Genomic DNA, 66,256 nt, shown 5'->3' with positions numbered 1-66,256 from the left:
GATAACAACTTGTGAAACATGCGAAAAAAATGTTTTTGTAAAATTGAATAAATTAATGTACAAACATACTTACTGGCAAATATTTGTATCGCTTTACAAAAATTTGTATTTTTTTTTCACACATTACATTTCCATATTTTTAAACAAAAAAAACAATTTAAATTTAAATAAAAAAAATACCAACCCTCACAAAAAACAGTTTCACAGCACTAGACAAAGCACATCACATAAACAAAGATATCGGTGAAAATGCGGGCCCTTGTAGCGCGCCCTCATGAAGCCACGGAGTGACTGAACGCGGGATCTTTTGCGAGGAGTGACTGCGTAAGCGCGCGTTTCCATTGCCCTCGCACGATATCGCCATTTTTTAACGTTTCATGTAATTTCATAACACGAATATTTTGTAGTCAATAATGTTGTTCGGGATGTATGCATGTAAAAGAATGTAACACCTCGAGGGGTTAACGGGATTCTTAAAAAACAACTAGGGAGATAAAAGCAGAGTAGTGGTCTATAAAATCGTTTGTGTAATTCTTGTATGAGACTAGATACGAGTAATCTAGAGTATCTACTATACCTACTACCTATTATAAAACTATGATCTATAGTTAGCGCAGGCTTAGGTAACATTATGCGATTCAACGCATTTTTTCCCCGCAAAAAAAAGGCTTAGGTAACACGATTATTAATGCCATAGGTTTGAAAAAATAATATTTTATTTTATTAAATCAGTTTTTTTTTAACCAACTCAAACTAGCTTGAGTTATACTGCTTAACTCCATTATAGGTCCCGCGTTATGTATTTGTGAGATATAACATTATGATAAATGTACAAACTACAATCATCTTAGGTAACTTTGAATTTAAAAAAAAAATTGTAATGCACAATTTTTTACTCTTCAAAGTTACCCTGAAANCAGGCCCAGGCCCAAGCCTTATAATATGTATTTATTTTAAAAAATAAACTATAGTTTCAGAGATAACAACTTGTGAAACATGCGAAAAAAATGTTTTTGTAAAATTGAATAATTTAATGTACAAATATACTTACTGGCAAATATTTGTATCGCTTTACAAAAATTTGTATTTTTTTCACACATTACATTTCCATATTTTTAAACAAAAAAACAATTTTTTTATTTAAAAAAATACCAACCCTCACAAAAAACACAGTTTCACAGCACTAAACAAAGCACATCACATAAACAAAGATATCGGCGAAAATGCGGGCCCTTGTAGCGCGCCCTCATGAAGCCACGGAGTGACTGAACGCGGGATCTTTTGCGAGGAGTGACTGCGTAAACGCGCGTTTCCATTGTCGTCGCACGATATCGCCATTAGTTTTTTAACACGCTTTTATTAGGTCGTCGTGAATGTAACTAACTATGTAATGGAATCTAAGAATCTGAATTACACGCACTTCTAATTCTTGTATCATCTTATGTAAATTAGATGACAAATTATTATTATTAATTTTTTAATTATTAATTTATTATGGTACCATCAAGCTGGTCTGATGATGGGACTGGAAGGTGTCCATATGGACTCCTAAACGGAACGGCGAAATCGCATCGAAATTGGGTTCGTTGGATTTGTCATTTCGAGCACTTTAGTGCTAGATGATGTCCAGGGGTCCTGACGATGCAGTCGGGAGATGACCATAGGAACTAGAGTTTAGAAACTAATATCGTGTTTTTTAGTTTTTTAAACTATTAATTTTTTAACATTAAACAATAATGTAATTTCATAACATGAATATTTTATAGCCAATGATGTTGTTCGGGCTGTCATGTTAAAGAAATGTTCTTACACCGCGAGGGGTTAACGGGATTCCGGGATTCATTAAAAAAATAAGTAGGGAGATAAAAGCAGAAGACAAGTAGTGGTCTATATTTAGAATCGTTTTTGTATAGTAATTATTGTATGCGACTAGATATGAGTACTAGACTATTATGCAACTATGATCTATCGCAGGCTTATTAGAGCACACGATTATTAATGCCATAGATTTTTTAAAAATCCAATTTTAGTTTTATTAAACCATTTTTTTTTCAATGAACTCACACTAGTTTAAATTATTATTTACTTATTATACTACTTAATATTATATTTGTGTGATATAACATTATGATAAATGTACAGACTAAAATCATCTTGGCAACTTGAATTTTTATAAAAAAATAGTATGCACTATTTTTAACTCTTCAAAGTTACCCTGAAGTTCATAATACTCGTACCTACCCAAGATGACTGTAGCATTTTTGTTGGAAAATAGTGTCTACCTACAACATAATAAGACGCAAAAGCGTGTGTGTCGAAATAACTTGACAAACCTTTTCTCGTGCGGCAATGGAAACAAGTTACGTTAGAGCAGAATGTTTTCTCAGGCTCGCGTTACTACTCAATGAGATCGAAAGTTCTGCCACCGCGTGCCATGATTAGTTTGTGGTACACTCAGCAAAATAATCATAACGTATGTACTATGTACTCGTATTAGTACACGTCAAGATCTAGGTAGGTACTGTCTGACGCTATAAAACATTTTATAGAGAAAAGATTCTTACTCATGTGCTCTAGAGACATTCGTCGCGCAACAGATTTTCATGCAGTTTTCAACAATACGAGTAGATAGAGGAAGAATTCAAGAGGAAGGTTTTGTTCGTTTCAGCCAAATGACGTCCACTGCTGGACAAAGGCCTCCCTCAAGGATTTTCAAAGCGACCGGTCCTGCGCCGCCCGCGACCTTCATGAGATCGTCGGTCCACCTAACGAGACTAATTAGTATTTTTTTAAACATTATGGTGCTTTTAATTAGTTAAGCAGCGAAGTAATTCTGGAGTTGTCTTTATTGCCTTCATATTTTGAGTGAAACTTTAGAATTTAAGTGTCTATTAGTTAGGTACTAAAAATGGAAGAAGGTATTTAACCGGTTTAACAATAAATTATTATTTGTAATTAGGTTTCTTTTTGCGACTGTAACATAACTTTTAAATGTTTTTTTTTGTTCACCGCTGCAGCTGACTGTACCTCCATCAGAGAAACTATCTCAACAACTATTGTTATCTCGTAATTATTTGTAATCTATTATTATAACGTACGGCCTATCTGTTGCGCAACTAACTCGTGTCGTCTTCAACCGGAATCGAACCGCTTATCTTTCACTTTGTGAATTTGGAACTGACACCTGTTTCGAAGTGAAAACTGCCGCTAATCAGCCAATTATTTTGAATTTTAAAAACTCTTTCTACTGAAATAAGTAGGCATTTTGTACACTTTCAATAATTTTAACATTTATAATATTATATTGTACATTGTACACTAGCTTTTCTCGCGGCTTTGCTTTCAATTTCAGTGTGCTTCAGAAAAACTTGCGTGTCTCTATGTTTTAACTGGGTCTTTAACTAGTATGTCTACGTAATACTAAATTACATCGATTCATCCAAATCTATGCATCCTCACGAAATTTCACATTTCATTATTATATTGGTAGTGACTAAGGATAGGATGTAATGTAATTTATTTTATTTTAATTATTTAAGTAAACAATGTTTCCACAGCATGAATGTAAAATACGACTTGCTGATTTGCCTGTAGGTGCACTGCCTGTTACTTGTCTAATTAATATTTTCATAATGACCTGCTGGCCCACGCTCAAGCTTGACAGAAATTTGCATTCAATGACAATATTCAGCACAGCACTCAAAGTAAGTAGAATAAAAATTCACACCGAAACAAACATGAAAAACTTTCACCTGTTTACCATTTTCCGCCTCTCGCTGAACTGAAACTATGTGGGTACTAACATAGATAAATAATGTACAGTCACGGAATGAAAAGGTTCGTCATTTTCAAATTGATTCCTTCAACGAATCACGAGCACATATTACCTTTTGAAACTATGTTACAGAATAATCTCGAGTTAGAGAAAATAATCTTTAACTGTTCGCCAGTAAAGTTCAAAATTATTCAGATCAAAGTTGTTTGACGATTAAACTTGTCAAGAAGATTATTATGATTGATAAACTAAATCCTTTTTGTTGGTTCAACCTGCCATTATCTATTAAATAAAAAAAACTATATTTTGTAACATTGCACTGATGGGATAGAAAAATAAACAAGCAAAACCTTATTCGTTAGCAAACGTCATATTTAATTTTATTTAAATGTTAGCAGCACTGTTTCTTGCACGGTTATGTTGGCAGGTTTGACTCTAGTGCAAGCGAAAACCGACACTAAGGTGACGAACCTTTTCATTCCGCGACTGTACAAATGGTTTCGATCCCCGAATGTTCCCTCAGATGATTCAGATGTTTAGCAGGCGATATGCATCCTGTAGGCCTAGGATACGCGCGATAAGCGATAAGCGGTTATCAGGCTATTTTATCGATTTTGCCCATACATTTTGACGTCGATAAGAGTATATCACGGCGTGTATCCTAGCCCGGCTGGTGAATGGCGGATGGTCCCGATTGGTTACCTAACCAAACCTACATTCGCCACTACCATATAGCAGGTGTAAGTATACTACGGAGGTACCTTACGGATTTCTTACTTGAAAGAAAAAATGTCGAGGTTAACATTTAAGTATACAAACAATGTTTACAAGAGCACTTAGAGCTACTACATAATTCTGTGCTACTACTTACTCGTAGTACATAATGCAATATGTATGTAGACCATAGGAAAAATATAAAATTTAACACAACACATTACAAACATTTTCACGCATATTTTGCATTAGGGACTACTTTCTTTTCGTGACAAAGTGCAAATGCGTAGTACCATTGTGCGAATGAAATGTACAAACTCACAGGTACAATGACACTTCACGGTTTAACGCCCGAGTCAAATTCAGCGGCGATGAATGCCATGAAAGTCAACATGCATGTGGCTGTAAAACGTGTCTAAGTTCAAGCTAATATACCTACCCATCGCTTAATTTTGTTATTTATAAAATAAACTAGCAACCAGCTACGGCTTCTTAATACCTAACCTTCAACTTGAATCACTCTGTCTATTTCTGAAAACTGCATTAAATTCGTTTTTCTTCTGCGCACAAAATAGCAGAGTGACTTTGTTATACTAAATTAATATATAAAAGATAAAGATTCTCAGAGTGTGGAATACTTACCTACTTATTTGTATAAAAAAAACGCGCACGCCACGAAGCAATGTATTGTCAATAGGTACAGCTGATGAACTGAAAATTTATTTTTATGAAATAGGCAAATAATTAGATTCTTATAAAATAAAACATATCGTTTGCAACATAACACATTAATTGCCTATAATGCGGTTTCCTAAAACTCGACATAGGTAATTAATGTCAAAAGTTTATCTACGTTTTCTTCGCTCTTCTGCAAAGAATTTGAAAGATGTGACCCGCATCTGACCTTTCAATTTGACCTTAACTAGCAAACCCGCTTTGAAGACCTTTTTTCGAAAACCTTGAGATCGGCAACATTCGCTGTCGAACAGTTCCTGACATTGTAATTTATGAATTAATTGTATCTGTTACAGGAAATGTATGAATTCTAGGAATTGTATACTATTCCTAGGAAATGTATACAATTCCGAAGCTATTTAGGAAATGTATAAAATATTGCTTCAGAGATTTTTTAATACGCACATATCCTAGGAAATGTATACTTTTCCTAGGAATTTTATAGAATTCCAATATTGTATTAGGAAATGTATAAAATTAAGCGGCTCAAGCGCGGTCGCGTGATCGGGTGCCCCTCGGTAGGTACGCCTAAAATTTCATTTAGCCAAACCACATTGGCCGATAGGTACTTTTAACTCATAATTATTATTGTTTAGCCTGACAGTTGTTTTCGCACTATTATACTTTGATCGAAAAAAATATTTGCCTAAAATTTATTGGCATACCTTTCTTTCGGCATCACGCATCTTACGCTGAAGTATTGGAAATGCCTAATTTTAACATCTCTTTTATTAAACTATTATTGGCATGAAGGTTTTAGTACTCCTGTAGCTGGATAACAAAGTCTCCGTTAGGTTAGGTTAGACTTGCGACCTTACACATACACAGCTGCCGCGGCGCGGTAGCGCCATTTATGTTTCGGAGAACCAAAAGTGGCGTAATAAAAATGATTTTGTATAAAAAAATATCTTAATTACATTTCCGATTGCTGTTTAGGAAATGTGTAATTTTCCTAGGAAATGTGTCTAATATAATTTACATCACACATTTCCGGGTGATTTTAGGACTTATACACAATTCCTAGGAATTGTATACAATGACGGATTTCATACATTTCCTGTAACATATCTAAGTATTAATCCTTCCCACATCATGCACGCTATTTCTTGCATCATAGCAATTTAACATAAACCCATAAAATAAAGGTATTGTGAAATTGTATAACGACTTACAACAAATTACCTTTGTTAAGTATGAGATGAGACACGCTATTTTCCTAATCTTGCCTGTATATTGTGTTTCATCGTTCGTTCGTTTCCACAAAGACCGGTCCGTCCTGCGCCACTCGCATCCAGGCACCTCCCGTGACCTTCACCAGATCGTCGGTCCACCTAGTGCGAGGCCTGCCCACACTACGTCTTCCGGCTCGTGGTCGCCACTCAAGAACTTTCCTGCCCAAGCGGCCATCAACTCTACGAGCTATGTGCCCTGCCCACTGCCACTTGATTTTAGCGATTCTGCGGGCTATGTCAGTCACTCTGGTTCTCCTACAGATCTCCTCATATCTAGTTTTCATACATATTATCTAGTTCATAATAATAGCATGTCACCATTTTAGACCCTCAGATCATAATAAAGATTTCTTACGTTCCGTCCGAAGAAAATCAATGAATGACTTTACATAATGCTGAAAACTGCATTAAAGCGAGTGACTTTATTTTATACCTTTACACTTTTTAGTGTAACTAGGTAGTATTTTTACTAGTTATTATGGATATGGTCTATTTACTATTAAAGGTGAAATCAAACATAATTTTGTTTTGTTAACATTATAATTTTGTTTCTTCTTTTTGTGTTTATCGTTTAAAAAATGCATGTTTGTTTTTCTTACAAATGATTTGTTTCATTTTTATTACAAGTTTGGTACAATAACGCATCCGTGACCGTGCATTCTAGCTTAGTTAATGAAATAGGTAAAATTAATATCGATTACACCTACACGATATGTGTAGAACATGATGGTCAAACGATAAAATTAAGTAATTAACGCAATAAAATAAAAATAATAACTTAACGAATAGACGCACGCCCTTCTGTTTATAGTAAGCACTTACATACCTACTGTTGACGCAATTTTAAGACCTTGATTATAAACTATCAATTAAATACTTGGGAAACTCGCCCTATTACATAACAGACCATAAGATAAGCGTTTGTCATGGCCAGATCATGGCTCCATCGGGTTCCCAATACCATGTCTGACCATCAGCACCATTGAAAAGACAATTATGACCTCACAAATTGAAAACTCAGACAAGTCCTAAGGGGGTTAGACCACCTACATAGTCAATAAAATCTAACAATACGATAAAGTGTAACGGTNGTAAGTATGTACATACGTGTTTCTGCTGAGGTTTTTGAGTATTTCGTTATTTTAAAAGAAAATTAGGTTCCTTCCCACCTAGATGTTCTAGTTTTAGGGTAAGTAAGTAGATATAAATACGAGTAGCTTGTATTTCACCAAGTTCATGTGCAAAATCAACTCTTTTGATTCTCATTGTCTACAAAAATTGTTTGTTCTGTCGCATCTCACTTGAAGACTAGCCTAAACCATCCCATAAATATTTGTCGCAAAGCTCGCCCACACCTTAACAAACGATTCTCAACGAAGCCGATTGCCAAATAAGGTAACCCGTTTCATCTTCGCCTCGTTTGACCCATGAGATAAGATTGATGTTACACGATCGCTTTATTTGTCAATAGACTTACTTAAGCACGAACTTGAGCTTAGTTCGAGTGAACTTGATATCTAGTGGAACTTAAGTATTTGCTTAGTGAATAGTTTGTTTTACGTGAATATCAATACGAGATGGGGTAAAAGCATTCGTGTAATGTTAAACTTCTTTTTGGTAATAACTAGTCAGAGGTAGAGTACTTACTAGGCAAAAATTGAAACCCGGAGCTGAAAAATAAAACACACCTGGATACCTACTCGTAAGGAGTAGAAAGCGGGAATAAGAGTATTGACAGGATCTTAAAGAATCATTCGTGGTAAAATGATATTAACTACATCTAGAACATATTTAGAATAAAATAGTAACTTGGAAATTACTTACTTTTAAGTGACCATAAGTAGAAAGGTATTCCGCTAACTCTCTTGAATTAAGTATACAGCACATAGAAATAAGCATCCGGAACAAGTGTTTGCTGTCAAAACATCATACAATTTGCCTTACATTTGTATGAGACAATACATTGTGATGCAACATGTTTCAACTTTAATGGCGTGTAACATGCTTGGCTCACGTTTAAAACAACATTGTGGAAACCCGTGTGTATTGTATGAAACAACATTGCAAAAGTGTATAGGGTGTGTAGGCCCGGTAAGGTAAGAATGTAGGTAAGCATCATTAAAAGTTTCTAGCATCTGCAATCAAGAAAACGATGGGAACTTGGGATCTTTCCATGCAATTATCATTACCTAATTGAACTAAAAAATACCTACATAAAATTATTACTTTAACTGTTTATTTACTATTCGTATAAATCTATCATCTACGACACCAGACTCGTGCTCTCATCATACTATTCCCGATTGCCCTCAGCGGAAATCGAACCCCCAAATGGTCAGTAGCGAGTAATTTTGTTACTAGGGGCGAGTTAATATACTAAATTACTCGATTACTTAGTAGGTACGAACGAGGCTTAAAAGCTATCTCTGGATTAAGTCTAGATAGAGCTTTTTTCTGCATTAGGTTGACTGAACGCCATAAAATGCCCATAAATTACCTATAGTAAACACATCTAAAAAACGCGGAATATCTACTATCTACAACCATATAGTCGCGACCAAAAAACGTGTAAGCGCCTAACGTACATAACTGGTACGACTAGTATGAAAATGTGAAACTCGCCTGTGTGGAAATTGCTAACGATGTGGTCTTTACCTGCCTTTGCTACCTACATCTACTTGAATGCAACTTTCATGATGTATATACTTTACATGTTGCTTTTTTAGTATGATAATATGGATAATGGCCCACTCATGTAGACTCCCACCCAGGCCAGACGGGTTGGGGAGGCCTTATGTACAGTCGCGGAATGAAAAGGTTCACTGACGAACAGTTAAAGATTATTTTCTCTAACTCGAGATTATTCTGTAACATAGTTTCAAAAGGTAACAGGTGATTGCGATTCATTGAAGGAATCAATTTGAAAACTGACGAACCTTTTCATTCCGTGACTGTACTTCTTACTTACTGAGTCGTCCACGAGAAGAAATAAATAAATATCCTCGGACATTTTACACTGTGCTTCTAGTCCCAAACTAAGCAAAGCTTGTACTATGGGTACTAGACAACGGATATAATCATACTTAAATACTTTTTTTTTTTGTAAATGGGGATAAAAAATGCTATTCCATAAGACTCACCTAGTGAGAAAGATGCAAAAATGAGACTGAATGATCATTATTTTCTGGTACCTACCTAAAGGAAAAACCTTTAATACATACATACAATCTTATTGTAAATCCTACTAATATTATAAATGCGGAAGTTTGTATGCATGTCTGGATGTTAACATGTTTGTTACTCTTTCATGCAAAAACTACTGAAAAGATTTTGATAAAACTTTACAGTATTAATGTTTATAATCCAGAATAACATAGGCTATAATTAAAGCCGCGGGCAAAAGCTAGTTTTCAATAAGAAGGGAAAAAAAACAAAGAAATATCAGTAGACATACATATTTTATTTACAATTAATTAACTTAAAATTATCCATACATTACAGTTACATAAAATTGTCACATGCTAGCNCTCGTGCTCTCATCATACTATTCCCGATTGCCCTCAGCGGAAATCGAACCCCCAAATGGTCAGTAGCGAGTAATTTTGTTACTAGGGGCGAGTTACTATACTAAATTACTCGATTACTTAGTAGGTACGAACGAGGCTTAAAAGCTATCTCTGGATTAAGTCTAGATAGAGCTTTTTTCTGCATTAGGTTGACTGAACGCCATAAAATGCCCATAAATTACCTATAGTAAACACATCTAAAAAACGCGGAATATCTACTATCTACAACCATATAGTCGCGACCAAAAAACGTGTAAGCGCCTAACGTACATAACTGGTACGACTAGTATGAAAATGTGAAACTCGCCTGTGTGGAAATTGCTAACGATGTGGTCTTTACCTGCCTTTGCTACCTACATCTACTTGAATGCAACTTTCATGATGTATATACTTTACATGTTGCTTTTTTAGTATGATAATGTGGATAAGGGGCCGTTCAAGTATTACGTAAGCACCAAGGGGGGGTGGGGGGGTCTCTGTTTTGCTTATTTTGGATGACATGGGGGGTAGGGGGTCTAGATGATGATTACGTCATCGTTAGTTATTTACGTTTTTTCCGGGATTCCCGCAAATCGCTTTGAGAACTGATTAGGGGAATTACCGCACATTAGGGAAATTACCGTGCGCTGTTCACTTGTCTAATAATTAACTCTCGTGCCGACACTGCCCATTGAAAGGACAATGGGCAAAATGGTACCCGGCTCCAATAGATATGAGTCTAGTATCCTTTGAAAGGTCTTACCAAGATGAACAACTTTTACTATGACCACCAGCCTCAGATCTGGTTGCGTTCGAAGATAAAGATACTTTTGTGTAACCTAAGTATCATACAGTATGAAAGGGGACGCGCTCGGGGCAGGGCACCGACGAGATGGTCGGACGCGGTGAGGAAGACGGTGGGCGGGAGTTTGAATCGTGCGGTCCACACAACTTATGACCGCAGTCTGTGGAGGAACACTATCTGTGGTCGCGATCCTCATCAGTGAGGGACCGAGGAAGAAGAAGAAGAAGAAATGGACACGTATGATTGTCCATCATATGGTACCTACTTAGGTTATGCGAGGCAGGAAGGGTTTACTGCTCCAGCATCCTTCCTTAACTCTATAATTATTGATGGTGATAATTGTGAAATAAAATATTTTTATTTAAAGAAGTACTACCCCTTTATTAATAAAAAGTTACACCTAGGAAAAACCTTGGATTAAAATGACATTTCCATACCAAATGACAATTTAAGCCAGAGTTCAACTAGGGTGTAACTTGTATTAATAAAGGGGTTAAAGTTTTATTACCTCTTAAGGGTTTTATTATGGGTTGCTAAAGCGAATAAACCCACAAGACCCAATAAGTCCACCTACAAGATGGACAGACGACCTCATAAAGGTAGCGGGAAGGCGCTGGATGCAGGCCGCCACCAACCGGCCATTGTGGAAATCATTGGGGGAGGCCTATGTTCAACTGGACGTCCTATGGCTAAAATGATCATGATGATGATGATGAAAGCGAATAAAGGGCTAATAGCTTGGGTCGTTCATCGTAGGTATACCTAATCCTTTCCTTTTCAATGCTTCTTTTAGTTATATTAATAGATTGTAATCATAATACATACTCGTATACATGGATGATTGTGTTGTACTTTCATTATAATACTTAGTGGAATTACTGCTTTCAAAACGTGAATTAGAACTGGCCCCATAGCAGACATTTTCCTACATCTAAAGGCCTTTTAAAATATATGTTACGGTCAAAGTGATAAATGTGAAAATTATGAATAATCGCCGGTTATTATGAATAATTACCGCATGATTTGGTAAATGTGATTAATATGAGGTCATTTATGTGTGTATAAAACTAAATAGGCGGCTTAGGGGTGGCCCAAGGGCCACCCCCGCCGCACCCTAACCTATTTTTCGCTTTAAATCAAAACATTATGTTATAGGCATCATGGAAAAGTAATATTATGCAAGAAACATTCCGAACTCATTATGCCAAATTATATTAATATATGATATCAAAACGTTCAAAAGTTTGGCTGTACACGAGCACATGCACAAGATGTTGTTCTCTTTTATGAAATTTGTGTTTATGTTGATGCATAAATTGATGCAATTATGTTTGTTATGTTCTTTATTTCTGATTATATTTTTTTGTCCCTTACTAGAGTAAATTCATGAAAATATTAATGAATTTCATGAATTTTCCTATTTTAAAAATGACAATATAAAAAACATTTATAACTGAAAATGTTTACGTAAGCATAGGGGGAGGGGGTAAGTGCTTTGCTTACTTTTGATGACAAGGGGGGCGGGGGGGTAAAAAATGGTAAGAATTCTGCTTACGTAATACTTGAACGGCCCCTAATGGCCCACTCATGTAGACTCCCACCCAGGCCAGACGGGTTGGGGAGGCCTTATGTACTTACAGTCGCGGAATGAAAAGGTTCACTGACGAACAGTTAAAGATTATTTTCTCTAACTCGAGATTATTCTGTAACATAGTTTCAAAAGGTAACAGGTGATTGCGATTCATTGAAGGAATCAATTTGAAAACTGACGAACCTTTTCATTCCGTGACTGTACTTCTTACTTACTGAGTCGTCCACGAGAAGAAATAAATAAATATCCTCGGACATTTTACACTGTGCTTCTAGTCCCAAACTAAGCAAAGCTTGTACTATGGGTACTAGACAACGGATATAATCATACTTAAATACTTTTTTTTTTTGTAAATGGGGATAAAAAATGCTATTCCATAAGACTCACCTAGTGAGAAAGATGCAAAAATGAGACTGAATGATCATTATTTTCTGGTACCTACCTAAAGGAAAAACCTTTAATACATACATACAATCTTATTGTAAATCCTACTAATATTATAAATGCGGAAGTTTGTATGCATGTCTGGATGTTAACATGTTTGTTACTCTTTCATGCAAAAACTACTGAAAAGATTTTGATAAAACTTTACAGTATTAATGTTTATAATCCAGAATAACATAGGCTATAATTAAAGCCGCGGGCAAAAGCTAGTTTTCAATAAGAAGGGAAAAAAATTTTTTTTTTTTTCATTTATTATCATTTTACAAAGGAAGTTCTTAAACATATTACAATTAAATGCATTGGCATAAACCACTGAGGTTTGTTTGCAATGCTTGATGCGGTCAGTCTATTAAATTAGTAATCAAACAGTTGCGTTCTACAAAGAAACAAAGAAAAAACATAATAAAAGTTACAATTTTCATAGATAGGCAATAGGCATCCCTGTCGAGCCGATTTACCAAGAGGTTACTGTTTAATTTGTTCGTATAAGTCGTACCCATACTAGGCAAATGCATTTCCGCTATGAAATATGTTCCAGAAAAAACGACCTTAGCTTGGACTTAATGTTATTTTCATTTAAATTATCTTTTAAAGTAGCGGGTAGTTCGTTAATAAGTCGCGGAACCAAGTACTGCGTCGTTCGCTCACCATACACATTCCGAGCTTGTGTTGTCTGTAGGCGCTCACGGGCAATAGCATTACAATATAGCTAGGAAGCAGCTATAACATTACAATTAGATTAATTGTTAATTTATTTTAATCGTTAACTCTAATGTAACACAACTAACTAACGCCTTGAAAACATAATTTTCTTCAAGATGGGTTTAATGTTTCATATAAAATACCTGTTGTTTACCTATTATTACCATTAGTTGTATTTACTCATTCCTTAAATTTTAAAGTCTGGAGACGCATACGAAATCGCACGAATCGTATACGAATCCCGATGCGATTGGTGCAGACTCGTATGCGAATTCGAATTGGTCTATTTTATTAATTTAATCATTAATTTGACATTGCATTTGTATAATTATTTATATTATCAATGGCCAGTGATGAGAGGAACTAAATATTTATGGCCAATAGGCTCTGACAAATATTTTTAACAGCTTCTATTGGCCACAAGACGTTAGAGCTATGAAATTACTGTACTGAATTATTTTGTCTATGGTTGAACTAACTCACTGAATCTATATACAAGCGTACAATACTTTTAGTTACTGTCAGCTATAATGATGCAGATCATGCAGACAAGTCACGTTAGAATGGCCAGATTCTAAACTGTGTCATTGTCTTGCCATGATAGCTATAGACCCAATACACTGAACTGTCCTACTCGTAACATTGACATGGGGGGCGCCACCGTCTAAACCGGATCGCTGGTTCCGATTTTTGTTGTTGCAAACTCGTCGCTTGCCTCTCTAACTGACGAATCTGACATTTTTTTCGAAACTGAGTTATCTGCACCTTCTTAATCAATTTCGCAAGACGAATCGATCTGTCTAATCGCCTGAAATTTTGAAAAATGTCAGTTACGTCAGTTAGAGAGGCAAGCGACGCCCCCCTTTCAATGAATTTGGTGGGACAGTTCAATGTAGGTCATCTATAGTCGATCGAAATTGCCCGTTCGACACTACTCTAAACCACTTAAATCGACAAAGTTAGAAAAAGAAGATCGAAAATTATATAGAAGTGGGCGTGGCGTTTTATGTTATCTGTTTCGCTTCATAATAAACAAGCATGTCTGGTAATTAAAAAAAAGCTTCTCGTATATTATCTCTTTTGTTTTGTGTTTTTAGTCTGTATACGAGGACTAATTAAATGTGTTGCTTTTTAACTCAACATGGCTCATTTTTCACTTATTTTCTAAACTTGGACTTTGAAAAGAGAGCGTTGTTTCCGGATTATTTTATCCGTCCATATCAGGCAACTTAAAAAATTAAAATTCATAAAATTCATTTATTTTTGCAAATAGGCTTTAAAAAGGCGCTTTTACACGTCCCAATATTAACCCTACCACTGCTTCGGGACAATAAATGGGCCAGTGCTGAGAAGAAGCAGCTACTTAGCTAAGTTCCCTAGGCGCGTACATGAAGGTGACAACATATTTTAACCAAATTAAATTAATTTGAAACTATTCTTAAATTAGTGAGCATGCCTTTTTTCTGACACGTGCCTCATTAAAAAATATCGAAGCTTCGAAATTACTTTGTATGCTCCACCAACAAGGTGACACTGCCTTCGTCGCTTGGTTGGCGCGCTTAGCTAAGTGCCCTATGCCTGATTCTCCTTAGCTTGGTGATCTATGCGTCTCTAACGAAACGAAATTAATTTGAAACTATTCTTAAATTAGTGAACATGCCTTTTTTCTCACACGTGTCTCGAATTTCGAAATCATGAAAAAAAATATCGAAGCTTCGAAATTACTTTGTATGCTCCACCAACAAGGTGACACTGCCTTCGTCGCTTGGTTGACGCGCTTAGCTAAGTGCCCTATGCCTGACTCTCCTTAGCTAAGTGATCTACGCGTCTCTCTCCAACATGCGTAGACGCAGCGGACCGTCGGGCGCGTACATGAAGGTGACAGCGTATTCTAAAGGCTCGTGGTGGTATTCAAGCCGGTACCGCCTCAGCAACTGTGGATAAATAAACAAAACAATGAGGGTTTGGTTAATTGCGCTCACTAGTTTACGCCACTGGCGCATAGATCTGTCACTTGCTTGTGACTAACGACCGTATTCACAAACATTACTATGAGGTCTCACAGTGCGCGTGGACGCACAGGATGACACACAAACCAATCACAGAGCTCTATTCATCGCTGTGCGTTCGATTTGCCGATTCACTTAAGCAAGCATCGTTTGTGAATACGGGCGTAAGACGCGTAGATGGTGGCGCCAACTGTGTGCTTACCATGAATTTAAGTTAGATGTGCTTACCATGAATTTAAGTTAGATGTGCTCGCTAACGAGTGCGTCAAAAATATCTTTGAAGATTTTATTTATTTATTTAGGAAAACCAGGGTTTACAGTATGTAATAATGACATAAGATAGTTCTGCAAAGCTAGGGGCCCCGCTAGGGGCGTTCTAGAATTACTTATACTTATATTATATTCAATGTCACTTTTTTACGCAGTCGCTAGCGAGCACACCTAATTGAAACTCATGGTGAGCGTTGAAGCGGTGAGAGAACAATAGGCTAGATGACAAAATTTGACGTCACGCGACATTTCAACTCAATATAACACTGTTATTATTCGATTATGAGAAAAATGAAAAAATACGTACAGATTTATAAACCCGGTTGTGATGAGACTGTACTTGAATATGAAGCAAATAAGTCAAGATAAAAGCACATTTTTTGGTCGTGATAAATTTTTTTTTCATCATCATCATCTCAGCCACTTTTTCTTTCCACCTTTTCCGCCTTCCTGCTATCTTTACGATGTCGTCGGTCCACCTTGTGGGTGGAAGTCCCACCCTGCGTTTTCCGGTACGCGTAAGTTTATTTAACCTTCATCAATAACCAAACTTTTTTAAAACCCACCTTAGCCAACAGCACTTGTATCTCCAGATCAGCGAAGCGCCTGCCCAGGCATATCCGGGCACCGAACCCGTACGGCAGCGAGGCGAAGGGATGCAGCCGGCCGGACTCCAGCCACCGCTCCGGTCGGAACTCTTGAGGGTCGGCCACGAACTGCTCCATGTTGCCCGTCACTATGGTCGGAAATACCACTTGCACCTGGAAGAATTTTGTTTTGAACCTTAAGACAAGGGTATAAGCAGGCCTGTTCATCTCCGCGAGTTTACATAGAAAACAAAACAAGCACGATGGCACCCTACAGGATTACTATTCGACAAGGCCTCACATACGAGCGAGCATTGACTCACGCACGCGTATTCTTGTGTATGATGGAAAAAAATAAAAAAAATGGTGTACTAAAAAATACTGTGCAGTATTTAACTGCCTAGATAATAATAAAAACACAGAATGTACTTTTTTAAGTTGCCTGAAGAGACTGATAGGTAAATAAGTAGTTAATATTATTCATGATAATTCATGCTTAATCATGTATTTCCTCCGCCATTTTCTGCAGTTTGGCACTTCACGTCACACATCATTTTACCGAAGTCAGCCCTATGGCTTCGGCGCAGTACCGATCACTGACGTTTGTCAACAAAATGGTGCTCGACTCTTGAGATAGGCTAAATTACACCATATTGTTACGACATTGAGCATAATTTTTTTTAAATACATTCGCGAAGAACATCTTCTGTACGAAGTACTTATTATTATTCTGTGGTATAAGGGTAAAATATAGCGGGATCTTTAGAAACGCTTTTTAGTTCAAACCAGTAGTATGCTGAGATAACGCGTTCTACCAAACAAAAAGCAAACTTTATAACAATTAGTATTCTACAATTTATACTTGACTTGACACATACACTACATAATATTTTTACAAATTAACTTACTCCTTTTGGAATATGATATCCACAAATGACATCGTCTTCCTGCAATGTCCTTCCATTGCCAATAACTGTAGAATACATTCTGTAAAAAAATAAACAACTCAGTTAATAGCTCTATGCTATGATTAGAAATATGTCACCCCAAATAATAATAACATTCCCATCTAATTATGTACCACCTAAATAATTTTAATAAGTTTAAAGTTTGAATAGTTTCCACTGCAGAAGAAGGATTTTTTTCCAATTTAATAGACCTTCCTACAGTCCTTCCTTCAGATTGGGGAGGCATGTTCGCATATTTTACCCGCAGTCACTATTTACTATCCACAAACAATAATAACGTTCCTCAATTAGACCTAAAAATCTTCTACCTGTAAATTTCATTAATAAAAAACTAAAGAAGTCCCTATTTATGGTACTCACCTAAAAACCTCCCTAACAAAAGCCTTAGTGTAGTGCAGTTTGTCCAGGTCTGCGTACGTGAGAGGCTTGCTCGGATCCGGCAGAACTGTTCGGATTTCTTCCGCCATTTTCTCCTGTTGTTTCGTCCGCAACGCCGCTTGGTATAGGATGGAGCAGACCGCCATTGATATCTGGAAGGATAATACAAAATGATAAGTAACTAAGAACTAAGATTATGAAAAGGTTGTAGATTCTAGACAGGACCTGCAGAATAGATTGGGGGCATAATAAAATTCTAACGTAAATGATGACAAAGTTTTGTCGGTCACCATAAACGATATGTTATCATCATCAAACTAACACATAGTTTGTCGACTTTGTTGAGAGGTTTAACGAACTTGCATGTATGGAAATCGCCCACATGCGACGCGAACCAGAGTGGCGAACGAAAGGCTGCCCCGGTCGCAATACCGCAGAAAACTGAATCCGGCTCGAAGGACCATAATGTTGCTTAGAAGACTTCCAACAAGAGGTCGAAAAGGAATTTAAAAGGGGAGGAAGGCTGGAGATTGGAGAGAGGAGGTGCAAAACTAAGGGGTTTGAAGGGTAGATACGGGTCATTCCATAAAAATCTGTATATTTTCGACGTCATTTTGTCCGTAACTTTTTTAAGATGCTTTTGAATACTTTATTAGTGTAAATTATTGTTTATTAATTAATTATGTTATGTCTAAAAGGGCCAATCACTTTATGCTTTAATTTAGGAGAAATTACAATTATCAATTTTTTCAAACTACATTACTCCTATATGACTTCTAATAAAGTATAAAACTTATAACCTTAACATTTATAGATAAGTTAATACACATAATGTAGTTGTTTTGTTATTATCACTATACAGGGTGTCCCAAAAACAATGGATAACCCTGTAACCATCGATAGGCCTCGCCATGGTCTCCCTAACGTCCAATTTTGACCCCAGTAAAAATATCACCGTTTTCCAGATTTTTAAGTTTTTGTGCATTTTTACAAAATTGCCACCTACGATTACTTTTTCTCATGTTATTTCTACAAATGAGGATACTTTTCAATCTAGTTTTTTTCCTTATCACAAGGGATAGTTGGGCTATCAAAAGAAAAGATTAAAGTTCAACAAACTAGTTTAAAACTATGAAAATTTTAAGAAATTGCAGAGAAGAAGGAAAAATTAATTCATTGTCTTGCACTTTTGATCAGCCGTCGTGTAAAAAAAATGTAGGAAGACCATCGTGCCCATTACCTTAAAAACTTCCTTGGTTAATTGAGATTCTAAAAAGGTATCACAAGCCTATGTATTCTGTGTTATTTTTATCTTATGGCTACTTGAATAGCAACTAGTATGAAAAAAACTAGATTGAAAAGTATCCTCATTTGTAGAAATGGCATGAGAAAAAGTAATCGCAGGTGGCAATTTTGTAAAAATGCACAAAAACTTAAAAATCTGGAAAACGGTGATATTTTTCGTTCGTTCGTTTCAGCCAAATGACGTCCACTGCTGGACAAAGGCCTCCCCCAAGGTTTTCCACAATGAACGGTCCTGCGCTGCCCGCATCCAGGCTCTTCCCGCGACCTTTACCAGATCGTCGGTCCACCTAGTAGGAGGCCTGCCCACGCTACGTTTTCCAGCCCGTGGTCGCCACGTGATATTTTTACTGGGGTCAAAATTGGACGTTAGGGAGACCATGGCGAGGCCTATCGATGGTTACAGGGTTATCCATTGTTTTTGGGACACCCTGTATAAAAAACATCATTCCCTAACTAGTAATTTAGTCCCAAGTGCCATTTAAAGCTAGGGCCTGACGCTCTAGGGACTGACGATTTGGAGTAAAACTTAACACAAATGCAGATTAACTTTATATTATAAGATGCTTAATACGATGTGCCGAAAATAGCCAAAAAACCACACGTAAATACTATTAAATTATATACAATTTCCTATTATAATCAATAAAGCTACTCAACTAGGGACTGACGAAGTGACTGGATTAACACATGTTTCCGCAACAACTGGCACGACGTTTGCACTTATTCAAAAAACGGGTACCGCAAAGCCAGTATGGTCTGAGGATAACTTCGTATCGTACTTTAAACTCAACTAAATGTCATTCACTCTAAATACATATTAATGCGCAAAATTATAAAATCAGTGCGTGGCGAGGGAATGACGCTAAAAACTGTAGACTCTTTTTCAACTAAAGAAAATCAAATTATTGTTTATTGAAACCGCAAAATATTAATAGAATTTGGTGTAATATACATTTAAGTAGATTATTCGTTAATTAAAACAAAGGATAAAGTTGATGTTTTTATAAATGTGGGTCCCAAAACACAAACTTTTGGAGTACGGACATGCCTAGGGAATGACGTTTTGGGTCATTCAAAAGGAATTTAACATGTTTTAAAAATAGTTTCAAAAAATATAAATGGGTGATGAATAAAGCACATTGCGAGCTGTTATTTAACAATTTTGGAATTAAATATTAACAAATATTTCATGTGAAATGTGGCGCGGACTAAGAGTTGACATATTTTTGTGGAATGACCCATACAGGGGATTTGGTACAAGAAGTTTCAGGAGTTCAGCTACAGTTTAAAACATACCCAGGGCCAGTGCCATGTTGGTGGCGAAGGCGATCTTAGGGTAGCCTTCGCTCTTGAGCTCGCGCTCCAGGAGAGACAGGTCGTGCTCTGACGTCACCGTCTTGGTCTTCAGCCTTTCTAGAGCTTCAATCAGTGCCCAGATCCCCTTGCTCCCCTCTAAGAAGCTTTAGGAGCACAAAATCTGTGGCATCCTCTCAAGATGCGAAGCCCCTAATTTGCGCCCTCTATTCTCCAAGTTCTTTCCAGACTCTTTTTTAGAAACACTTGCCTGAGCACATATTTGTCTTTTAGGACGGGGTTGGGAAGGTAGGGGTAGAACGACTGCCAACGATAAGTCGAAAATTAAGTTAGAAGATGGGGGATGCTGGCGATTGAAGAGTGGGGGTTCAAAACTAGGGGGTTTTGTGGGTTTGAGGGGTTCACCTGTACTTTAAGACATACCGTGTCAATCCCCACGAGGATGAGGTCCAGCGCCATGATGGTGGCGATCTTGGGGTCTCCCTCGCTCTTGAGCACGCGCTCCAGGAGAGACAGGTCGTCCTCTGACGTCACCTTCTTGGTCTTCAGCCTTTCTAGAGCTTCGTTGATGTACCGGGAACAAAGTCTGGAATGTTAGAATACTTTATTAGCATGTTGTCTCTTTTGCCGCCACTTCGGAAGAATAACGACTGGTATATAATAAAACTGGCGAATAAAAGTTCCATAATTATACACCTACTCATGAGAATTAACCAATCTTATGTTATTCGTATTCATAGTATTCCACCGCTAAGAAAACATTTAGGTAATGATGCTGAAATGCCAGTTTACCTAGAGCTCGTTCAAACAACGAAAATCGTTCAAGAAAATCCTCACACATTTCTTAAGAATTTTATTCTTGAAGCAATTTAGTTGCTTCAAGAATAAAATTAAGATTAAGATACTTTAGTAATGGCATTTTAATACAATAACATCAAATTAAATTGCTTTCTATCTAATGAAGAATGTTATAGATTTGGAGTGGTCAATTGAAAAGGTGAAGGAATTTTATTTCGGTCGATTACTGCCTGAGTAGGTATTGAGGTGATGTATTTTGAAACAATGCTCAAAACACATTTCAATAACAAGGGGAAAATATTACTAAATACTCACTCTACAAAGAAGTTCATGTTAACGTATTTTGTCCACAGTGGCGTGGGGAAATACCGCCAGTAGGGCACCTTCAGAATAAATGACATGCCTCCTATTATACTGTCATTTATGAAAATGGACCTCAAAATAATCTACATAAAGAACACAATCAAATACTCACTCTACAAAGAAGTTCATGTTAACGTATTTTGTCTACAGCGGCGTGGGGAAATACCGCCAGTAGGGCACCTTCAGAATAAATGGCATGCCTCCTATTACTTATACTGTCATAAGAAAATGGACCTCAAAATAATCTACATAAAGCACAGAATCAAATACTCACTCTACAAAGAAGTTCATGTTGTTAACGTATTTGGTCCACAGCGGCGTTGGGAAGTATCGCCAGTATGGTGCCTTCAACTCCAGCACCGCTACGTTCCTCAGCGCGTATTTGGCGGCGTCGATGATCCTCTGGGGCTCCGGGTTGCTGGACAGGTCCGAGGAGAGGCAGCCGAGCCGCACGTCTAAGGCTACGCGACCGATGCCTGGGGACAAAAGGCTGGTATGGTGAAAGGGGTATTTTTAACGCGCGAGGGTAAGGGAAGAATACGAAATTTTTACAAACGCAATTATGCGTGCAGCGTTCTATAGGTACAACACGGTCGAGTTAACCGCACACCTGGCAGCCGTGACGTCACATAGATGCTCTCTGTTACGGATGGGGTAAACGGGGCAAATCTGCGGGAAAGTGGGAGGGAGATTCGCATTCCAGCGAGGTGCGCATTATAGCTGGATTGGGATGTACAGTCGTAGTTAGAGCTCAGCAACGTCAGAGCTAAATCCAATGTCAATGACAGGAGATAGAAGGCTCGTATCGTAAAATTTAATTGTGTATTTTCACCTCAAGAGGCAGAGTATAGGCTCAAGTTGCAGCCTTCGTCAACGATTCCGAACTTACATAACTTATATGGACTGATGTGCACACAGATTAGACAGGAAATCCACCTACTGTAAGCGTGGCCATACCCATGACCATAACCTTGGCTGTTAAAACACAATAGCTACTCACACTCCAACGACCACCGGTGGATGTCATTGTCAAACTGGTGTGGCAAATCGCCAAGCTCATCTCGCGCGCCCTCCATGTACTTGATAAAGTCTTCGGTGACCATCTCGATGGGCCCAACGTACTTCTTCACCGTCTGAGGCTGCAGGATCGGCCTCTGGACCTTCGAGCGAAACTTGCGCCATTGCTCGCCGTGTCTGGAAAAAGAAAACAATTCATTGACTTTTGTGACATAACCCGACGGATTAGCAAGCTGAAATGGCAATGAACAGGGCACATGGTACGCAGAACTGACGGCCGATGGTGCAGCAAGGTTCTGGAGTGGAGGCCGCGTACCGGAAAACAGCGTGGGACGTCCACCCACAAGGTGAACCGACGACATTATAAAAGTAGCAGGAAGGCGCTGGACGCAGGCCGCTACCAACCGGTCAACATGGAAATCATTAGGAGAGGCCTGTTCATCAGTGGACGTCCTATGGCTGAAATGATGATGATGACTTTCTATGAAAAGGCTTTTAAAGAGCTCTTTTATACGACCCAACATATTTTCCACTCACGCTCACGCAGAGTGATGATCGCAAATCAGCTTTTACGGGGTTTTTGTAGGGTGGGATTCCCATACAAAGAACGTGTCTTTTTGGCATTTCATCGCAGGATAAATGCTTGTTTTCAATATAATGCAGGTATAGCCAATAAATGTACCTAAAAAACCCTTCTTCCGTGTGCCTATATTATTATTTTTTATCTTATGCAATAATTAAATAATTTATCGGTGAACTACATTGGTAATATCGTAATTTTACCAATGTAGTTTTGCTTTTTTTTTATTTCACCTCTTTTGTCTTTTGTGATGTCCATGGCAATAAATGTTTCTTTCTTTCTTTCTTTCTTTCTAATATCCAGTTTTGAACTTGTATCATAGAGCAAAAATTTACAATTATGTGACTTTCTTTTACATAATATCACACAAGAAACAGCATTATACAATTATTATTTTTTATGCATAACAGGGCAGGTATTTTACCACAATCGCACCTGATCACTGATGTTAAGTGGGATGCAGTTCAGGATGGTACATATTATCTGCCCTGTGTAAGTGCTTATTCACTCTCGCCTTTTCAAGGCGAGAGTGAATAGTGCCAATGCCAATTTATCATTTTAATTAAAACAATACTCGTAATAAGTTAATTGATGTATTAATTCAGTTCCGATAACTTTTTGACAACTTACTTTTAAAAAAAACTCCTAAAAACGCAGCACGCAATCAACGTATGATTTCACTTTTTAAAATAATTCAATTTATATGATAACGTATTTATAATTGCATATCTTTTGATCGACACAATAGAAGCATATGAAATCGTTTTTTACACAACAAAACCTTCTACAAAGGTTAAAAGTATTTGCCAACGTCTGATAATACAATTGAAAGTACATATTAAAGGTAGCTACTAAGTAAGTACCTACTAAAGATTTTAATTTTCATTTCTTTCATACAATACTCGTACTTCTTAATTAGCAGTAGATATTCCGAGCAACTACTGTTAAACTAAGAAGTAGTTAAGAAAGTTAGGAGAAAACGACATGCACTTAAGTATTTCATACCAGTCAAACAATATTGTTTACTTGTAAAGTTGTAAACATAACACAAATGCATGCATAATTTTCTTTAGTAAACAATAGACTTACAAAAATCTATTAAGATACCTACAACATGACAAAATAATGATACATAAATCTAATAAGTTCGTTCGTTAGTAATTATATTTTTTATTTGGTTGTATAACTTATTTTAAATATTAATACTAACATGTTCGTTACGTGAACCAGGCTAGGCAAGAACCAAATGTTTTCTAAGCACGTAGGTATTATATTGTGATCTAACTTTGCGTACTGATAAGTTTGTATATTTCACTAAAATTACTTGTAATTTTTTATTGTTGACATGACCGTAAATAAGACAACTGACCCAGACAAAGAGGTGAGCCCTTTGTCTGCATTGTAGTTTTGTAGCCTACATATATCATGTAAAACAGTTATTGTTAACATTGTGTTTTACATACGTAAACGGTATGTCAAGGTTTTTCTGCTGGTATTTTCCGACTCGTATTCCGAAATGACTCAAAAAATTATTCAATTTCGATCATTTGTGAATTGGTTGAATTTAAATTTTTAGTCCAATAACAGGTGTTAATATTTGTTTTTAACCGACTTAAAAAAAAGGTTCTCAATTTGTATTATTGAGAGCATGAAAGTTGTTTCATAATACGCTACGCTACTCAATGTCAGATAAAAAGGCTTAAAATTTTAATATGAAACAAGTCTTTCCAATTTCTGCCAGGTCCCTTGGAACTTGTTTTACAATGACGTGCTGGAGGCAATTATCTTCAAGGTAATTTTAATACAATACATGTTTACTTACTTATCCACATTTAAAATTCACTGTAAAAAATACGTTTTAATTCAACTAGTGGTAATACTTAAGTACCTATTTTAGGGTTCCGATGGTAGAGGCGAGTTCGCCTTGAATGCACATGGTCTCGGCTCGGCGTTGATCCCAGTTGGGTTAATTTTCGTAATAAGAGATGCCCGTTTTCACCATCAATTCCTCATTTTTAAGTGACCCCTATGGTAACACATAAAAGGAATTTTGTTTTTAAAGGGGTCACTTAGGAATTAGGATTGATGGTGAAAACGGGCAATATAGTTTCTATTTCCGTTATAGTTCATCTTTACAACTTGTCACTAAGTACTATAAGTGATTCTTTACTTTGAAATTGTGACAGTCACCATAGTTCGTATTTATTCATTAGTGATGTCCGCGACTTTATTTGCTCTTAAGTTAAGAAACCTACAATCCATAAATAATCCATTAATTTATTACATAAAAAACATCCCTCTAGCCATCTTCGCCTTTTGCTTGCGTTTAGTGTGGTTTAGGTATTAGTATGATTATTTACTTTAAGATAATGTCCATTTAATTTTAACTGGCAGTAACTACTAAATGCTTTAGCTAACAGAAAATACAAGGATATACCATATTTACAAGAATGTTTAAACATGATGCGAAGAAATCGGTCGTGGAATGACAATATGCACTTGTCGCTGTTACGATCAGTTCGCGTGAAAATCGTTGGGAATACAAATCACCTTCAATAGCATCTATAAAATACACAAATTGACTTTATGGTTGTTGTCCCTCTTTGGGCGATAGACTGAGAGGTCATGACTGTTTTTCATACAAAACAAAAAATAAGACAAAAGACTTTTATTATTCCCAAAGGTCCACGGGTCCACGATTGTATTGTTCTTCTTTTCACATGGTTCATGAATTTTAAAATGTACATATTTTCTATGTACTTACGTATTTATGTATGCTTTTTTACTTTTTATGTCGTGGACCCGTTGGGAATCAAAGATGAACTTACATTTTTTGAAAACAATAGAGATGTGGATCTTTGGTAATGAGCTAAAAGACTATCAGTCAGTATCAATATAATGGATAAGTTTCCTTATGTTGAAAACATTTTTATATTTCTATAAATGGGATTAAAATATAGATCAAAACAAAAAAGACGGCGAAGTATTTTTTTTTAAATCCATCAAAAAATGGCTGAGAAATTAATTATTTAAATTACCTTGAGTGACATTGGCTGAAAAATTAAAACTATTAGATTTTAAAAAATTGGATCTGTCAACAGCACTGGACCAGGGGTGATTTACTGATTGTACTCCGAATGACTGCCGTGACTACAGCGACCAAATGGCGCGAAATATTTGTTATGCGCAACTTTAGGGCCTTGTAACTTCTTTATTTGTAGAGATATTTCATGATTCTTTCACAATTATTATTAGTTTTACTTATATTTTCAAGTTTTAAAAGAAAAAAATTAAACTTCTCCATTACGATGTTTTGTAGCGATTCGGGTGTTAAACCTTAATAAAAAATCATACAGATAGATTATTCACTATTCACTTTTATGTTAAGTGGGTAGGTAGATTTGTAAGTCGTATTAGTACCTATAGGTTATAGCTAAAATAACTATGGGATTTCCATTTTGTTCACATAATATTACCTATGGGTAGATCCGCCGATTTGATTCCGCGAGATTTATTTTACGTTTTTAGAAAAACTTTACAGGAATGCGTGCAANTGATGTCGTTTATTCACAGCACACACTCGAGGCGAGTCCACACCATTAACATAAATAATGTTTGTCTGTCCTTCAAACGGCTCACACCAATGATATAATATAAAAATTCTGTAATATCATTGGCTCACACCCATGAGTTCTATCGAAGTTACGTATTATGTATGATGTACAGTCATCGTCTAATACTCTAATAGTTCTTGACATTCAAAGAAACCATAAAGTTCGCAACACGTCTTTGTTATAATTGGAACAAGGTTGTGTTGTCAACTTTTCGGTGTCTTTGGATATCACCGACTATTTGACGCTGACTCTACCTATAGTCTGATAGGTTTCGATTGATTGATTACCCTTACTATACTCAACGAATGTGGTCAAATACCTTTAAATCTGAATTAAAAAGTGTCGCATCGCCACAAAAAAGAAGGGAAGAGGAAGACCTCAATCCACCTGGATGACGAATTTCCAAAGGACATGAAAGTATTGGAAAGACGTTCGAGATAGAAATAAATGACGTTGTATGATTGGGATAGCCGACCCCGCGTAACGGGATAAGGCGGGGCAGAAAAAGAATTAATCAGATTTTTTTAACGATCCAAGAAATGTTCAAAGTTTAAACTAAACGGTGCCATATTGCGTTTTCGATAATCTTGCATAAATTAATCTAACACGAAGAATTCGGCATATTAATACGATTTAGCCAGTATAATTGTATCTTTAACCTTGATTAGGTATATATTTTAAAATTTATATGAAGAGGCTATTTTTAAACAGTTAGAAGTTACTTTATTATGTCCCATTTTAAGACAATCTTCTTTTATATTTCTTGCGTCCACTTTATTTTGAATCATCGTCATCATCATCAATTCAGCCACAGGACGTCCACTGCAGAACATAGGCCATCCCCAATGACTTCCACATCGCACGGTTAGTAGCGCCTTATTTTGAATTTACGGTCCTAATTATAAAGTAGGTATCGCATTTTGAAACAGTTAAATGTCTTAACCACCCAAATTAAATTCAAGAATATTCAAGCCTGATATGGAATAAATAAATAATTCTAACCAATGCATATAACTTTAATACGATTCAGTGCGTAAATTGGCCTCATTAGTTAATTACTTCATTATTATGTTGACTAAATAAGGGCATTGGTATGTTACCTAATTATTCAATGTCAAACATAATTTGCTAGCCAGCAGAAACTGGCAAAATGACTTTGAGTTTGAATTATTTGACTTGACTGTGCCTATTTTTGATTACTTGACGACTACTTAACTTTAACTACTACAAACAAACAGACAGTTCGTCGACAATGCTAAACGGCTTATTCGTTTCGAAAAATTGACCAGTTCTATTGCCGCACACTACACGCCTGACCGTGATAATCATCAGTCATTATCACTCGTATCACGTCACGTACCATCACCGCGGCTTTCGTTTCGGCCTGCTGACCAAGTGGGCCAAGTGCCCCCCCTCCCCCCTTTTACCACACCCATCATTGATACAATGTTCTACTATCATTCACCGTACATCGCTTATTTTGTAACGTGCACTAACTAATGCGTCAGCTAAAATCGGATATGGTCAATTGGTCAGGTAGATACAAACGACACTTTTTCGCGTGAAACGAAATCTATACTTACTAATATTATAAAGCTGAAGAGTTTGTTTGCTTGAACGCGCTAATCTCAGGAACTACTGATCCGATTTAAAAATATTTTTGTGTTGAATAGCCCTTTATCGAGGAAGGCTTTAGGCTATTAACAAACATCACTCTATAGCTAATAGGAACAGAGCAGTAAAGAAAAATGTTACAAAAACGGGGCTTATTATCCAAACTATATATTTTCACTCGTACGAAGTCTCGAGCAGAGCTAGTTGAGTTGTTAAATGTTTGACGAAGTGTCTTGAAGATTGTATGAATCACATGTATGAACAATACAGAAAAATTAAAGTAAGTAATCAGAAAGATTTATAACTATTGCACGGACACAGATGTTTAACTAGATCTTTGTCAGGATTTGAAATGTTGTCCGTCGATTTTAAATTGTTTTATTTTAATTGGCTATAACACATTACGGGTGTAGGGAAATCTTTAACTACCACCCAGGCGTAATTAGAAATAATAAAATAAATGTAGCTTAGTTAACAGCATGAAATTTAATTACGTACCTATTTGTTTCGTATCGTACGTTTTTATAATTTAATGAAAAATAATTTTTAATGCGCATAAATAAGTATCATAAAATAACCTTACAAAACTTGTATGACAACGAAACATGGCGTTTGTGAAGAACCAAAGTTGACTATGCTTCTAAATCTAAATATACGGCACGCCCATTTGACCAAAAGAATCCGTTTCGAACCGGTCAGTAAAAAACCGGTTTGGAATCGCACCTTGTGCTCCTACCACAACCTTGTCATACTTGAAAGTTCACGACACAACGAAAAAGTATTTAAAGCACAACATTTTAACTCTATTGTAATTAAGAATTTAACCCTTTGTATTATTATTTTAAGGAGGACAGATGATACATAGTATCGTACTTAATTCATCAAACCGAAGTCAATAAAGGTCAGTCGTTAATAAAGCATACAAACATTCTAGTGTTGCACTCGATTATGTTATGTCGCTATTATCCTTGTCACAGAGCGCTAAACAGTGTCAATAGCATGACATAGCATAACCACTGTTCGCCGTTTAGCACTTCTGGTGCAAATAAGTTGTATGCACAATAAAATGAAGAGTGACAAGCACGCAAGGTCAGGAACTACCTTGCAGATGCCCGTGTCATTGACAAGGAATAAACAATAAATTATATAGGACCTAATAGTGTATTTTGGGCGACTCCAATCAATTTATATAAAGGTTTAGCAAAAGTTGCAGAAATCAAGTCTTTAGAGGTCAAACTTTTTTGACTAGTGCAATAAGAACAAAAAGAGAATAGATCTCTATGCTACATATTAGGTATAATAACTTTATCTCATCTCCAACGCTCAATGCGTTATCTAAAGTAAATAGAAGCTTGATATTTTAACAATAATATCTATCCCCTGTGCTACACCAAACACCTTTTAACCTACGAATGCCATTGGTTTATATTTTATGCGTCCATGATCTATGCAAACTTCGAAATTGCTAACTAATGTGGCCTCAAAATATCTATCAATATCAAATATTATTCAGTGAAATCTAATCCGGTTATTTTATTGGATTATAAAGATTTATTGCTGGCGGTAGAAAAGAGGCAGGTACTGGATACTTAAATGTACAAATCAAATAAGTATAAAGCAATAAAATAAATGCAACAACTAAGTACTTCGAAGAATTGAAGACATACAACTTGAAGAAATATTTTAACTAAATGCAACTTTGAAAATTAAAATGCAACATGCTGCATACAAATTGTGCAACTGGTAGAGGTTTTAGGTCTAGGATTTATACTTAAGGCTTATGGTATGTGCCTGAGGTATTATGAAACTTGTTTAGTTTGACTAATTAGTTTGAACACTCGAGCAAATAAAGTTTTGTGTTATTGAATAGAACGTACGGATAGCTTTGTAAATAAGAACTTAAGGTTAACTTTAGAACTTAAAAGTTATGCAACACTGGAGCTAAATTATTATAAAATATATAGGACCTAATAGTGTACCTTGCGTGACTCTAAACAATTTCATATGAAAGTAGGTACTAGTTTAACGAAAGTTTATGAAATGTCAAATCATTGATATAATTTTAATGGACTGTTTTTGCATTTGTAACGTCTTTGTTTGTATGGTCTTCCTCTACATCCGATCTTTCAGTATTTTATACTGAGTCAAACGGCATGTTGCTTCACCAGCGATGCGTGAAGCTATTTACATTCAAAAGCGATTAGTCTTACTATCTCTCCTTATTGGTAATCGATATTATATTATTATGCATGTATGATTCGACATTTATTTTACAATTATAGTCACAGGAAGAATAGTTCAAACAAGTTTAAATTCATTTATTTTACGTTTGTTATTGAAGTTTTGATTTACGTTCATATTTATGAAAGAAATTAATTATTTAATCGAATTCGATCTCGACATCGGTCGGATTTAATTTGTCATTATACCAATAACATCATAATTTACCCGTATCTAATATATTAGTTTATCCTTGTTAAAAATTGTATGCGTTTACACCATTATAAAGTTTCACCACTATGTTTATACCACAAAGTTGTGGCAAGCCTAGTGACAAACAACTTTCGCAATCCTCCAAGCTAGCTTAACTTTAATGGGAACATTATTGCTTAGATAATTTTGCAACGTTTCCTTAATTATATGACTTACAGTAACTACTGTGAGCGGACGATAATGACCATTATTTTCTTGAATGTTTCTTGAATTGAAGAACTACTTCATTTAGACTTTTTGCTTTCATTGAGACCAGATTTAAGAACCAGTCTTATTAAAATGTCTTAGGCAAATTGCGAACGAATAAAAAAGGTGAAAGTCGTGAAACTACCAACGGTATTGCCGCTCTAAATACTAATGACATCCTATGTGATCAACGGTTTTCTCATATGGATGTAAAGCAAGCTCGTTTTAGAAGTTTTTTGATGATTGATATAAGATTTAAGGATGAACGAAGACAAACACTTACACTCCAACAACTCCTGGAAGCTCCCCAAAGAAATCCTTCCGAACCTCCGACTTGTATTTAACCAAGCACGGCATAGCTGGCCTGAACGGTGTAGGCCCTTCCCGTCTATACATCCTTTCGATTTCATCTGCATCGTACACGAACAACAAATCTGGTCTGCCGATGAGTCCACCCAAGCGGACGATCCTCCCGTACTTGTCCAAGAAAAATTTGGTCACTTTCGCGAATTCCGAGATATCGAACTGTCCGATTACCGGTACCATGCGCCACGTATTCCCTAATATGGGTATCGGTTTAGGTCCTGGCACTTCTGAGTAGGGTTTGGCGTTGGCGAAGATTTCCTCGTTGACTTCCGCGGTTGGGGCTACTTGGGACTGTTGTCGTTTGGAGAATGGGCACCCTGAGGAGGAGTACCGTACGTTTTTGAGGGCGGCCGGCGCGTAGGCCGAGAGCGATCGGAGAGAACGACCCATAGCGGTGAAGGCCGCGAGTACGACTGCGCGAGATCCACGACGGAGTACCGTTGCGCGGGAGTCGACGGAACGAGACCAAACGAGACTGACATTGCAGTCATGGCCGGATGCAATGCCATTCACTTTTGGGATTACAACAAACATTGGGAACAAAGTAAGGAAGTCACTTCCTAACTGTTTTTGATTGTGATTGTTAAAATAATTAACAGAAAGTGACAGTAGCATGCTTTGGTGCCATTTATTATAAGTAATAACTATTTATTCGATAAAATACGATTCCTTTCACATTTTTGTTCATATTCTTCAGGGTGTTCGTTCATAATACAAAACTAAAAAGGTCTTTCGAAAATTTGCAGAATTCAAAATTTAAAATAGGCAGAACTTTTTGTCTATGGTCTGGTGGTCTATAGTCATAGTCATAGTCATATACGGCATTAATTAATGTCATAACAATTGATTATCTATTGTGTCTAGATTCGCGGGCCTTGAAGGATTAATTTAAAGATAACTGTGACAATTTATTTGAAACCCTAATTGGGGAGACGAAGTAATTTTACTCTTTACTGAAAAAAACTATTATACATATTTTTGCAACAATAGCTCTGATAATCGTAGTCTTATAAACTAGCTAACTAGTTAATAAGTCGTCTGCAGACACAGATTCTTTGCGGCACATTTTCTCAGCGCGCTTGAGATGCGCGTGCGTCGCATTGCGTGTGATTTCTACCGAGTGATGCATGCAGCAGACGCGATGCATACTAATCGCTGTAGTTGTAATAAGTATGTAACGCAGTAAGTCGGAATTGTCTTTCTATACAGATTAGTTCTTACAGTTTTAGTTAGTGAGCTTCTGACCGAATTATGAAGCAGGTTACTAGTTTTATCTTATGACTCTGGTATTGTTTTGATTTTTATAGGTAATTATTTTTATAGCAATGATCTACAAAGAAGAAAGATTTAAATGCCTGTTTGTTTGTTTGGAATAGGCTCCAAAACTACTGAAAAATGAAAAATTCTTTCACCATTACAATTCTATAATCATTTCTGATGAACATAGGCGATACGAAGTTCACCGAGTCAGCTAGTGATTGTATCTCTATAGTTGATGTTTTTTTAACGATTGTACCTATTTGAACCAAAAACCTTCAATGGGTAAATGATTTGGGGGCAATTGCCAATATTCAATCGCCTGACAATTTTATTTGCAATCCGAAATGTTTATGTATGAAAACTAAAAACATTCAAAAATAATTCAACTGATGAAAAGTAAATGTTTAAATCATAGAATGAAAGTGATTTTCAGACGATTACAGATTTATTGATGATTGACAAGTAACGTAATTATTCTAGCAGACGAAAAAAGACGTAGCTTGTTGTATTAAATAAATAAAATAGACAAGATTTTTATCACGGGCATTTGCNGCATTTGGCTTTTTTATTTGATAGAGCAATTTCATTGTTCTAAGAATACTTGCATTTATTGCACATAATTTTCGAACAGGCGTCTAAGCGGGCGAGAAGTTCTTAGCACGATCTAGGACCTACAGTAAGTTATTTTGTTAAACAGCAAAATACACCTAAAGCACCTAGTCCGAGAGAAGTAAACAATAGCTGTAGGTATTTCCTATTTTGTAAACTATCTACAAAGTAACTACTTACTGCTATCAGACCACTCTAAAGAGCGTATGAAGTGTCAGACGTTAAAATGAAATCATCATCAACAGATAGATACCTACATCCATTACTCACAGTAACCAAAACTACTATTTGGTATCAAAATACAAGTCCTACTAAAACAGTGATTTTATTTCCTTACATAGATCTTCAAAGTTGTCTATCCTCCACTTTTTCAGTTCTTTCTCGAGGTCGGCGGCTTGTAGGTTTTCAAAATCGTCAGCATCTAGAACAAAGATAAATTCATATAATAAATTAATACACGAAAGAAAAATGTTTGCAAGTTTGTTCGTGCACTGCTTTGAATATTGTGTCTGAATTGTATGTCCTTTACTAAAAATTTGAGGACGCACTATACTAACGCGAGATATTTTTAGCGATCATACGTTCGATTCCCGCCAAGTTTACATACGATATGTATAGTATCGCACATACATTGAATCATAGGTATGTATATCGCACACATGCACTTTGTAAAGCTGTAAGATTAAACTCATTCGTTTCAGCCGAATGACGTCCACTGCTGGACAAAGGCCTCTCCCAAGGATTTCGACAACGACCGGTCCTGCGTCGCCCGCATCCAGGCAAAATATTAAATTATCTATTAATTAGTTATTGGCTAACTGAACACCTAAAAGTGTTCTCACTCAGCTAACTTATGTAAGCTGAAATATTGTGGTGGGTAGGATAACTAAAGGAGGCATATTTTTGGTGTTAAATATTAGTCATTATTAGACAAATAAATAAACATGACGCATTAATTGTTTATAAATAAAATATAAATGTTATGTATTGCTCAGGGGTTAAAAGCCATCTTCGTGATAGGAATACATGACTCAGTGATTGTAAACAACAAAGCAGGATATGAGGGAACCAAAGGTCACTAAGGAATGAGACATACCACTACAGCAGTATCTATCATATATTGGCATGAGTCATAATGAAATTAGACATAATTAATTATGTTAATGATTGATGATCAATTGACTTTTGCGATCTTGCAGTTTAATTAGTAACTCTTGGAAAATAATCAGGAAGGATATTTACAGTTAAGAAGTAATATTTAAGTATAAAAAGTGGTGAAAAAAGTGTGAAAACAATGGGATGGGAAAAAGTAGACCAGTGATAGCTTGCGATAAAAAATACAAAGCTGGGTTGCTACAGATTCATGCCATAAGTATAAAATAGAATTATTGAATGAATGGATGTTAAATCTTTGTCATAGTGCTCCCATTATGGTATGGTTGCTGCCTGATAGCCAGTAAGTTTTTTTACATGCTTATAGCACTCAAAAGCCACAAAATACTTGATCATATTTCGATGGTCAGTGGTAAGTATTTTACATGCTTATAACACAAAAATTATACTTGGTTCATACTTACTATAAACTGGGAACCACCCACTCAGCTCCAGAACAGCTACATTGAAAGCGCTAAGCTGTTTCACTCCTGCACTACTCTTCCTTGGCCACACAAGCACCCTTATGACCTCTTTTTCACTACTGTCTACACTCTCTCCTCTAGTTATAAAGATATTATGTGCTATTGACTTATGTAGCAAGTATTCCAGGAGTTTGTATATGTCTTTTGCCATATTTGTGGCTGAATCCTCACATGGTATTTGGAAACAAAAGGCAGGGATGGGGTAGTCTTGATTCATACAGTACACAGGCCCTTGTAGGTGGTTACATTTCTGGAAAAATATTGACAATATTTAACTTTTGCTTTAAAGAGGCTAATGTGATGGATGACACTCATACAAGATCAAATAACCTTATTCGAAATCATAGTTAGAAAAATGATAAAGATTTAAGATTTAAAGTGATTTGATTTTGCTATCCATTTTAATCTACCAAGTTTATGAGCACTGATCAACTTTATTTTAGAATGATAAAAAATGTTTTAGATGTGAATTTTGCCTTCATACTTACAGCTGTTTCCACTGGCAATATATTATTTTCCATAAATATGTGGTAATGCAAGTGATTCACCGATGCTAAACCACAAAGACTGTTGAATCCTATACGAAAGGCACTGAAAAATAAATACTACATTTAATTACTTGAATTGTGTACCTACTTGTACTTGTTTCTTAAAGGACACTACCAAAACCAAAAATGACTGCTTCTAGTTGGTATTTATAATGTATAGGTTAAGCTAACTTTACTTGCTTTAGTTGTGACTCAAAACTAAACTTACCGATCTTTCACTAGCAACATAAGACTAATAACTAGCTCCAAGCTTTCCTCAGTTACAACTTGTGGTAGGCACTTCTCAAGTGACGGACATAGAAGGCTATGGTATCTAGATATTGGGCTTACATTAACGATAACACTATGGACAGCTGATACTGTAAACAACAACAATAAAACGTAAGTTGTTTGTAATAGTCATTGCCACAGGTCATTCCGCTTCATAAAATCATATAAAATCAATGATATTGTATAAAATCTTACCTTGAACATCTTTTTTAAATGTAAAAAGAACTTCTTGAGGTGAAACTTTGTTGAAATTGAATTTTGTGCCATCAAATGACTGGCAAATGCTGTCTATTTGTTCTGGAGTTCGCCTCTTGCAGTTCCGCTCTGGGTTTAACTAAAAAGGCATTTAATTACAGGTCCTTTTATCAGTAACTTTAAATGGATAAGGTTACGCCACGTAATATCGAAAGTAATGAACTTGATGCTAAGTAATACATGGTATTTACCTGCAGTAAATATCCATCGACGACTTTGTCTTGTAGGTTATTAATTTTATACCGAAACACTTCACATTTTTCATGAACCTCGTCCCATTTACAAGATAAAAGATTAAGAAAATCCAAGTTTTGAGGATTGGCTTCAGCATTCTCAACTGCGATATTAAACTCAGTAAATGTAAACATTATTTGATATTGTCCGTTTCTAAAAGAAATAACACCCAAAAGTTTTGAATAGGTAGATAGGTTAATGAATTTAAAATTAGCAAAGAAATTATAAAAAAAAATGTAAAGCACCAAAATTTTTTTTAGATTCGCGGCAAAAATTCGAAATGTCACTGTCAAACACAACATTCTTTTTCGTTATTATAGGAATAGGCTAAGATCAGAGATCATACTGCCTAGTTTTAGCAAAATCAAAATAATAAATGCACGTAGAGCAACAAAAGTTGAGGCGAACATCACCTACTTTACTTCCACTTATGTATCAATTGACTATAAAGTACAAACAAACAAATCGGGCAGAAAACGCAAGACGCCAGCGTGATAAGAGTAGTTGTATACAAATCTTTCTTTGCTTGTGATGATCATGCTCTTTGGTGATGATCGCCACAACTCTCGCTGGGGCGACCTAAATACGATGTTCCTACCAAAAGTACATTTAGGTACGTCCTATTAATAGGTCTGGTAATAACTTTAATATTCCCAACTTTTGGAAAACTGATTGTAGGTATGTAGTATAAGTCTAAAATCTAAATAAAGCTAAATGTCCTTTAAATATTTAAGTATGTTAGTAGAAAGTAAAAATAAATTTTAGGTTTACAGATATACTACATTTTTATTATTAGGATTATTTGGATTATCTTTGTCATACAATAGCAGGATTTCCATTATTTTCTGTGATGCACAGGCAGCATCAAAAGAACTCATTTGAGACAAGGTTTTTGATATGGCCCGTCCCACATAGCCATATTTTGTAGAATCTGTGTTATTAAGTCCTTCATTTTGTGCACTTTGTAAAATGTGAAATAGATTTTCAGCAATACTTTTGCACATATTATCTTTGGAGTTATCGGTGGGAGAGGCATCATCTTCACTAACCCAATCTTCTTGATTTACAATAGCCTAAAAAATAAACTGTTTGTTATTCTTTTTATAAAATATAGAGAGTAGATAACATCAGAGTATGGTAGTCACACAGAAAAGCTTTTTGTAGTTTTAAACTTGATGTTACTACTAATACTTGAATGAAGTAACTTCATACCTTTTTATCATCTTCATCTGATAAATCATTTTGGCCCCTTTTGTTCACTGATAATAAAAACTGGCAAGCTTCCCAAAGGTGCCAATTAATTTTATATTCCTGGGAAACAAACAAATATTTTAAGTTGAAGTTGTAACAACATTCAGCAGTTAAATTTGAAACAGAATTAGCGAAGGCCAAATACTTAGCCATCCTCAATAAATGGGCTATCCAACACAAAATTAATTTTTGAAATCGGACCAGTAAACTTCTGGTACTCTAGAATCCTATCTTATCTTATCTCATCATATCTAGGGCCACGCATGGGCGCAGTGCACGTCGACCCAGTTGCAGTGGGATCTTTTGAGCTTCCCTAAACCTTTATTCCCCCTCATCCACAAAGATCCTATCCATAGAGTGAATTAATTGCTTGGATGAGAGTGACCTATATATTCTTCTGGTGTCGGATAAGCCGACCCCAGGAGACCCATTCTAGCTACTCTTGAGATTAACACTGATTTGAAATAAGTACCTCTGCGCCATCGTTAGCGCGACTAGCATTTAATTTTCGTAAATAATGCGAAAATGTAGATCTTATATTCGTCCAACGGTCTTTTACTGCTTGTCCAGTGAATTCATCGCCGTATTTCGAAGCAAATTCGGCGTAAGTACGATCTCTATGTTCCACAGAAGTGTATTTCGGATGTTTCGGATTCCAAATATTGGGTCGAGTCTGTATGTATCTCACTAACTTCAAATTCATTTTGCGTGTCCAATATACCTTTTCTTTTGCAAAATCAGTGATCATTGCAATCTAAACTAAAAATTCGATGATCAACAAAGAAGGCAAAACTTGGGCAAAACAACGACAAAAACACAAACGAATTTTTTTGTCAACTGTCATCTCTGTCATCTGTCATAACTGTCAACAATAAAATGTCGCTCTAGAAGGCAAAGATAATGATAAAGATACTGCTTGTTACCTTTGTCCAAAACTATGAAGGAATAAAAAAAAAAGAAAACTAAATTTTTTAAAAAGGCTGTATAGTATAATAATGCCTTGGCCTTTTCCTGCAAAAGGAAAAATAAAATTGATTTTTTGTTGCTTGTTGTTGCTTGCTTGTCATTTTGTCATTGCTTGTTGTTGTTTTTCTTTCTTCGTTTCTTGGTTTCTTGTTTCTTCCGTCCGATTTGTCTGTGTACGTTTTTTGGAACGTGCTTGGTGTGTTCCTAAGGTAAATAATTTAACTATTACATGATCATCATAATTTAGTCCTTTAAAAAAATGGTCCAACTAAGCTAAACAATTTGTTGTAGATATTTGAAACTGAAAAACATGGACAGCCCCTTTGTGTATTGCCCGTACGATAAGAAACACCAAGTGTCACGCTTGCGTTTGCAAGCACACATCGTAAAATGCCAGAAAAACTATCCAGGTTGGCAGATATGCCCATATAATGCCACCCACCGGTTTCCTCATGAAGATATTTTGAGGGAGCACCTTGTTCAATGCCCATCAAAAGCTGCGATATGCCCAGAACATAAAACTAATACAGTCACTGGATCATTGTATACTCCAAAACCCATTCTACAGAAGGATTATTTGCCGGAGACTGATCCTGATCATGAAATGTGGGATTAGAATAGCAGTCCAGTTCCAAGGAATATTTTTGATCTGATTAAAGTTAAGGAAATGTAGGTATTGAATTTTCTGTTTGTTAAAGTTATTAACATTTTTATATTCATGAAAAAATGTGAGATATTTTTTCCATTATAATTATGTAAGGCTTAGATTTATTATAATCTATGTATGTAGGTATCAACATTGAAAACTGAACATTGTAACATTGTTCAGCAAGGTTTTTTTAAGCTATAAATTCCATGTTTGTTCTTCCAATTGTTTATTGATACAATTTTTGTTTAACAATGTTAGTACTCCTAACTGCCCTACAAAAAGGAGCACATTGCCAGTGGTCCTGTTGCTTAGTTATAAGTCATAAAATCATAGAAAAAAATGCTACAATCATACTTTTAGTACATAGTGTGAGTAATGACTTAGTACATGATTTCATTTTGTCCATTGCAGTAATATTTGTACAACTAAGCCTAGGCGCAGACCACTGGTTTGTTGTCGGCCGATAGTTTAGTCGGGCAGTTAACCAGTATGGGCATGTATAGAAGTGCGCACATTACACCGATTGATTCTTCATACAAATTAGAATTGGGCCCAACTATCGGCCGACTAAAAATCGGTGGTCTGCGCCTAGGCTAAATTAATAGGACCACAGGCATGGCATTCTAGGAGAGGTTTTAGAGAAAAAAGGTTAAACATTTTATCTCTGTATGCCTTTGATTAATTAATCAAGTAAATAATAAATATTGAATGATTTTAACAACTGTATAATACTGATTGTCCACAATCTTATAATTTTATTTTGTGGCATAACTAACTATACTACTCAACCATTATTAGTTGTGCCCCTGGATTAGGTACTTCATCTTACATAGATAAATATTTTTTTTAAAGCTTTTGTCTAGGGTATTTCTAGAACTTGAAATGCACTAGTTACAAAATGGATACTTACATATTTTTTATTTTAGTTTAATTAGGCCTTCCTGTGAAAACTCAATTTTTTTTTATTGTTGTAAGTAGTTAATGATTCACTATTTTTGTTTACTTACTTAATTTTAATAATTAAAGAAGAAAATTGATAGTTCCTAACTATATCAATTTTTAGGGTTCCGTAGCCAAATGGCAAAAACGGAACCCTTAAAGATCATCATGTCTGTCTGTCTGTCCATCATCCGTATGTCACAGCCACTTTTTTCCGAAACTATAAGAGCTATACTGTTGAAGCTTGGTATGTAGATGTATTCTGTGAACCGTATTAAGATTTCCACACAAAAATAAAAAATTTTTTGGTGGTTCCCCCCATACCTAGAACTGAAACTCAAATTTTTTTTTTCATCCGACCCATTCGTGTTGGTTAACCCATTCGCGTACCTACCCTACTAATATATTTTTTTCTAAACTGAATAGTTTGCGCGAGAGACGCTCCAAAGTGGTAAAATGTGTCCCCCCCCCCGCGCCCCCCGCCCCTCTAACTTTTAAAATAAGAGAGTAATGCCCGTTTTCACCGTTAAACCCTAATTTTTAAGTAACCCCTATGGTAACAAATAACAGGTATTTTGTTTTCATAGGGGTCGCTTAAAAATTAGGGATTGATGGTGAAAACGGGCATTATACAACTAAAAATATACAGGGTGTTAGGTAAATGGGTATATGAGCCGACACTAGCCCATGTTAACATAGGCATATAAATGGTATGGTGAAGTCAGATATCATGATTTAATTTTTTTTAATTTTCATACAAAATAAATTTTACAATATCCGATTTGTATGAAAATTAAAATAGTTAAAATGAAGATATCAATTTTCTGACTTCACCATACGTTTTATATGACCATGTTAACATGGGCTAGTGTCGGCTCATATACCCATTTACCTAACACCCTGTATATGATGTACCTACATTACTATGCAAACTTCCAACAAAAATTGGTTTGAACGAGATCTAGTTTTTTTTTTATTTTAATGTTACTTACTCCTTTCTTCGTAAACGCGTAGAGTTATTTAAATTTAAATTCATTTATACCTTTAAGCTGTAACAAAACTAACAAAATCAAAGTTATACCTAACAGGTTTGTACGGAACACTCAGTGCGCGAGTCCGACTCGAACTTGGCCGGTTTTTATTTGTTATTAATATGTACTATGTTATATTTTATGCATAGGTTTAAGTACTTAGTTAATGATTCACTGTTTTTGTTTACTTATCAAAATTATTATTATCATGTGAACGCTCTGCTTATGCTTACTTACGTATTCGTATTACTCATGTTCCCCTTGACCTCGCACTCGGGTGGTGTGGGATAAATTACTATAGAACTCAACGACCGGTTCAGTCGTCCACCGCGTCTCGCGAACTCCGGTCGAGCACGCGTGCGAATAGAAACATGAAGCTATCGGTTCTCGTGTTTACATTCGTTGTAATCCTACAACTCGGTGATTGCCGCCACACTTCATGGATCCCAAATATTTACGACGTCGTCGCAAACAAAACATCCCAAATCAGGAACTACGTCCGCGAAAAAAGCAGGAGCCTAAAACACTTCTACGTTGAAAATGTGCGAAACAAAATAACGTCGTATTTGGGTATCGACGATGACAATAACAAAGTATTAGAGGAAACAGATAGCGACTCCCAAGCAAGGATAAAAAGAAAGTTCAAAGGTTACATCGACGCAGCTAAAACGAGCGATAGTAAGATTTTCGATTCCATCGCCCCTGAAGATCTTGAGTACAAATGCCTAGAAGACGACCCTTCCGTGCACATGACGACGCCGCAATTAATAGCTCGCAATGGCTATACGGCTGAATCTCACACCATCGTCACAGACGATGGCTATATCCTCACCGTACATAGAATACCATTCTCTAAAAACTCTTTTAACAGAGTGAGTCCTCGGAAAACGGTGCTACTTCATCACGGTTTATTGGGAAGCTCTGCAGACTGGATAATACCAGGACCTAAGAAAGGCCTCGCTTACATCTTATCTGAAGCTGGTTACGATGTGTGGATGGCCAACGTCCGGGGCAACACATATTCCCGAGCTCATGTATCATTGAACATCGACAGCTTCGAGTTCTGGAATTTCACATTTCATGAAGTAAGTCAACATGACTTGCCCGCGGTCATCGATCATATTATGGATATCAAAGGTTGGGATGTCAAAATAAACTATATCGGTCATTCGATGGGAACCACAGTGTTGTTTGCGTTACTTTCAACCAAAACACAATACAATAAAGTGTTGAGAGCTGGTTTTGCTTTAGCACCAGTTGCTTATATGACCGACATAAAGAGTCCCATTCGTCTTCTTGCAAAGTATAGCAATAACATAGAGTATCTGATGAAGCTGCTAGGAGCAAATGAGTTCCTACCACAGAATGCCGTTCTGAGATGGCTATCAAAGCATGCGTGTGAAATCAACCATTACGAAGAAGTTATTTGTGAAAATTCCCTTTTCGTGCTGTGTGGTCATGATGTGAAGCAGTTCAACCGAACGCTTCTGCCGATGATACTGGGACACGTGCCTGCTGGAGCATCAACTAGAACTCTGGTTCATTATGCCCAAGAAATCAAAAACGATGGAAGATTCCAACGTTTTGACTACGGCATTGATGGAAACATGAAGCAGTACGGATCACCGACTCCTCCCGAATATCCAATACATAAAATAACTTTACCAATAGCCTTGTTAAGTGCCCAGAACGATTGGCTGTCGGGTGATGTAGATGTAACGAATTTGTATGTCCAATTAGCTAATCCAATAGAACACTACATTGTGCCATTACGTGAATTCAATCACATTGATTTCTTATGGGGAGTAGATGCTCCGACTCTTGTTTACATCAAATTATTGCAATTGCTTGAAGAAGGAGCCTCTAAGTCATTTGGCGACGAGCCCGATATTGAAACTAATGATCTTAGTAGCCTCAATAGATAAGTTCTACAGTTTAGATAGAGTACCTACCTACCCAAATGCAATCAATGTACCAAACTAAGTATCCTATACCTAGATATGTATTGTAGTGATTAAATAGTGCATTTATAATGTGATGTCATTTAGAATAGTGTAAGAGATTATTAGTGCTATGTTTAGTTTGGTTTAAGACTGCTTCAATACCTACTATTGTTTAGTTTTAACGTAAGTAGCTTTAGTTTCCGTTATGAATACAAACATAAACCGCTGTTTTATGTTAATGTTTTAAATCTTTGTGTTTTCTACCAAATCCAAATTAGTGGACTGTAATAAAAACCTAACGTACGTATGCGTATTATCTACCTTTGTATTTTATTACATTTAAAATATACACCGTGCCACATTTTAAATGTTTCACTTGATCTTGTTCCCATTTTCATTTTTGGCGCATTATAAATTCTAATGAATTTGAAAATAAAAGCAGAAAAAAGTCAGAGCAATTGCCATCTTGTAGATTTATGATACTGCGCTGCTAATTGGGGTGATAGCGACAACTGTCTATTTTAGTGGGTGCAATAAATAGGTACTTGATAGCAGCTGCTCTCAAGTTAAGTTTGTTTGAGAGCAGCAAGTAGCGCCTACTTACTGACAAACTTATCTACATAATTATTTACCTACATAAGAGTCAAAGGTACCTTACTATTTACTTACAATTTTACCCAGTGTTTCTACCGAGTCTAATTGGTTAAATATAATAAACTATGCGTGTCAGTTTCAATGCTCTGATTTATTTCAGGACTGATCGAGATAAGTACCTACTAGCTTTTTACTGAATAGTTGTTGTTTTTCTACATTATACCTACCTACACTTTTTCTTCGGAAGCACATGCTCATATAATGTTCATCTGTTTACATAACAGATACCTACCTCTGATGAACATACCTACCTAACTACAAACTAATAACTGCAGTCAACAATTTGCCTAGTTGCAGTTACCTTATTCTTTGACATTTTTAAAGCTAATTTAGGTATCCAATATGCTATCATTATTTCAATAGGTACCTATGGAAGAGACCGTGTAATGCGAGAACGGCTTGTACTTATCAGTTCACTACATTCCCGTGGCTCATTAAGTAGTAACATGACTTACATAGTTACCTATAGGTAGGTACACCTAAACAAGTTCAACTATAACCGCATTTTGTTTTGTTTGGTTTTAATAATAAAATTTTATTATTGATAGTAGGTAAGTGATTCAGACTAGGTAGGTATTATTACTAACAACCAACAACTTCGATTAGAAATGGTTTAACTCAGAAAATGAAAATAAAAAGCATTCAGTAAGTACCTAAGTACTAGTTTTCCGGTAAATATTAGGCGATTGTTCTTTAGAACTTGTTTTATGTGTTATGGTTATGACTTTTAAATTGTTTCTGTCATCTCCATATACACTACTCGAGGGTTAATCATATTAAATAAATACCGTTATTGTTATTTTACTACATAATTATCTTTGCTCAATTATCAACTACTATTTTAAATACATAGAAATCAGCTGGCCGTTGTCAAAAATTTGACATTGACAGCTACTTACTGTCAAAAAATTTGGAGCAGTGGTAAACGAAATAATGCGAAACCAATATTTTCAATTAAAAGGAATTAATTAATAATTACACAGAAATGGTAGCGTTTTACAGAGGCTGGCGCTATGCCGCATTCCTAACAGGATTCGCTGGGTTTATAGGACTTGCGCTTTATCCGATAGTAATCAGTCCAATGATGGATGTTTCAGAATACAGTGAGGATATTTTCATCACTTCAATGCATTATTACTGTAACTTGAAGAGTATTAAAATATGAACATATTCAATCAGTAATAACGATTACTTTAAATCATGCTTTAAATGTTGTTATTGTATCAAGTCAAGTGTATAGTTGTGTTACATTTGTGTAATGTATTATTATTCATTTATTTTCAGAAAAAATACAAAAAGAAACTAGAAAAAATATAAGACAAGAAGATATCCAACCTGGAAGTAAGTTATATTTTTATTTTCCACAAAAAAATAATAGCTCAAACATGAGAAAATATTGATGTAAAGTATGGCCAACGAGAAGCGATACCAAATATAAACAAGCCCAATGTTATGGGTGAACCCATCTGACTTTGACATATTTTGGCGGGAGAACGAGACATTACGACAAATACACAAGATGGGAAGAGACAGAATATATTGTCAACTCGACAGTCATCTCGACCTTTTGTATCGCTGCTGGTTGGCCGTACTTTAGAAAAGAAGGGCACAGTGCCAGTTTTATTTATCCATCCATGGTAGAGTAATATTTAGTTTTTAGATATTTCTCAGTCTGTTTTATTGGTTATTCCTGTCTAAACCCTTCAAGCCCAGTGAATCGAAACACAAAATAAATCTTTGTTAATTACATTAATTACATAGTTATCGGTTATTATGTTAATTACATAGTTATCTTCATCATATCTCATTTATAATAATTTCTTTGTTTCAGATATGAAAGTTTGGTCAGATCCATTTGATCGTAAGAAACCATCAGCAGAATAGGAATAGTGTTGTAAATAGTGTATTATAATTTTGTTAGATATTGTTTAGTTAACAATAAATTCTGAAAACCATTTCCAGTTATTATTTTTGTATAATACCAATAATACCTAGTTAGGTAGGTAGGTATTAGGTATGCTCGACTGATAGTACACCACCCATCCATGAAAAAAGTATAAATTAAGATTATTTAGATGTAGATCTAAATTCTAAATGGAGATCCCATTAAAAATATAATATTTGTATTATAAATGAAAAGCCAAATATAAAAGAAGTTTTTATTATTGAAAAGTTTTGTGGGTACAATGACCTCTATCACCAGAAGATGCTGTTTCAATTACAATTTCATAAAAAAATAAACCAACATCTGAAACTTCTTATTTACATTTAGAAATGTGCCTTTTTAGCCTAATTGTCCTCTCATTTATATTTCGAATTTTTAGTTTTAAGCTGAGACAATATTATGATTCATTACTATTAATCTACTGACAAAGTATAAAAACTATAATATGTTGCTATTAATTATTTACATAATTACATAATATTCGTTATGTCGATCATTACATAAAATTTTCACTGATACTATGGTGTGAATATTTTGTGTAAATAATATAATATCTAAGAAAATTAAAATTATTTAATATTCTCTCAATATAAAGGCATGACTATTATATTTATTTTATTAAAATCTTGTATTATAAGGAACGATAAATTAAAATTATTCAATATAAAGGATGAAGACTATACATAAAATAAGAACCAGATTATCACTAAAATGAGCAATGTATAAAGGTACAGATTTTTATTGAGCGATAATCAAATTAAAAAAATTATAGCCCATACAGGAAATGAACGAAGAAACATAAAAAATGATTTTATGTAACATTTGCATCATATTATTTTACATAAAATAGGTGCTTAAAGAAAGATGCGTTTATTGTACCGTAAATTACTGATTTATCATTATTATTATTTAAAAAAAAGTAATTTTATAGACAACACAAACATATTTTTTATACATTCATAATTATAATATATAAATTGCGCGAATCAAGCTGCAATTTTGGTAAATATCAAGCTCCGCAAAGCCGAGCTATATGGATCTGCGCGTTTTGCGTCCACCTAGTTGTGACCGTGGTATAAGTTACTGGTGGTGCAATCACACAAATCTTCTTTAAAAATTATTCTTTCTTAAGCGAACTACTCGAAACTATCGCAACCAATCGCACAACTATCATTTCAACCAAACCCTAATCTTTTAGGCTTTGGTACACCAATAAGCATTGGGTTACGTAAAAATGTCACGAGAAATATTTAATTACAAAACCAACATTTATATCTCTTATATTCCAACTCCATCACAAACATTTGTTTGTTTATACTATGTTAAAAATGCAATTTAGTACCATTTGTCTTTTATAACAACATTAAATTTTAACCTAAATCACGATTTATATTACTACTTCTCCGTCCATTATAATAAAGTAAAGGATGAACTGCCATCCCGACAATAACATAACTAATGCGAATAGCCCAAACTAGATAACGCTGAATAATGTGAATTAGTTAAGGCTGGGTTGCACCATCTCACTTTAACTTTAACAAACGTCAAGTCTGTCAACTTCAAACAAAAACACCAGTTATGGCTATAGTCACGGTTAAAATAAGTGGTGCAACTCAGCCTAAATCAACTTTAAGATTGAACACAATATGTATGGGCAAAAAATATGTACAGGTCAAAATAATACGTGAGCAACATGCCACGGTGCTTAATAACTAGATAGATTTAGCAATAATTTCTCCAAACGAAGTGGAGTATTTTAAGTAGTATCTATAGTTACACAAAGCATGATTCGATGTATGAATCTGAAGTGTCCTTGTGCTGTAACTTATTTCATAAGTACGATCACCAGCATATCATCCTACCACAAAATGACAAGTTTTTCAATAGATTTTCAACTTTGCGCTCAAATTAAAATCATAATTTTGCAGTAGGTTGAGTTGCTGCTGAAGACAGTTCAACGATACCATATTAGCTGCCTCTTCATAAAATTTTACCTCTGAAAAAGTTTTTAAGCATGCAATATTATAAATAACTTTTTGGCGAGAGGTAATCAGTTCACAAGGTATCATAAATACACGCCATAATTGGATAACAGAATATAGCGATCACTTTTTAAACGCGAGTTAAAAATTTTGCGGTTAAGTGTTCTTTCACTTAGCACGTAAGTCCGATAAGGTTGTAATGTCCAGCAAAGTTTTTGTATAAAAAAACATCATTGCAGGAATTCGTCGTCGTCACCAACCTGAAACATTTTAATATAATTAGAAATGTATTTTAAAAATGATTTTTATAATCTTTTTATTCACTGTTCAGTTCCATGAAAGTCATAAAAATGATTTGGCTGTTATTTTTTCTAATTGAGGAGAATATGAATTACTAACCTGCAAAAAATATTCGAAATCATTCCGATGGCAGTTGCCCTCAGCCGAAAAAGTAAACTTGTGGAACGTCCCATCTTCACATACCACTGAAAACAATAAAAACGCTAGTTAATTTTTTTAGTAATTTTCAAAATTCACCTATAGGCCCGGTTTCCACCGAGGCGGAGCAGAGCGGAGAGTAGCGGAGAAGTGTTTTGTATAAACAATCAGATTTCTTTATTTCCATATCTCCCTGCTTCGCGCGGCCGCCGTTTATCGCCTATAGAGAAAACGACACATCTATCATTTCTGCTCCTCTACGCTTTGGTAGAAACCGGGCCTAAGAAGTACACCGCATCATCGTGTAAAGCAAGAAAGCATGCACTTACCAATAATAACATGGATGCCGCTGATTACAATCAGCTCTTAAGTAAGTGGAGGAGTCGTGGAGGGCATGCTAAGAGGCGAGAGTAGGGGAGATGAAGCTACTCTGCATTCATCGCTGCAGGCGCGTGATACCAGGGGGCTGGTAAGTAGGTACTTACCCATAACACTAGAAAGGCTTAGTGGGCGTGAGTCCATGGGGGGCCGCAAAGCGCAAGGTCTATGTGTGCTTATTCATATTAATTTACGCCCATATTCACAAACGATGCTTGCTTAGGTGAAGCAGCAAATCGAAGGCACAGCGTTCAATAGAGCTGTGATTGGTTCGTGTGTCACCCTGTCTGTGCGTCCACGCGTACTGTGAGACCTCATATTAATGTTTGTGAATACGGGCGTTAATCACTTCGCTTATTCGCGGTGCTGGCATCTTCCATGAACGAGTTGTATACTCACCCACGATGCTGTTGCTATGGAAGTTACAATACTTTGGGACGTAGGGCGCAAGGTTTGACGTCATCGCTGAAAGCTGGGCCGGGTGGAAGCTAGTTTGTACTTACCCACAACGCTGTTGCCGCGAAAAACACATTGGGCAGGAGGCACACGGGGCCGCGAAGGGCCGCTATCCTCGGGGGTCCGTGGTCCACATATCGCGAGTAACCGCGGGGGGCCGCTGTGTTCGGGGGTCCACGGGGGGCCACATATTGTGTGTGACTCACCCACGGCGTTGGCGTCGTCGCTGAAGGCGCATAACGCACGANGTGCCCGGGTGTCCGGCTCAGCGGACGCGGACGCGAGGTGCGCGTAGGACCCGCGCGCGGCCCACACGTGAAGCGTGCCTTTGTCCGACACGCAGCAGACTAGCGAGCCGGACGGGTTGAAGTTTATACTGGAAAATGAAAGTATTACATAAATAAAAGTATTATCTTTTCAACTATCATTTAATCAATTGAGGTGTCAATCGCTTCATAGTGTAGAGCTGCCGCATTGAGGTTCGGGGAACGTTCGATCCTGTCATTCGCAAAACTAGCTTAGTTGAAAAGGTCATAAGTTCATAAGGTGATGGGAGGGATATTGGCTCCCCCAATGGTTTTTAGATAGGCCTGTTGAAAGTGGCCTTCCTCCAGAAGCTTCCTGCAATCTTTATAAGACATTACATGACCTCCACTTTCCAGAACCTAGTTTCTCAATTCTGCGTACTATGTGCCTTGCCCATTGCCACTTCAGCTTGCTAATCTGTCGAGCTATGTCAGCGACTGTACGTTTACGGATCTCCTCATTTCTGATTCGACCTCGCAAAGGAAAATTAATCAAAAGTTAAATTTCCACTCACGCCCGTATTCACAAATCTTACTATGAGCACAGAATAATAATAAGTACTACGTACAGAAGTTTTACTTCGCGAAGGTATTTAAAAAAATGTATTCTCAATGTCATTAACAATATGGTGTAATTTAGCCTGTCTCAAGAGTCAAGCACCATTTTGTTGACAAACGTCAGTGATCGGCACTGCGCCGAAGCTATAGGGCTGACTTCGGTAAAATGATGTGACGTGAGGTGCCAAACTGCGGAAAATGGCGGAGCAAAAACATGATTTAGCATGAATTATCATGAATAATATTAACTACTTATTTAAATCTCAGTGTCTTGAGGCAACTTAAAAAAGTACATTCTGTGTTTTTATTATTTTTTAGGCAGTTAAATACTGCACAGTATTTAGTACACCATTTTCTTTATTTTTTCCATCATACACAAGAATACGCGTGCGTGAGTCAATGTTCGCTCGTATGTGAGGCCTTGTCGAATCATATCCTGTAGGTGGGCCTTAGTGCGTGTTTTGTTTTCGATGTAAACTCGCGGAGATGAACAGGCCTGCTATGAGGTCTTACAGTGCACGTGGACGCACAGGGTGTGTGCGTTCGATTTGCTACTTAAGCAAGCATCGTTTGTGAATACGGGCGTCAATCTCTCCACGGAAAGTTTGTTGTCTTTCAGCGTCAATAAATAAAAGCAATAGGCGCCCAGGCATTTGGCAGTAGACCAACTGGGTCATAATGACGACGTGGAATGACATAAGCACCCTACTTTTTGTGCAGTCATCGTTACATTGATACTTTGATTGAGATATTTTATTTGTTATCGGAAAGTCCCGCGCCTTTTTCTTAACATTTTTCGCACGTGTAATTACGCTCTTTATGCACGAACATCGCATATATTTAGGCCACATATTGCTTATAATTTTAACAATAAATGCATTCCATAGAACTCGAATATGTATTTGCAAAGCTTGTAGACAGAAGGAGCTGTCAAGTGCTTTCTTTAGAATTGCCATGTAAAGGCAGTGTAACATTAATTTTGTGCACACTAAAATTAGCGAAGAGAGGTCTGAGTCACCAAAACCGACGGTTGCGACTTAAACCGCATTATACGCGAACGCGATGACGCATTATCACTCATGAATTCATGAAAAGGTTGAATTCATAAGTTCGCAATAGATTGATATTCACGATTTGCACATGACATTTAGGCGTGCATGCAATGCTGTCTTGCATCTTGTGCGAGTCAGTAATAATATAAAAACCATTCACAAATTAACCAACAAAACATCAGACCATCGCCGTAGGTCACGTAGCATGTTGGTGATGTTTCGTATTCAGATGATTGAACCAAGCATGGTCTAGCAAATCATCTTGGTTTGTTAACCCTAAGCATAGACGCAGACCATCGATTTTTCGTCGGCCGATAGTTTATTCGGGCAGTTGATCAGTATGGGCATGTATGGAAGTGCGCATTACACCGATTTGATTTGGCCGATTCTTCATACAAATTGAAATCTGCAACTATCGGCCAACTAAAAATCGGTGGTCTGCGCCTAGGCTAAAATGTTAAGTTAACAGAACTATAGTTACAACCAGTACACATCCGCCTAGTCAGACCCTCGCCTCAACTCATGTAGTACGAGTTTGCCGTTGCCGTTGCTTGATTAATAGGCTTTAGAGGACCAGCTCTTTCTACTGACACTAAGAACTGCTAAGACTATCCAGTACACATCCGCGTAGTCAGACCCTCGCCGTAGCTCGTGCAGCAGAAGCTTGCTGGTGGTGTCCCAGATCCGAATGATGGTGCCGCGTTCCGACGCCGTGGCCAGCTTGGCGCCGTTGGCCGACACTATAGAACTGCTAAGTTACTAACCAGTACACATCCGCGTAGTCAGATCCTCGCCGTAGCTCGTGCAGCAGAAGCTTGCTGGTGGTGTCCCATATGCGAATGATATTACCATGTGCCGTTGCTTGATTGAGAGGTTCTAGAGGACAAACTCTGTATACTTACACAAAGAACTGCCAAGCTACTAATCAGTACACATCCGCGTAGTCAGACCCTCGCTTAAACTTATGTAGCAAGAGTTTGCTATTGGTATCCCATATGCGAATGATATTACCATGTGCCGTTGCTTGATTGAGAGGTTCTAGAGGACAAACTCTGTATACTGACACTAAGAACTGCCAAGCTACTAACCAGTACACATCCGCGTAGTCAGACCCTCGCCGTAGCTCGTGCAGCAGAAGCTTGCTGGTGGTGTCCCAGATCCGAATGATGGTGCCGCGTTCCGACGCCGTGGCCAGCTTGGCGCCGTTTGCCGACACGCTCAGGCAGACCAGAGCGGTCTGGTGGCACCCCACTACAGCTGGCGAGCTAGACTGAGCGCCTTTGACTGCGCGGGATATGTCCTGAAATTAGACACAATATACAGAAATGAATGCTACAGCTACAGGTTTGATTAACGGTAACAATCGTAGTTTTGTTTTGAGTAGGTAGACCCATAAAAGTGTTAAAATAATTTGAAGAGTGACACGTCTCGTGTACCATACACGGTTAAAAAAATATGACATAAAAGCTTATATTGTTCGTTATAATAGGTACGTATTACAGTACAGAACGAGACGCTCAAAACTACACTAAGCCTAAGCGCAGACCACAGACTTGTGTTGTGGTTGGCCGATAGTTACGCCCGATTCTAATTTGTATGAGGGATCGGCCGATACCAACTCAGTGCAGTATGAGCAATTTCATACATGACCATACTGATTAACAGCCCGACCCAACTATCGGCTCACAAAATGTCTGTAGTCTGCGGCTAGGCTAAATCTCAAGCCACAGATTGCCTAATAGTTACTCTCATTTTGGATCTAAAATGATATGATAGTATACTACTTACCAGTATCTGCAGCGAGCCCTTCCTGTGCGCGGGCGCAGCCAACACCTGCACCGCGTTGGGTTCGATCGCGAGCGCACACTTCAACTATAGACCATTAGTTTATTGCTTTAAGATCTAATTTACAATGTCTACATACCAGTATCTGCAACGAGCCCTTCCTGTGCGCGGGCGCAGCCAACACCTGCACCGCGTTGGGCTCGATCGCGAGCGCACAGTTCAACTATAGACTATCAGTCTATTGCATTAAGTTCTAATTTACAATGTAATGACCAGTATCTGCAGCGAGCCCTTAATATGCGCGGGCACATCTGACACTTTACCACATTGGGTTTTTTATCCAGAGCGCGCAGTTGAACTATAGATCATCAGTTTATTGTTTTAAGATCTAATTTAGAATGTCTACGTACCAGTATCTGCAGCGAGCCCTTCCTGTGCGCGGGCGCAGCCAACACCTGCACCGCGTTAGGTTTTATCGAGAGTACGCGGTTTAAAATTGGACCATCAGTTTATTGCTTTAAATTCTAATTTACAATGTCTACGCACCAGTATCTGCAGCGAGCCCTTCCTGTGCGCGGGCGCAGCCAGCACCTGCACCGTGTTGGGTACGATCGCGAGCGCGCAGTTGAATTATAGACCATCAGTTTATTCGTTCGTTCGTTCCAGCCAAATAACGTCCACTGCTGGACAAAGGCCTCCCCCAAGGTTTTCAAAATGAGCGGTCCTGCGCTGCCCGCATCCAGGCTTTTCCCGCGACCTTTACCAGATCGTCAGTCCACCTAGGAGGCCTGCCCACGCTACGTCTTCCAGCCCGTGGTCGCCACTCGAGAACTTTCCTGCCCCAACGGCCATCGTCTCTCCGAGCTATGTTTATTGCCATAAGTTCAGAAGAACTGTGTGTGTGTATAATTCACTACGTACCAGTATCTACAACGAGCCCTTCCTGTGCGCGGGCGCAGCCAACACCTGCACCGCGTTGGGTTCGATCGCGAGCGCACACTTCAACTATAGACCATTAGTTTATTGCTTTAAGATCTAATTTACAATGTCTACATACCAGTATCTGCAACGAGCCCTTCCTGTGCGCGGGCGCAGCCAACACCTGCACCGCGTTGGGCTCGATCGCGAGCGCACAGTTCAACTATAGACTATCAGTCTATTGCATTAAGTTCTAATTTACAATGTAATGACCAGTATCTGCAGCGAGCCCTTAATATGCGCGGGCACATCTGACACTTTACCACATTGGGTTTTTTATCCAGAGCGCGCAGTTGAACTATAGATCATCAGTTTATTGTTTTAAGATCTAATTTACAATGTCTACGTACCAGTATCTGCAGCGAGCCCTTCCTGTGCGCGGGCGCAGCCAGCACCTGCACCGCGTTGGGCTCGATAGCGAGCGCGCACAGCGGGCGGGCGGCTTGCGGTGTGCGCAGGAGCGCCACTCGCTGCAGCGACGGCAGCGTTAGCACTTGTATGCTTGATGATAGCACGACCGCCACTCTGTAGAAACAGTTTCATGTTATAGTAATGTTATATTGTTTTGAACTTTCATGGTCACTATAATCTATACTCATATTATAAATGCGAAAGTAACTCTGTCTGTCTTACTTTCACGCCTAAACTACTGAACCGATTTTGATGAAATTTGACATAGAGATAGTTGAGTCCCCGGGAAAGGACATAGGGAAGTTTTTATCCCGGTTTTTGAAACAGGGACGCGCGCGTTAAAGGTTTTCTGTGACAGAAAAAAATCGGAAAGCTAGTTATTTATTTATGGAATTGCTACCATGTACCTTAATTTCGAGTTTCCGATATTTCGGCATTGTTATAAGCGCCATATGGTCACGGAGTAACTGAGGAAACTGGCGGGTGAGAAGTTATGGGCAGACATATCGGTCTACCCCTCAGATCATAGAAGGGAAGTCTACCCTCTTTCGCAGTCTTTTATTACGATTGCCTTCCGTACCACCGTTCACCAACTTACTATTTTCTCGCAACTGTTATCGACACACAACACTTACAGTATCTGACGCGAAATTAAGGTACATGGTAGCAATCCCGTCAATAATAATTATTAAATAATGTTAGGAACAGTTATTTATGGTCTTTATAATCTTTTACACTAATATAGATGTCCGCAGCTGGGCAAAGGCTTGCCCCATAAGATAGGCGACCGCGACATTCAAAGAAACGGCAGTCCATCGAGTATACTTTTCATAAATATTTGAATGATGACACTGATCAATCTCTACGCTGTACAAAAGAGGATATGGGGAAAACTTATTGTATACTAATTGTCTAGCAATCATTTATTTTATGAATAAAATGGATTTGGTAGGTTGGCGTATTAGATAAGATGCTATAAAATAATTAACGCATAATCACTAATCAGTTATAATAACTTGTACACTATAATTATGTACTGATGATGAATCACCAGTACTTAGGTAAAATACATACTAATAATAATATCAGGGTCAAAATTTGAGATAAATGAGGTTAATTGTTCTAAGACAGGAAATAATGTTCCCACGAGAATAACACTACAGAACCGTATTTAATTTAGGTAATGATAACTATAATAAAACATCATAATAGGTACCTACTAAACGGCGCAATTCGTAGAGAAACAAAGAAATAATTTGCGACGCAAAATTGTTTCAATTGCAATAATTTAAATAAGTAAGTATGGTTTCAAGTGCTGAGGGCTGAGTGAGTTTACATCAAACGCGCACGCGCTCACGTGAGCGCGTTTAAAAAAGGTATGAAAATTTTAATTCTTGAAAGTTTCCGCTAAGGGCGCTAACTAAAGGTACAATCCGTCATACATTTAATGTCATTTTGATATAAACTCACACTCAGCCCACTGATAAATATAAATATTTTTGAAAACATTCTTCCATGATGTGATATTTTGATCACTGATTGTTCAAGAATACAAGCAGTTTTTTTGTTAAAATGTCTTCACACCTACACAGTTGAACCAATTTTGATTAAGAAATATGTTAGCTCGGGGAGAATGGGGGAGAAGTAGCTTGTTTTGTCGTAAAAATAAATTGAAATAGTAGTTGGTATGGGAAATAAAATTATAATATCTGTGGTCATGCTAGAGGCGTGTAATCTTGTGCTGCATATTTGTAAATAACATAAGATATGCTAAGAAAAACAAGTGACTGAATGAGACACCTGTGAATACAATATCCCAACTAATATTATAAATGCGAAAGTAACTCTGTCTGTCTGTCTGTTACGCTTTCCCGCTTAAACCTCGCAACCGATTTTGATGAAATTTGGCATAGAGATAGTTTGAGTCCCGGGAAAGAACATAGGATAGTTTTTATCCCGGTTTTTGAAACAGGGACGCGCGCGATAAAGTTTTTCTGTGACAGACAAAATTCCACGCGGGCGAAGCCGCGGGCGGAAAGCTAGTACATTATACTAATAGAATAAATAAATAAAGAATATACCTAATGATATTGTTTCAGCTACCAGTCCAGTCGCAGCTAATCAAATGCGAAGATTTTACAATGCACCGCATGCACATGGACAAAAAATAAAAATCATATCAAGACCAGACAGTATTCATAAATTAAAGTCATAATCACGTCATAAATAAGACAATTCACGTGGTAGTCGTTAATAAATATTAGGTTATTCGGTGAAGGTCGCTGCTTATCTTATCACGATATATGACTTTAAATCCAACTGCGAAACAATATCAAAGCAATCATAACAAAAATATTCGAATACCTTGGCGGTCATAATATTATTTATGGTTTTTAACCGAAGGCTGAGAAAAGTTTCCAAGAAGAAGAAAAAGGAAAACGTAGTGTAGGCAGACATTCGCAGGTAGACCGACGATCTGGTGTTAATCGTGGTAAGAACATGGTCCTGCATGCGGGCAGCGCAGAGCCGGTTATCGTGGAAATCCTTGGGGGAGGCCTACCCACTAAAACAACTACGAATGTCCTTCTTTCTGAGCATAGGGGAAGAGCCGGTATAGCGACCTTTACCCACATTCCCGCCTATGCCCAGTTTGTCCAACAGTGCGAAACTGTGCTTTTGTCCAGTAAACGTCATTTGGCTGAAACGACCGAACGAAGGGAGCAAATGTTGTTGAAGCTATTTCATACTGGCTGTATGTTTAGAAAACACGCCGACCCGAAATAAACAAACCGATTTGGCCCATCGGATTCCGCTTCATAATGCCTACGAAGGCCGTTTAATTGTAACTGGGCGAAGATTTGTGATTTAAATTCAATGAACGCTATTTGAATCACTAGGCCTACCGCTGTGTTTTACAGCCATAGTTATGTATGTTTTTTGTTTTTAAAAATCTTATATGGTTATATTAAGGGAGGAAGCTAAAGGATGATGATTGGTACCTAACTCTTTATGGGACCAAATCTCGAACGAAGTCATGCGGCAAGACCAAAATAATAGATAGTCCAAAAAAGCACTTCAAGCTGAATTGACAGGGGCGATGTAAAAAGTTGAAGATCGTGGTTTTGTGGTGTCTCTTGGAGGAGGCTTCCAGAAGTGGACTGTCATTAGCTGGAATAATAATGATACATACTTATCCCGCCTTGCTCGCAGCGCACGTATGGGCGTCTTGAAAGCCACCTCAGCTTTGAAGGCGCGCCGCTGGTCATCTAGCAGTAGCAGGCTGCAAGGCCGCCGCGCTTTCACGAGCAGCAGCAAGTTACTGCGGAATACCAGGTACCTACCTTCACCTGCAAGATGGACTGACGACCTCAAGGACATAGCTTGATAGTGGCTGGATGAAAGAGGCGTGAGATCGTGCATTATGTTGCTGTTTGTGGGAGAACCGACGAAAACTGGCGTAAACAGGTTGTCGCAAGGGAGAGGCTGTTCGATGGGATATACGCTCGCTTGATGGAAGTGGATAACTGGTAATGACGGGATGATAAAGGCTGGGGGTCGTTCTTTTGAGGTGTTCCTTGGCTGGACGAAAGAAGCAAGAGATCGCGCATTGTGTGCCATTTTTCGGAGAACCGACGAAAACTGGCGTAAACGGGTTGTCGCAAGGGAGAGGCTGTTCGATGGGATAACGCTCACTTGATGGAAGTGGATAACTGGTAATGACGGGATGATAAAGGCTGGGGGTCGTTCTTTTGAGGTGTTCCTTGGAGAAGACTTCCAGGATTGGACTGTCATTCGCTGAAATAATAATGATGATGGTATTGATGGTACATACTTGTCCCGCCTAGCTCGCAGCGCACGTATGGGCGTCTTGAAAGCCACCTCGGCTTTGAAGGCGCGCCGCTGGTCATCCAGCAGTAGCAGGCTGCAAGGTCGCCGCGCTTTCACGAGCAGCAGCAAGTTGCTGCGGAATACCATCTCGCATAGCGACACCTCGCCCAGCTCTTCTTTGCCTGCGGAATCCATTTATTCTTTATAGACCTAGCGCTTAACTGAGTGCCTGAGCTATGGGAGCGGCACGGGAAGGATGACGTTGACATGTTATGACGTGACAGAGCATACAAATCAGCCCCCCTAGACAAAACGCACTTTTTGATCGAATCGAAAATCGAATCCGTCAAAACTCCATACAAAAAAGGGGCTTTTCGACCACTTTTCGACTGGTTTGCGATTATAATTTGCACTTTGTCTAGACCCACTGAATCACATTTAAAGTCTCGCTGACGTTGGAGGTATGTAGCAGGAAGGCGCTGGATGCAGGCCACTACCAACCGGGTGATTTGGAAGTCATTGGGGGAGGCCTATGTTCAGCAGTGGACGTCATGTGGCTGGAATGATGATGATAAGTCATCATCATCATCATCATTGATGACATTTGACGTCCCAAAAACACCCTCCCGTGACGCTCCCATACCTCAGGCGCTGACTAAGTTAAGCGCTAAAGTATGTGGGCCCTTTTCGGGGCATTTATGCACGACCGCATATAGCTTGGCCTGCTACCATTTGGGACAATATAACGGCTGATACTACTGAGAAAACTGGCAAAAAAAACTTAGTTCTCAGTTGAATGCATCAATAAACTAAACTATATTTTCTAGCCCATTTAAAAAAAAAATATATCGGTAAAGATATTTAAATAATATTACAAAAAAATACCATGAAAAAGTCAACCCTTACTACTTAATCAATCATAAAAAATGAAATAGCTAGAGAAAACTTAAAAAGAATGTCTTCAGATGTTCTTATTATTACTGTGGTTCAGTATAAAAATACTGTGGTTGCAAAACTTCCCTAAAAATGAAATATTTAAAAGTAAAAGTTGACCGGCTAATTATCAGCTTAACCAGTTCTTGTAATAATCTGAAAAAAGGTATTTTCAGTATTGCAGTGTTGTTGTACAAGTTTGTATTAAATGAACTCTGAGGAACAAAGTTATAATCAGTTCTACAGCAAGTTTAGAAAGTGCTGATAATTAAAAAAAATACTTTTGCACTTGTAACACATCAGTGATAATGAGAGTAGTATAATATTAAGTATTTGCAACTCAGATAGAGCCTGTTTAATTTTTAAATACATTCAGTATTGTAGAATTCAATTAAAAAACCTCCGGTTTTGTTATTATGAGCATCAGAAATTTTCACACTTATTAATATTGAGTACCGTTACACACAGAGTAAATACCGTAACATAGATATGAGTCTAAAATACCCACATAACAGTTCACATAAAAAAATTTTTTTATTGTCATTTTTACATCAATATACAACGTGCTCATTTTGTTTTCCATAGAGTCTTAGGAATATGTGTTTCTAAAAGCATATTTTTGAAGATATTGTGGATTCTAGATTTAGAAGATACCTAGTTGATTTAGATTATAGTATCATCAATCTAGTTTTTTTTTCAAAATTGTCACCTAGTCTTTTTGTGCAGACTTTTTATTGTTTAGTGTATGTAAATTATGAATTATTTCAGTGAAAAATTAAGTTTTTAAATAATTTCGTATGAAAAAATAAGTCGAAAAAAATTGTTGAATTTAACAAAAAATGTAATGCCATTCCATTCTTTGAAGTGGTCTTATTAATACCCTAGAGTTCCAGGAAATCAAAAAGAGCATCAAACAAATAAATAAACTTACTGTAGTGGGCCTTTTCCACAAGTGGTTCAACATTGTAAACGCGCAGGCCTGATCTTAGGCAGCAAGTGAAGCAGTCTGCAAACAAAATGGTAGCATTACGAAACATCTCAAAACCCTTATCTTTATAGAATTAATATTTGTTACTTGAGTAATTCGAGTGGAAAAAAACTCATTTACAAACTTAATTCAACACATGTTTTGAAGTCAATTTAGTAAAAATACCATGTGATCTTTACCTTACCATTTAATCATGAGGTGTAGAATTATTTGCATTTATTATTTCCTATATTTAAAGGCGTTTATGTAAACTAATAAATACATTAATGGTTTCGACAGCAGAAACCAAATGACTACTAAAATCTGTTATCTCTTACGAAGAAAACAATATTGTTATGGACACTGTGTTGTTTATAAATATTGTGATCCTAGATGAATTAACATACAATACTTTAGTTGAAAGTATGACAGTCTAAAAGACAAGCATGTTATTGTATTGATAAATATTTAGAGGAGAAAACATCATACATTCTCGAAAGAGCGAAAGGTATTACGTCTTTATTTATCATTAAATTAATGCGTAACTATCCGCAAACGACAAACAAAACCAACGCCCAAACAATAGTGTGCTAAGTCAAGGAACGAAACTGCGCGTGGGCGCTACTAAAAATATAAACAACACGTGTCTGAGTGCATCGCACAGCGTGGCTCCGAGCGACTCCCGAGTCCCAAGCGTTACCCTCTTCGACGCATCGCGAAACGCTTCACGCTGGCACTATAACCCTCCTGACCTTCCACTAACCCATCACCACAACGTCCTAGTCATCCACATCATGAATAATGCACCAACCAAAGAACAAAGAACGCAGGTTGACGAACTAGGAAGTATTTACAAACCTTGATTCTGGTTAAAGCCCAGGCTTGTGATCCCGCTGCTCCTCCGCCGCGCCATGTCTACTGGGCCGTGAATTTATCATAAACATTGAGTTGCTTTTTTATCAATTGTCTCAGTGGACATTTTCACACCAAAATTTTAATACGCACATTTATTATTACATGTTCCCTCTGTGTGATACACAGCTGATTTGATGACTTGACTTTTGACAGCAAAACATACTGATGTTGCAAGATTAGGAGAATGCGTTTCCCATTTTTAAAAATTACTCTGCGGTATTTTAAAGCAATTTTGCCCATTTATTGTTTTTCGTGTTAAAAAAGATCTGGAATAAATAGGAATAATTTAAAAAAAAAATCTCGTATTATGTCTTATGAAATGCTTAAAAGTATTAAAAAATCTCGCAAGTATTTCCCATTGTAGGTAAAAGTTTTTTCTTATGGCAACATTGCTATAACCCTTTTGAAAAGAAGAGCCTTCTGTGTGAATGGTATGAAACATTCCGCTAAAGAAAAATTTATATGCGCTAGAGTGAGATAGCCACATCTCACAACTTCAAACATCTTGCATCTAAAAAGGTGTGGGTGAAATGTTTGACGTCGTTTAAAACAGAGTTGCTAGAAGAATAAAAATATTATGTTACCCATCGAGCAGCATGTGAAATTAAAATAAAAAATCTGATGAGTTAAATAAAACTATTTTTGGATTAATGTCATTATTCATGAAGAAAAAAAAGGGAAAAAACGTCAAAAATGTTTTTATCTTCCCTCATTGAAGAAATTTTAATACAGATCAAATTTTTGGCTTCTAAAGCTATTCTAAATTATGTAGGGTGTCAATTAGCGAAAATAGTAATCGTAAATCTTAAAAATATCAACGTAATAAACTGAAACCAGGTAAACAGCTTCAGTTTTGACATTATTTGACAAAAGATCACTGAGATAAATACACAAATACGAGCAAATTTTATTACTGTTCAATAGAGCTTTAGTGCGTATTGCTGGTGGTATTATTCTTGTTGTATTTTTTGTCTTGCTCCTAGGTACATAATTACAACAATGGATGATTTTTCGACGGCCAACCACACAGACTACCAGTGGCCATTTCCAAAACCTATCGTCGGCAAGTGAGTGTAGCTTTTACACATAGTAAAAAGATAAAAAAAAAGTAAAACAAAGTCTTTGCAGGATAATAATTAGGTAATCTGTCTTATCCATTGATTTATTTTCTCCTATCACTTTGTTTGACTTGGTCAGAAAACTCCTAAAAATTTTACATAGCAAAGTTTTTAAGTTGTGAATGTTCAGCATTATTATTCCGTCTCTACGGCATTTTAAAAAACCGTTTTCACCCTATCTAGTTGTCGGACAGTAAGAAATTGATAATCTTTTTAGTTTAATTTTAAGGCTCAAATTCTAGTTACAGCTGCACGAGTGTTTTTTTTTAAAAACGACCCTCGTCTAGACCCACGTCTATTGGCCGTCATTTTCTCCCTCAATGTTGCCAGACCATGCGAGCCTCCCAGTCCTTCTGCAGCGCCGACCATCCGCCCGGCTCCGGTGGCTCCGTACTGCCACTGCGACGCTCACTCCTACTCCCCAAGAGTGGAGCAGTACAAACAACTGCTGGAGAAGGAGCAGAAGCTGTGCCAGGACTATGAGCAGTTGAGGAGACAGGTAGGTTCAGGTAGTAGGTAGTTCTTTGGCTGAGGCTGACCTTTAGATGAGAAGATAGGACGATGTCGCATATTTTAGTCTTGGAGCCTACCGATCAGCCCCCCTAGACAAGTTGCACTTTTTGATGGAATCGAAAATCGAATCCATCAAAACTCCATACAAAAGCCTTAATTTCGACCACTTTTCGACTGGTTTGCGATTATAATGTGCACTTTGTCTAGACCCACAGCTATAACGTGGTGGTGTTACAAAAGTAACAAAGGACTACATAAAGGAGTAGAAAATCCTTTAGTTTTTTGGTCTCCATTCAATAGGTATCGTTCGTGCGTTTAATTCATCTGAATGACGTCCACAGCTGGACAAAGGCCTCCCCCAAGGATTTCCACAAAGACCGGTCCTGCGCCGCCCGTCGATAGGTAACAAGATATTACTCAACTTAAGTATCTACCTATTAATTATAAATGTAGTTTAACTCACTCGATTTACCGTTACAAATCCTTGTTCAAACCTGATTTTATTTACTTAATTAGCCATTAGCAAGTTGACAGAATTAGTCATCATTATTTCGTTTTGGGTTTGGGATGCCGTTAAGTGTGAAGTATGACGGCATTATCTAACTATATTTTATCTACTTCCCTACATAAAACAGTTTCGGGACAATCAGGCCTAGCGAAACGACAATGGACAATAGATTTATTGTTATGTACTAATAAAAACATGTTGCATTGTAACAGCAGGTAACGAGTCCCTAACGGACGTAGATTGTTAGTGATTTTAAAATTGGCAAAAAAGAAAAGTGGTATTTTCTGAAAATACCACGTGGGTTTCATAATGATAGCTGCAGTCCATGGGTTTGCTTTTATCGGCGTTTAATCGAACTATCCCATATCTTTAGGCTCTCTACCATATATTGCTTTACTTATTTCAAAATCTGTTAATTCCTTAGAAATCCAAACCGAATTCCCCGTAGAATATGTACAGATGACGGCACGTCAACGTTACCACTGTGGGTTCTTGTGCATTTGTAATAGGGGCGAGTTTGCAACAAAAATGGGTAACCTGATGTGCTGGCGTGTGTACTGTCATTAAAAAATTTAATACTGAATAATTGCATTTTCTAGATGGTGGATGTTACCAACGACATATTGGACCACCCATGCGACGACCTAGACGGCAAAATGATCACAATGTATCAAGCCACGTACAAAAAGAGATGTGAGTAATCATACGATGCCATACTAAAACTAGTTTCACTTGTGGAGGGTAGCTGCTGTTAAATAATTAAGCGATCAGCTTGAAATAATTATAAGGACAACAAGTTCAATTTCAATTACTTACATACATAACTACATTACACGTAACAAGCTAGACTCGCTTGTTTTACATAGCATGTTTGTTTCTACAAAAACAACTGGCCCGCGATCCAAATTTGAAGCACGCTAAGAAGGAATTTTTACCAGAGGCAAATGGAGGATTTGGCTTACACTTCCCACACATGCAAGGTGGGTTGGGAAGGCCTGATGTTTGTTCCTCATAAACGACATCCACGGAAGGAGTGATCCATATTCTGCTGCCGAAAGTACAGGATCTACGACTTATTTACATAAAACTATTTTGTCAACAGCCTTCCCAGTGAGCGACTACAGAACCATAATCGCAGCGTCACAATCCAGCGCGCCCATTCCAATGGAGAGCAACAAATTAGGCGTACTTCGATGCTACAAGGACCCGACTCACTTCACGGAAAACCCTCCAGTGGTCAGGCCGACCATCAACCCTCCAGCAGTGGTCNGAGTAGTGTTTCAGTATTCGGCCGTAAAACTAGTTTCACTTGTGGAGGGTAGCTGCTGTTAAATAATTAAGCGATCAGCTTGAAGTAATTATAGGACAACAAGTTCAATTTCAATTACTTACGGCCGAATACTGAAACGCCATTTAAATATTTGACGGCTTCTCAAATAGTTAAGCAGCTCCTAAACTTACATTTCGCATACTCAAAACAATATCTGAGCAGTTCTCAATTTGTAAGCACCTCTCAAATTAAGTTGCACTTAAACGCCACTCAAATGAATTTTCGCATACTGAAACGCCATTCAACCCTAAGCATTACTCAAACAACTGTCAAATCGTCCTAAGCAGCTGTTAAATTTGAGAGTGCTTGCCCGGTATCTTAAATCCTATTCTTATACCTAAATCGACCTAAATAGTGGTAAATAATGTGTGTCATCGTTATCATTTCTTTCGAGCCTTGAGGAAATACCTAGATCTAAGTAATCGCAGGAACGCAATAAGGCTGAACGCTATTGAAAAATATTATTATAATGACATGCAATTCCGAGCGAGGTTCCGCGTCTCTAAAGAAACGGTGTTGTTTCTGGATTCATAATTTGGAAGCTCTTTGAAACCCCTCACCAAACGCCATACAACCAGTGGACCAAATACTTATTATAACCCTACTGACTCTATGCCCTACTGTTCTACGCAACGGGAAGTTAATAACGTGTACTAGGTGATATCTTCCACATCTAACAGCCAACTGTGCATCGTATAGTGCACGAAGTAACAACCAAAATAGCTGCTATGAAATCGCAATACATAAACATGCCTATTTCTGAGGAATAAGGGGACATCGCATAAGTAGCAGCATTTCCAAGAGTTGTTGATTTGTCAATTTGATGCTCTGCTGTCAACAATGATAAATGTCAATTGTGGTTACGTTTCGGTCCACGATCGCCACTTAATAGATTTCAACAATAAAAAGTATCACGTTTAAAATTATTTGTTTAATTAAATAAAAATGCAAGCTTAATTTTTTTATATGACAAAACGAGATTTATATATAATAGAAACTAAAAATAAACTGTTTTATGTTAAGTTGATTGAGTATATTTCCATAAAAGACAATACATAAACAAACGATGCTGCGTGTAATGGATAAAAAACGCAAAGTTATCATTTGTGTAAATGAAAACATACTTTTTTTGGTAAATGTTGCCATTATGTAAACATTTGAGAGCTGCTTAGCTGATCACGGCTTCAAATCCATTGAGTGGCGTTTGAGAATACCATTTAAAATTGAAGGATACTTAAATTTAGGAGCCCGTCAGCTGAGTGAAAGATTTGAGTAGCGTTTCAGTATTCGGCCGTTACATACCTACTTAAGTACATTGCACGTAACAAGCTAGACTCGCTTGCTTTATAATAGCATGTTTGTTTTTACAAAAACAACTGATCAAAATTTGATGCACGCTAAGAAGGAATTTTTACCAGAGGCAAATGGAGGATTTGGCTTACACTTCCCACACGTGCAAGGCGGGTTGGGAAGGCCTGATGTTTGTCCCTTAGTCGTACCTATCTTACGACATCCACGGGAGCAGTTGCAGTGGTCTTATCCTGCTTTACCGAAACTACAGGATCTACAACTTAATTACATTAAACTATTTTGTCAACAGCCTTCCCAGTGAGCGATTACAGAACCATAATCGCAGCGTCACAATCCAGCGCGCCCATTCCCATGGAGAGCAACAAATTAGGCGTACTCCGATGCTACAAGGACCCGACTCACTTCACGGAAAACCCTCCAGTGGTCAGGCCGACCATCAACCCTCCAGCAGTGGTTCACACAGGTGTCGCCCCCAAGTCGATCCAGACGTGGTTCACGGAGTTCCCTGGCAGGACAGAGTACATGGATCGGTACAGCGCGTCGGCCAAAGCTTGCTGGCGCTCCATGCAAAGGTTCAGAGAACCGATGCCCTCGACCCGTCGCAGGGCTGACGACACGTGTGTGTAGTTTAACCAGTTTAGGCAATATACTGTGTTTGTTAAGTTTCAATGAATAAATAAGGGAAGATATCAATGAGTTTTATTTTCTGAAAGATCACCATGTTTTCAGAGAAGACCAGACAGCTATAGAAAGTAGCGATTGACCTTTCTGCTCTCCTAAAACCTACTTTTTTCTTTGAGGATCGAGACTTAACCTTCCAGTAGTGGTGTCGCCCCCAAGTCACGGTCCCAAGTCGATCCAGACGTGGTTCACGGAGGTCTCTGGCCAGCTTTT

The 66,256-nt window shown here is 37.2% G+C and overlaps 8 protein-coding genes across 12 annotated transcripts; 4 read left to right on the top strand and 4 right to left on the bottom strand.

Annotated features, from left to right (window-relative positions):
• Positions 1 to 14,906: 14,906 nt before the first annotated feature.
• LOC114351686 (Probable cytochrome P450 301a1, mitochondrial) lies at positions 14,907 to 31,931 on the bottom strand. Its single transcript, XM_028302989.1, has 8 exons — positions 31,323 to 31,931; positions 22,536 to 22,729; positions 21,810 to 22,011; positions 20,798 to 20,960; positions 17,738 to 17,907; positions 17,318 to 17,396; positions 16,389 to 16,583; positions 14,907 to 15,477 (listed from the first exon to the last, which is right to left on the bottom strand). Exons 1-8 carry the CDS (start codon positions 31,793 to 31,795, stop codon positions 15,364 to 15,366), a joined length of 1,590 nt encoding a protein of 529 aa, XP_028158790.1. The 5' UTR covers positions 31,796 to 31,931; the 3' UTR covers positions 14,907 to 15,363.
• Positions 31,932 to 33,223: 1,292 nt separating this feature from the next.
• On the bottom strand, positions 33,224 to 36,877 carry LOC114351687 (GDP-D-glucose phosphorylase 1). Its single transcript, XM_028302990.1, has 6 exons — positions 36,176 to 36,877; positions 35,925 to 36,063; positions 35,668 to 35,818; positions 35,400 to 35,502; positions 34,852 to 35,161; positions 33,224 to 33,695 (listed from the first exon to the last, which is right to left on the bottom strand). Exons 1-6 carry the CDS (start codon positions 36,518 to 36,520, stop codon positions 33,586 to 33,588), a joined length of 1,158 nt encoding a protein of 385 aa, XP_028158791.1. The 5' UTR covers positions 36,521 to 36,877; the 3' UTR covers positions 33,224 to 33,585.
• Positions 36,878 to 36,943: 66 nt separating this feature from the next.
• LOC114351688 (uncharacterized) lies at positions 36,944 to 38,289 on the bottom strand. Its single transcript, XM_028302991.1, has 3 exons — positions 37,942 to 38,289; positions 37,431 to 37,529; positions 36,944 to 37,291 (listed from the first exon to the last, which is right to left on the bottom strand). Exons 1-3 carry the CDS (start codon positions 38,215 to 38,217, stop codon positions 36,986 to 36,988), a joined length of 681 nt encoding a protein of 226 aa, XP_028158792.1. The 5' UTR covers positions 38,218 to 38,289; the 3' UTR covers positions 36,944 to 36,985.
• Positions 38,290 to 38,548: 259 nt separating this feature from the next.
• On the top strand, positions 38,549 to 39,749 carry LOC114351677 (gametocyte-specific factor 1-like). Its single transcript, XM_028302967.1, has 2 exons — positions 38,549 to 38,644; positions 38,727 to 39,749. The coding sequence occupies exon 2, from the start codon at positions 38,746 to 38,748 to the stop codon at positions 39,049 to 39,051; it is 306 nt and encodes a 101-aa protein (XP_028158768.1). The 5' UTR covers positions 38,549 to 38,644; positions 38,727 to 38,745; the 3' UTR covers positions 39,052 to 39,749.
• A 1,360-nt stretch (positions 39,750 to 41,109) lies between these two features.
• Positions 41,110 to 43,317, top strand: LOC114351721 (gastric triacylglycerol lipase). The gene has a single exon (XM_028303018.1). The coding sequence runs from the start codon at positions 41,426 to 41,428 to the stop codon at positions 42,977 to 42,979; it is 1,554 nt and encodes a 517-aa protein (XP_028158819.1). The 5' UTR covers positions 41,110 to 41,425; the 3' UTR covers positions 42,980 to 43,317.
• Positions 43,318 to 44,518: 1,201 nt separating this feature from the next.
• On the top strand, positions 44,519 to 46,025 carry LOC114351680 (small integral membrane protein 20). The gene is made up of 3 exons (XM_028302972.1): positions 44,519 to 44,754; positions 44,936 to 44,992; positions 45,483 to 46,025. Exons 1-3 carry the CDS (start codon positions 44,637 to 44,639, stop codon positions 45,533 to 45,535), a joined length of 228 nt encoding a protein of 75 aa, XP_028158773.1. The 5' UTR covers positions 44,519 to 44,636; the 3' UTR covers positions 45,536 to 46,025.
• An 865-nt stretch (positions 46,026 to 46,890) lies between these two features.
• On the bottom strand, positions 46,891 to 60,739 carry LOC114351678 (WD repeat domain phosphoinositide-interacting protein 4). Of its 4 annotated transcripts, none has more exons than XM_028302969.1 (9): positions 60,526 to 60,739; positions 59,632 to 59,706; positions 57,912 to 57,958; positions 57,130 to 57,269; positions 53,879 to 54,053; positions 51,854 to 52,065; positions 49,057 to 49,226; positions 47,978 to 48,063; positions 46,891 to 47,838 (listed from the first exon to the last, which is right to left on the bottom strand). In XM_028302969.1, exons 1-9 carry the CDS (start codon positions 60,578 to 60,580, stop codon positions 47,809 to 47,811), a joined length of 990 nt encoding a protein of 329 aa, XP_028158770.1. In that variant the 5' UTR covers positions 60,581 to 60,739; the 3' UTR covers positions 46,891 to 47,808. The 4 variants fall into 4 exon arrangements, with proteins under 4 accessions (XP_028158770.1, XP_028158772.1, XP_028158769.1 ...); XM_028302971.1 differs by having other exon boundaries at positions 57,912 to 57,949; XM_028302968.1 differs by lacking the exon at positions 57,130 to 57,269 and having other exon boundaries at positions 57,772 to 57,958; positions 60,526 to 60,738.
• Positions 60,740 to 61,258: 519 nt separating this feature from the next.
• Positions 61,259 to 66,052, top strand: LOC114351731 (uncharacterized). 2 transcript variants are annotated; one of them, XM_028303029.1, is made up of 6 exons: positions 61,259 to 61,419; positions 61,566 to 61,649; positions 62,031 to 62,199; positions 63,321 to 63,414; positions 63,824 to 63,990; positions 65,819 to 66,052. In XM_028303029.1, the coding sequence occupies exons 2-6, from the start codon at positions 61,582 to 61,584 to the stop codon at positions 65,987 to 65,989; spliced, it is 669 nt and encodes a 222-aa protein (XP_028158830.1). In that variant the 5' UTR covers positions 61,259 to 61,419; positions 61,566 to 61,581; the 3' UTR covers positions 65,990 to 66,052. The 2 variants fall into 2 exon arrangements, with proteins under 2 accessions (XP_028158830.1, XP_028158831.1); XM_028303030.1 differs by lacking the exon at positions 63,824 to 63,990 and having other exon boundaries at positions 65,652 to 66,052.
• The last annotated feature ends 204 nt before the right edge of the window (positions 66,053 to 66,256 follow it).

The sequence above is a fragment of the Ostrinia furnacalis genome, unplaced genomic scaffold, assembly GCF_004193835.3.
Source record: "Ostrinia furnacalis isolate ACB-3 unplaced genomic scaffold, ASM419383v2 OfSCF1172, whole genome shotgun sequence".
Taxonomy (NCBI): domain Eukaryota; kingdom Metazoa; phylum Arthropoda; class Insecta; order Lepidoptera; family Crambidae; genus Ostrinia; species Ostrinia furnacalis.
This window is presented reverse-complemented; position numbering and strand designations above follow the sequence as displayed.

What these genes read in the sequence shown, in the direction of transcription:
- LOC114351686 (XM_028302989.1), bottom strand. Translation starts at nt 31,795, where the DNA reads ATGGGTCGTTCTCTCCGATCGCTCTCGGCCTACGCGCCGGCCGCCCTC. An exon ending in CTTCCAGGAGTTGTTGGAGT is followed by an intron (nt 22,730 to 31,322) that starts GTAAGTGTTTGT and finishes TTCTTTTTCCAG; the next exon opens with ACACGGCGAGCAATGGCGCA. An exon ending in GATATCATATTCCAAAAGGA is followed by an intron (nt 16,584 to 17,317) that starts GTAAGTTAATTT and finishes AAATTCTTCCAG; the next exon opens with GTGCAAGTGGTATTTCCGAC.
- LOC114351687 (XM_028302990.1), bottom strand. Translation starts at nt 36,520, where the DNA reads ATGTTGTGTTTGACAGTGACATTTCGAATTTTTGCCGCGAATCTAAAA. An exon ending in ATGTTGCTAGTGAAAGATCG is followed by an intron (nt 35,503 to 35,667) that starts GTAAGTTTAGTT and finishes TTTATTTTTCAG; the next exon opens with TGCCTTTCGTATAGGATTCA. An exon ending in TGGGTGGTTCCCAGTTTATA is followed by an intron (nt 33,696 to 34,851) that starts GTAAGTATGAAC and finishes TCTTTGTTCTAG; the next exon opens with ATGCTGACGATTTTGAAAAC.
- LOC114351688 (XM_028302991.1), bottom strand. Translation starts at nt 38,217, where the DNA reads ATGATCACTGATTTTGCAAAAGAAAAGGTATATTGGACACGCAAAATG. An exon ending in GCGCTAACGATGGCGCAGAG is followed by an intron (nt 37,530 to 37,941) that starts GTACTTATTTCA and finishes TTTGTTTCCCAG; the next exon opens with GAATATAAAATTAATTGGCA. An exon ending in CAGATGAAGATGATAAAAAG is followed by an intron (nt 37,292 to 37,430) that starts GTATGAAGTTAC and finishes TTTATTTTTTAG; the next exon opens with GCTATTGTAAATCAAGAAGA.
- LOC114351677 (XM_028302967.1), top strand. Translation starts at nt 38,746, where the DNA reads ATGGACAGCCCCTTTGTGTATTGCCCGTACGATAAGAAACACCAAGTG.
- LOC114351721 (XM_028303018.1), top strand. Translation starts at nt 41,426, where the DNA reads ATGAAGCTATCGGTTCTCGTGTTTACATTCGTTGTAATCCTACAACTC.
- LOC114351680 (XM_028302972.1), top strand. Translation starts at nt 44,637, where the DNA reads ATGGTAGCGTTTTACAGAGGCTGGCGCTATGCCGCATTCCTAACAGGA. An exon ending in GATGGATGTTTCAGAATACA is followed by an intron (nt 44,755 to 44,935) that starts GTGAGGATATTT and finishes ATTTATTTTCAG; the next exon opens with AAAAAATACAAAAAGAAACT. An exon ending in AGAAGATATCCAACCTGGAA is followed by an intron (nt 44,993 to 45,482) that starts GTAAGTTATATT and finishes TCTTTGTTTCAG; the next exon opens with ATATGAAAGTTTGGTCAGAT.
- LOC114351731 (XM_028303030.1), top strand. Translation starts at nt 61,582, where the DNA reads ATGGATGATTTTTCGACGGCCAACCACACAGACTACCAGTGGCCATTT. An exon ending in ATGAGCAGTTGAGGAGACAG is followed by an intron (nt 62,200 to 63,320) that starts GTAGGTTCAGGT and finishes TGCATTTTCTAG; the next exon opens with ATGGTGGATGTTACCAACGA. An exon ending in AGCCACGTACAAAAAGAGAT is followed by an intron (nt 63,415 to 65,651) that starts GTGAGTAATCAT and finishes TTTTGTCAACAG; the next exon opens with CCTTCCCAGTGAGCGATTAC.